This window comes from Leucoraja erinacea, chromosome 1 (genome assembly GCF_028641065.1).
Source record: "Leucoraja erinacea ecotype New England chromosome 1, Leri_hhj_1, whole genome shotgun sequence".
Taxonomy (NCBI): Eukaryota; Metazoa; Chordata; class Chondrichthyes; order Rajiformes; family Rajidae; genus Leucoraja; species Leucoraja erinaceus.
The window spans coordinates 15,619,469-15,680,416 of NC_073377.1; the positions used below are offsets into that span (position 1 = coordinate 15,619,469).

The window sequence follows — 60,948 nt, forward strand, 5'->3', positions numbered from 1 at the left end:
TCACCTGCAGGGGGAAGTGCGTGGAAGTAGACACAAGGGTATTGTTTAAGGAGCATTAGACAGACAGAGAATGGAGGAATATGGATCATGTGCAGGCAGCAGTTGGGTTAATTTGGTGTTGTGGTCAGCAGAGTTATCATGAGCTGTAGGGTTTGTTCCTGTTCTGTGGTGTCCTCTGCTGTGAGGTAGGTGTGAACTAAAGAAATGCTGAAGAAACTGTGCATAAAGGATGCAGTCTGAGCTCTTCTGTGAACTGTTGCAGCGTTGCTGCCAAGAACATTTACAAGGCATCATACAACAATGGTAGTTCCAGGGCAGGGGTGACCTGTATAAAAAGGGACGGGTTGCACCTAAACTGGATGGAGACCAACATCCTAGCGGGAAGATTTGCTAATGAACAGCTTCACATGCTGCTTCCTGCCTGTCCGAAAGTTGGTGATCCATTGACGGGTTCAGGCACAGTCAACTGGGAGAGTTTGGAGTGTAGTAGCTCTGGCACAATGGTGTTGAATGCAGAGCTAAAATCCACAAACAAAATCCTTGCATAGGTTTCCTGGCAGTCTCGGTGCTGAAGGATGAAGTGCAGACCCAGGTTGACTGCGTCATCCACTGACCTATTGACCCGGTTTGCAAATTACAGGGGTTCCAACAGGGGGTATGTGATTAAGAGGATGTTGCCAGTACTAGAGGGTGTGAGCTACTGGGAGAGGTTGAGTAGGCTGGGTCTCTATTCCTTGGAGTGCAGTGGGATGAGGGATCTTATAGAGATATACAAAATTATGGAGGAATAAATCGGGTAGATGCAGTCTTTTGCCCAGTTGGGGAATCGAGGACCAGAGGACATAGTTTTAAGGTGAAAGGGATAAGATTTAATAAGAATTCAAGGGGTAACATTTTCACATAAAGGGTTGTGGGTGTCTGGAACAAGCTGCCATAGGAGGCAGCTGAGGCTCAGATGATCCCATCGTTTAAGAAACAGATAGACTGGTACATGGTAGAGCAGGTATGGAGGGATATGGACCAAGCGCAGGCAAGTGGGACCAGTGTAGCTGGGACATTGTTGGCCGGTGTGGGCGAGTTGGGCCAAAGGGCCATGTTTCTGGATCATTGGGACCTCTTTTGTGGAAGGTGTGACCTGTACAAAAAGGACGGGTTGCACTTGAACCCAAGGGGGACCAATATCCTGGCGGGGAAATTTGCAAAGGCTACTGCAGAGACTTTAAACTAGAACGGTTGTGGGGAGGGACTCAAATAGAGAAAGCTAGTAGACAGTGTAGGAGACAGAAGGGAAGCACTCGGACCCAACATGTAGGGCGGAAAGAAGAAAAAAATAATAAACCGAGAATAAGAGGTGGTGGGGTTCTTAAATGTATGAGCAGAGAGACAGAGGGGTGTAAAGTGAGGGTAGAAGCAATAGGTAGCAAGGTGAAAAGTAAAAGTGGCAGGCAGACAAATCCAGGGCAAAAATCAAAAAGGGACACTGTTCAACATAATTGTATAAGGGGTAAGAGTGTTGTAAAAACAAGCCTGAAGGCTTTGTGTCTCAATGCAAGGAGCATTTGTAATAAGGTGGATGAGTTGAATGTGCAGATAGCTATTAATGATTATGATATAGTTGGTATCTCGGAGACATAACTCCAGGGTGACCAAGGCTGGGAGCTGAACATCCAGGGATATTCAATATTTAGGAGGGATAGACTGAAAGGGAAAGGAGGTGGGGTAGCGTTGCTGGTTAGAGAGGAGATTAACGCAATAGAAAGGAAGGACATTAGTTTGGAGGATGTGGAATCGGTATGGGTAGAGCTGCGAAACACTAAGGGGCAGAAAACGCTAGTGGGTGTTGTGTACAGGCCACATAACAGTAGTAGTGGAGTTGGAGATGGCATCAAACAGGAAATTAGAAATGCGTGCAACAAAGGTAAAACAGTTATAATGGGTGACTTCAATCTACATATAGATTGGGTGAATCAAATTGGCAGGGGTGCTGAGGAAGAGGATTTCTTGGAACGTATGCGGGATAGTTTTCTAAACCAACATGTAGAGGAACCAACGAGAGAGCAGGCTATTTTAGACTGGGTATTGAGTAATGAGGAAGGGTTTGTTAGCAGTCTTGTTGTACGTGGCCCCTTGGGCAAGAGTGACCATAATATGGTTGAGTTCTTCATTAGGATGGAGAGTGACATTGTTAATTCAGAAACAATGGTTCTGAACTTAAAGAAAGGTAACTTTGAGGGTATGAGACGTGAATTGGCCAAGATTGATTGGCAATTGATTCTTAAAGGGTTGATGGTGGATATGCAATGGAAGGCATTTAAAGACTGCATGGATGAACTACAACAATTGTTCATCCCAGTTTGGCAAAAGAATAAATCAGGGAAGATAGTGCATCCGTGGATAACAAGGGAAATCAGGGATAGTATCAAAACAAAAGATGAAGCATACAAATTAACCAGAAAAAGCAGCCTACCTGAGGACTGGGAGAAATTCAGAGTCTAGCAGAGGAGGACAAAGGGCTTAATTAGAAAAGGGAAAATAGATTATGAAAGAAAACTGGCAGGGAACAGAAAAATTGACTGCAAAAGTTTTTATACATATGTGAAGAGAAAGAGATTAGTTAAAACAAATGTAGGTCCCTTACAGTCAGAAACAGGTGAATTGATCATGGGGAACAAGGACATGGCAGACCAATTGAATAACTACTTTGGTTCCTTCTTCACTAAGGAAGACATAAATAATCTGCCGGAAATAGCAGGGGACCGCAGGTCAAATGAAATGGAGGAACAGAGTGAAATGCAGGTTAGCTGGGAAGTGGTGTTAGGTAAATTGAATTGATTAAAGGCCGATAAATCCTCAGGGCTAGATAGGCTGCATCCCATAGTACTTAAGGAAGTAGCCCCAGAAATAGTGGATGCATTAGTGATAATTTTTCAAAACTCTTTAGATTCTGGAGTGGTTCCTGAGGATTGGAGGGTAGCTAATGTAATCCCACTTTTTAAAAAGGGAGGGAGAGAGAAAATGGGGAATTACAGACCAGTTAGTCTAACATCGGTAGTGGGGAAACTGCTAGAGTTAGTTATTAAAGATGGGATAGCAGCACATTTGGAAAGTGGCGAAATCATTGGACAAAGTCAGCATGGATTTACGAAAGGTAAATCATGTCTGACGAATCTTATAGAATTGTTTGAGGATGTAACTAGTAGAGTGGATAAGGGAGAACCAGTGGATGTGTTATATCTGGACTTTCAGAAGGCTTTCGACAAGGTCCCACATAAGAGATTAGCATACAAATTTGAAGCTCACGGTATTGGAGGTTCAGTAAACGGGTCCTTTTCAGAATGGCAGACAGTGACTAGTGGGGTTCCGCAAGGCTCAGTGCTGGGACCCCAGCTATTTACAATATATAATGATTTGGACGAGGGAATTAAATGCAACATCTCCAAGTTTGTGGATGACATGAAGCTGGGGGGCAGTGTTAGCTGTGAGGAGGATGCTAGGAGGCTGCAAGGTGACTTGGATAGGCTGGGTGAGTGGGAAAATGCATGGCAGATGCAGTATAATGTTGGATAAATGTGAGGTTATCCACTGGTGGCAAAAACAGGAAAGTAGACTATTATCTGAATGGTGGCCGATTAGGAAAGGGGGAGATGCAACGAGACCTGGGTGTCACGGTACACCAGTCATTGAAAGTAGGCATGCAGGCGCAGCAGGCAGTGAAGAAAGCGAATGGTATGTTAGCATTCATAGCAAAAGGATCTGAGTATAGGAGCAGGGAGGTTCTACTGCAGTTGTACAGGGTCTTGGTGAGAACACATCTGTAAAGGTTGCGTACAGTTTTGGTCTCGTAATCTGAGAAAATACATTCTTGCCATAGAGGGAGTCAGAGAAGGTTCACCAGTCTGATTCCTGGGATATCAGGACTTTCATATGAAGAAAGACTGGATAGACACGGCTTGTACTCGCTAGAATTTAGAAGATTGAGGGGGATCTTATAGAAACTTACAAAATCCTTAAGGGGTTGGACAGGATAGATGCAGGAAGATTGTTCCCGATGTTGGGGAAGTCCAGAACAAGGGGTCACAGTTTAAGGATAAGAGGGAAGTCTTTTAGGACTGAGATGAGAAAAACATTTTTCACAGAGTGGTGAATCTCTGGAACTCTCTGCCACAGAAGTTAGTTGAGGCCAGTTCATTGGCTATATTTAAGAGGGAGTTAGATGTGACCCTTGTGGCTAAAGGGATCGGGGGTATGGAGAGAAGGCAGGTACAGGATACTGAGTTGGATGATCAGCCATGATATCATTGAATGGCGGTGCAGGCTCGAAGTGCCGAATGGCCTACTCCTGCACCTATTTTCTATGTTTCTATTATTCCATCACTACCTCTGGTAGTGTGTGTTATAAAATAATGAGAGGCATAGACAGGGTAGATGGTAATTTTTTGTCCCCAGGGTGAAAATATCAAATATTGGAGGGCACAGCTTTAAGGCGAGAGGGGAAACGTTTAGTTTTAGTTTAGAGATACAGCACAGAAACAGGCCCTTTGGCCCACCGGGTCTGTGACGACCACCACACATTATCCTACACACACTAGGGACAATTTTTCCAAGCCAATTAACCTACAAACCTGTGCGTCTTTGGAGTGTGGGAGGAAACCGGAGCACCCAGTAAAACCCATAAGGAGAACATATACTGAAAGCACCCGTATACAGGATCAAACCCGGGTGTTTGGTGCTGCAAGGCAGCAACTCTACCACTGTATCACCGTCCCGCCCATGGAAGGAATTGTATCGGGCATGTTTTTGCACACAGTTGTAGGTGCCTGGGACACGTGCCTCTCTCTATAAAAAAACAAACTATTAACCTAAGCAACCTTGTTTTTGATCCTCATACCATAGGGGAAAAATATTTCTAACTTGCTAACCTATCCAAGCCTCTTGTAAGTTTATATACCTTTATCAGTTCATCAGCTTGGTCTCACCGATGTAGAGCAGCTGACACCTAGAGCAGCGGATGCAATAGATGAGATTGGAGGAGGTGCAGGTGAACCTCTGCCACACCCGGAAAGACTGATTGGGTCCTTGGATGGAGTCAAGGGGGGAGGTAAAGTGACAAGTGTAGCATTTCCAGCGGTTGCAAGGGAAAGTAAATGGCTCGGACAAAACCTGGCTCGGACAAAACTCTGAACATTAATAACCCATTATCTGTTATTTGCACTTTATCAGTTTATTTATTCATGTGTTTTGTAGTCAATGCCTATTATGTTCTGTTGTTCTGAAGCAAAGCAAGAATTGCATTGTCCTATCAGGGACACATGACAATAAACTCTCTTGAACTTTTGAAGTACCGGGGGAGGGGATGGTTTGGGTCGGAAGGGAAAGTGTGATCTATCAGGATTTTGTGAACTTATTGTATAATGTCTCAACTCATGGTGCCAGTAAATGGGGTAAGGAGGGAGTGGTGTTCAAGCTATTGATCTACCCATTGTTACATCTTTGATCTGTCGAAAGTCCAAAGGTATTTTATTGTCACGGACCAATTCAGATACAGTGAAACTCGATTTACCATAGTCATACTAGAAAAAGCAACAAGACATACAACATAAAAGTTAACATAAACATCTACCACAGCAGATTCCCCACATTCCTCACTGATGGAAGGCAATAAAGTCTAATTTTCTTCACTGTTTATTCTCCCGTGGTCGGGGCAATCGAGCCATCTGCAGTCGGGTCGATTGAAGCTCCTGCAGCCTGCCATCTAAGCCCCCACGTCGGGGTGGTCGAAGCACCTGCAATTGGAGCGGTCGAAGCTCCTGCGGCCCGGAGCTCCTGAAGTTGATCCCTTAACCAAGGGAACGCGAGCTCCATGATGTTAAAGTCCGCAAGCTCCTGCGGTTGGAGCTCCCAAAGTCGATCCCCAACAAGATCCCGCTAACTCCTCGATGTTAGACAGCAGTGTGGGCGGAGGGAGATACGATATGGAAAAAAAAAATCGCATCTCCATCGATGTAAGAGATTAAAAAAAGTTTCCTCCAACTACCCCCATCCAACATAAAATAAAGCCAAATAACTTTAAACCATACATTTAACACATACTAAAAAGCAACAAAGAAAGAATAGGATAAGACAGGCTGTTGGTGAGGCAGCCACTGTGGTGCTACCCGGTGGGGTTTGAATGGGAAATTGTTCAACGTGTGGTCAAGTTTAACCGGGGAAATGGGTCAGTGGAAGGGAACTGATTAGGATTCTATTCAATGAAAATGTCTTCCGTCCTCCTGAATTGTGGCTTCACCTCAACCACAATGGTCAGAGCCTAAACCACATCTCATCTATTTCTCTAAACTCTTGCTTTCATTCTACCAAACTCCTAATGGACCACCTTTTATAATTTCCACCAGCACCAACCAGATTCCCACACTGTACACATGTTCCCTTTCGGTATTCTGCTTACACTCCTTCCAATGACTTTACGTTTCACACCCTTTCATCTCCCTTTTATCTCTAGCCTTTTCCCATCTACCTGCAAAACAGAACCTGTATCATCTGCATCCATCTATCAATGCCAAGCGTTGTCCCACTTTTCCAGCTTTCTCCCCCCCCCCTACTATAATCGGTCCGAATAAAGGTCCCGACCCAAAACATCGCCTATCCATGTTCTCCAGTGATCATGCTTGGCCTTCTGAGTTAATCCAGCACTTTGTGTTTTGCACAATAAAAAGGTAATGCAGTGAATATGGTTAGGAAAGGTTTAGAGGGATATGGGCCAAATGCAGGAAGATGGGACTAGTGTAGGTCAGGCATCTTGGGGCAATTTTCAATCTGTATGATTCTAAAATAACTCTGCTCATGATTCACATGTGTTTGGTTTTTACAATTACACATTTAATTGTAATGACTGACTCAGTCTTTGTCTTTGAACATGCAAACAGAAATCTGGTTCTCGCATAGCAGTGAACAAAATATGTCTTGTAGTGATCTGCTCCTGCCCTCCAGACATTCTGAGTGGTTTCCAACCCTAACAAACACACTGATGTTCTGATCTGATTCTGATTCTGTTCTAAAACCATGATGCAATCTTGGCTTGTGCTCAATCACATGATTAGCAAAGGCTGGGGTTTTAACTATTCACTCACTTTATATATTTAAGTTTTTGCAACGTGCTGCAGATCTCGAATTTTAATACAGTGAGTGTGCGAAGTAGAGCTTACCCTGGTGCTGCATTGAAATGATCTATCGTCATACAAATAAACAGTTAGCATTGTCCTGTCCCATGTTGCTACAATAACATTTAATCCTAACTGTAAGAATGATGGGAGGAACTGCAGATGCTGGTTTAAACTGGATCAGACAGCATCTCTGGAGAAGAGAAATAGATACACAAAATTGCTGGAGAAACTCAGCGGGTGCAGCAGCATCTATGGAGCGAAGGAAATAGGCGACGTTTCGGGCCGAAACCCTTCTTCAGACTGATGGGGGGTGGGGGGGGGGAAGGAAGGAAAAGGGGGGAGGAGGAGGAGCCCGGGGGCGGGCAGATGGGAGGGTGGGAGGAGACAGCTAGAGGGTTAAGGAAGGGGAGGAGACAGCAAGGGCTAGCAAAATTGGGAGAATTCAATGTTAATACCATCCGGACGCAAGGTCCCCAGGCGGAATATGAGGTGCTGTTCCTCCAATTTCCGCTGTTGCTCACTCTGGCAATGGAGGAGACCCAGGACAGAGAGGTCGGATTGGGAATGGGAGGGGGAGTTGAAGTGCTGAGCCACCGGGAGGTCAGGTTGGTTATTGTGGACCGAGCGGAGGCGTTCGGCGAAACGATCGCCCAACCTACGCTTAGTCTCCCCGATGTAAATCAGCTGGCACCTAGAGCAGCGGATGCAGTAGATGAGGTTGGAGGAGATGCAGGTGAACCTTTGTCGCACCTGGAACGATTGCTTGGGTCCTTGAATGGAGTCGAGGGGGGAGGTGAAGGGACAGGTGTTGCATTTCTTGCGGTTGCAACGGAAAGTGCCCGGGGAGAGGGTGGTGCGGAGGGAAGGGAAGAATTGACAAGGGAGTTGCGGAGGGAGCGGTCTTTGCGGAAGGCAGACATGGGGGGAGATGGGAAGATGTGGCAAGTGGTGGGCGAGTTTTCCAACGTGACCCCACCACTCGCCACATCTTCCCATCTCCCCCCATGTCTGCCTTCCGCAAAGACCACTCCCTCCGCAACTCCCTTGTCAATTCTTCCCTTCCCTCCCGCACCACCCCCTCCCCGGGTACTTTCCGTTGCAACCGCAAGAAATGCAACACCTGTCCCTTCACCTCTCCCCTCGACTCCATTCAAGGACCCAAGCAATCGTTCCAGGTGCGACAAAGGTTCACCTGCATCTCCTCCAACCTCATCTACTGCATCCGCTGCTCTAGGTGCCAGCTGATTTACATCGGGGAGACTAAGCGTAGGTTGGGCGATCGTTTCGCCGAACACCTCCGCTCAGTCCGCAATAACCAACCTGACCTGACCCCCCGGTGGCTCAGCACTTCAACTCCCCCTCCCATTCCCAATCCGACCTCTCTGTCCTGGGTCTCCTCCATTGCCAGAGTGAGCAACAGCGGAAATTGGAGGAACAGCACCTCATATTCCGCCTGGGGACCTTGCGTCCGGATGGCATTAACATTGAATTCTCCCAATTTTGCTAGCCCTTGCTGTCTCCTCCCCTTCCTTAACCCTCTAGCTGTCTCCTCCCACCCTCCCATCCGCCCGCCCTCGGGCTCCTCCTCCTCCTCCCCCCCTTTTCCTTCCTTCTTCCCCCCCCCCCCCACCCCCCATCAGTCTGAAGAAGGGTTTCGGCCCGAAACGTCGCCTATTTCCTTCGCTCCATAGATGCTGCTGCACCCGCTGAGTTTCTCCAGCAATTTTGTGTACCTTCGATCTTCCAGCATCTGCAGTTCCTTCTTGATGACAAAGAGAAATAGGTGATGTTTCGGGTCGAGACCCTTCTTGAGAGACTGAGAGTCGGGGGGGGGGGGGGGGGGGGGGGGGGGGGAATGCCCACTCTAACCACATCCCTGAACATACAGCCTTCCGCTCACTCTGCAGCAATCCCAACATTATCATCAAACACTACAGATGAGCACCAGCCCATCATTTCGCAGACTATTTCCAATTTTATTACTTCCGGCTGTCCGCCCTCCACAGCCTCCAACGTTATCATTCCCCACCTCTGCATGGCCCGGTTTTACTTTCTCCCCAAAATCCAGAAACACAACTGCCCAAGCAGACCCATTGTTTCTGCCTGCTCCTGCCCCACTGAAATAATTTACATACAGCTCGCCTCCATCCTATCCCCTCTGGTCCAAACCCTCCCGAACTATGTCCAAGATACATCATACACCCTTCGTCTCTTTAATGACTTCCATTTTCCAGGCCCCATTCCCTAACTCTCAGTTCAGTTTATTGTCATGTGTACCAATCAATCAATCAACCTTTATTGTCATCTTGCAAGCAACAAGTACAGTGCAAAATGAAAAGACGTTTCCCAGTGAATAGCGGAGCCTCGCACATGAAATTTAAAACACTTCTCACATAATAACACTAAAAAAAAAACAATCCAGTCCCTGATGGAACAGAATAAATAGTTAAAATCAGGTAAAAAACACAATGTTAAAATACAGTAAACCAATCATAAAAAAAATGTCCGGGGCCGCTGATTTGACTGGCCAGTGCCAGTTATTAAAGTGTCCGTGCCAGCCGCAGAGTCAAGTCAAGTGACTGTGAGTGCAGAGTGACTGTTTAGCAGCCTCACAGCCTGTGGTAGGAAGCTGTTTAGCAGCCTCGTAGTCCGGGCTTTGATGCTTCGATATCTCTTGCCTGATGGCAAGAGATCCAGGTGTGTGTGGAGGGGGTGCAGTTTGTCCTTGGCAATTCTACCAAGGTACAGTGAAAAGTTTTTTTGCTGCGTGATAACCAGTCAGCAGAAAGACTATAGGTGGAATCCACTGAAGAAGGGTCTCGCTCCGAAACATCGCCCATTCCTTCCATCCAGAGATGCTGCCTGTCCTGCTGAGTTACTCCAGCTTTTTGTGTCTATATTCAGCAGAAAAACAATACATGATTACAATCGATCCATTTACAGTGTGCATGATAAGGGAATAACTTTTTTTTAAAATATATAATTTATGATGCTTTTAGATCAGATCAGAATCAGAATGCTTTATTGTCATTGCATGTGTCACATACAACGAGATTACTGTGTCTCTCCATTTAAAAGAACTTCAAACATTCACATACTCATACTTTTTACACTCCCTCCCTCCCCAAACCCACCCATGGATTCACATTTACATAAATTAACACTGTCTCCCACCCCCCCCCTCCTTCCCCATAACCCGCTCCCGAGACAGAGTTCAGTTCCAAGATTGCTGATGGGTAAAAGCTGTTCTTGAGTCTGGCAGTGCGTGACTTTAGCGACCTGTACCTTTTTCCTGAAGGCAGCAGTGTGAAAAGGTGGTGACAAGGATGTGTAATGTCTTTCACGATATTACAGGTCCTGCTGCGGCATCTGGAGTGGTAAATGTCCCCCAGAGGGGGCAGGGGGAGTCCAATGATACCCTGGACAGTTTTTATCACCCTCTGGAGAGCTGCTCGTCAGTAAGTCAGTATGCTTTCTACCGAACAGCGGTAGAAAGACTCCAGCAGTTTAGCAGACAGATGGGCCTTCCTCAGTGTTCTGAGGAAGTAAAGTCTCTGTTGCGCCTTTTTTACAACTACAGCAGAGTTCACAGACCATTTAAGATCCTCACTGATGTTGATCCCCAGAAATTTAAAACTAGGCACCCTCTCCACCTCCTCGCCCCCTATATCCAGTGGCCTGAGCTCCGCTCTATGTCGCCTGAAATCAGTGATGATCTCCTTTGTCTTTTTAGTGTTCAGAGAGAGATTGTTGTGAGCACACCACTCAGAAAGTCTGTGCACCTTCTCTCTATAGGCGACCTTGTTCCCATTTGAGATAAGCCCCACCACAGTTACATCGTCTGCAAATTTTATGATCCTATTTGCGGGGTGATGGGGCAAGCAGTCATGTGTGTATAGGGCGTAGAGGAGCGGACTGAGCACACAGCCCTGCGGTGCTCCTGTGCTGAGGGTCAGGGATGTCGAGGTGTAGGGTCCAAGTCTCACCGTCTGTGGGCGTTCACTGAGAAAGTCCAATATCCACCGACACAGTTGACTGCTGAGGCCAAGGTCTAGCATTTTTGTAATCAACTTGCTGGGTATGATTGTATTAAAAGCTGAGCTGTAATCAACAAAAAGCATCCTGACATATGACCCCTTCTCCTCTAGGTGTTGTAGTGCAGCATGGAGGACAGTGTTTATGGCATCCTCTGTAGATCTATTAGCCCTATATGCATACTGGTGTGGGTCGAGTGAGGGGGGGGAGAGATAATTTAAGGTGACCTAGGACCAGCCTTTCAAAGCACTTGGAGACTACAGATGTAAGAGCAACGGGCCTGTAGTCATTGAGGGAGGTGATGATTGTCTGCTTGGGCACCGGGATGATAGTGGTGGTTTTCAGGCATGTTGGCACGGAGGAGTGTGCTAGGGAAAGGTTAAAAATGTCTGTGAATACCCCAGCGAGCTGGTGAGCACAGTCCCGGAGCACCCTGCCTGGGATCTCATCCGGGCCAGCAGCCTTACTAGCATTAACAGTTCTCAGGGCCCGCTTTACCTCCTCTAACTGGAGGGTAAGTGGCTGGTCAGCAGGGTCCAGTTGGAGAGAGGTTCTTTCATTCGGACCTCTCTCGAAACGGGCAAAAAAGTGGTTGAGCGCCTCTTGCAGCTGTCGGTGGGTCCCTGCTGCCCCTGAGGTTTGTTAGGTGATGTATTCCCTGCCACATGCGTGCGGTATCCCTGGAGGTGAAATGGTCCTCGATCTTCTCCTTGTAGGACATTTTAGCTGATTTAATGCCCCGCTTAAGGTTGTGTCTGGCAGCGCTGTACAGTTCTTTGTTGCCAGATTTGTGGGCCAAGTCCCGCTCCTTCAGAAGACGCTGGACCTCCGTAGTCATCCATGGTTTCCTGTTCGGAAAGACACGGATGCACTTGTTGATGGTGACAGATTCAGTGACACATGGTACAGAGACAACGAAATGCATTTGGTTTGCAAATGCAAATGACACATGGTTTACTAAGATTTTATACGTATTTTATGATATTTTTTAATATGCAATGCATTTTTATGTAATGTTGCCCCTTGTCTGGACCTCGAGTCCGTAATAAAGTTTTTAAATTGGAAGGTAAAGCCAGCCAAGTCCGATCAAGGCTGGTCCGAGGGTGACACAGATATAACAGGAGGCACAGAGATAACATGAGGGAGGCACAGAGATAAGGACGGGCAAGATGTGAAAACGAAACATCAAAGGGGAAGATGCTGCGGGAAACTGGATCATTGTTACAGTTGGAGACGGTTATATTCAAGTTGAAGCGCGAGATCACGGGGCGTTCAGCTCAACGACCGTTGGCGGTGATCCATGGCCGTGACGTCACCCGGCGGGCCCGCGAGGCAGCCTGGGTAACCGACCTCAACAAGATGGCGGCGAAAGGAGGCCGCGCCCTCGCTTTCTAAACAAGTCGTAATTTACACGTTCACACTGCAATGGATTCCCAAAGCGCGAAGGTATTTTCATTCGTTTTTTTGTTAATTAACGTGCAATTGCTGAGAAAGCGAGACCGTGTACATTGCAATTCTACTTTAAAAACTTTATTTCAGCGGTATTTTTTGTTACTCGAAGAGCTCCCGCCCACTTGATGGTTATTGGCCGTACGGGGTTTCCGGCGGTTGGGGTGTATTCTGATTGGTCGGTCCAGTTGTCAGTCAACGTCCCAGTCATTAGTTCTGGCGGGAAACTGCTGCAAAGACTCAGCTGATGAGGCGCCAACCAAAGATCCAACAGCTATGGGATCTAACTGGGCGCCGAGCAACGGAGTGGACGCCTCGAACCCGTGGCCCTTCTGCAGACTGTTTAGTTATATGTGTCGGAAGGAACTGCAGATGTAGCAATGTTACAACATTTTGAGATTTAAAAAATCAAGTCTGCAATTTATCTGATCAGATAAAACATCAAAATAAATTTAAATTGACACATAATTCACTTTCATATCTTCAGTATTAAAAAAGATATGGCCATTTTCATACCCTGAAATTAGCATCTTGTTCCCTATTGCTTTTCCATTGACTTAACTCAAAAACTCAAGGACAGTCAAAAGCCCATAACTTTCTTAAAAATTAAGAGAACTGAATGAAATTAAGAGAACTGATTGAAGCATTCTGAAACAAATATGAAACAATCTTACTTGGATGACATGAAATTAAAGCATATAATTAGTTAGTTACCTAATTGTAGCTAATTATAAATTTAATTTACTAGATCTAAACATCTATCCATTTCTTAAGAAAAGGTTAACACTTTTAAATAGCCTAAGTGTCCAAATAACGTTCACACAAGAATTCACAATATAACATGATTTTTAAATCTCATTGTCATAAATTTATAGGCCAAATGGAAGGAATTTGGTGTTTAATTCCTGTAAATTAATGGCCATTTAAATCATCTTGCGAGTGGGTTTTTGTGGAATGTGATCGATTGGAATGTTGCGGTGAATTTAAACCCCATATCGGCAGGAAAACCACTGCCGGTTCGTATATTTACATAATCATATTTTCGCTGGTGAAATTTTGATTAAAGTAATCCTAAGAAGCAAGTTTATATGTGAAATATACGACTTACCGTTGTCGTCGTTGATGGCGTTAGAAGAAGCTTTTTATCTTACTCCAGCACTTAAATTGTCCCGCGGTTTAAAAAAAAAAATTCCAAAACGGCAGTCGGAAAGAATCTTCAGCATCAGGTAGTAGCCCGAGAAAATATATGTTGGACAGGCAGGCGAAAACGTCATTTTAATCCCGCCACCCCCCTCAAAGGCGCCAAAGTCGCGCACACGGCCAGTGGTAGAACTGCAGCGCCGCTGAAGGTAAGTTTTGTAACATACCTTGCAGATGCTGGTTTAAACCGAAGATAGACACAAAAAGCTTGACTAACTCAACGGGACAGGCAACATCTCTGGAGAGAAGAAAAAGAAGGATCTCAACCTGAAACGTCACCCATTCCTTCTCTCCAGAAATGCTGCCTGTCCCGCTGAGTTACTCCAGCTTTTTGTGTCTCTCTTTAATGTAGTGACATAGCATGGAAACAGGCCCTTATGCCCACCGAATCCACACTGACCATGGATCACACTAAACTTTAGTGACTAACTTTAGTAACTCCAGAACCAGGGGCCACAGTTTAAGAATAAGGAGTAAGCCATTTAGAACTGAGACGAGGAAACAGTTTTTCTCACAGAGAGTTGTGAGTCTGTGGAATTCTCTGCCTCAGAGAGCGGTGGAGACAGATTCTCTGGATGCTTTCAATAGAGCTAGATAGGGCTCTAGCGGAGTTAGGGGATAAGGGGAGAAGGCAGGAACGGGGTACTGATTGGGCATGATCAGCCATGATCACATTGAATGGCAGTGCTGGCTTGAAGGGCCGAATGGCCTACTCCTGCACCTATTGTCTATAAAGACATATAACAATATGGGGTAACTCAGCAGGGACAGGCAGCATCTCTGGAGAAAAGGAATAGGTGATGTTTCGGATCAAGACCCTTCATCAGATAGGATATACTGTAGATTGCACAAGTTCTATATTATCCCACTTCCTCATCCACTCCCGACACATGAGGGACTGTCACTGACATTTCATGCTTTTACAACAGCCGAGGAACATAGAAAAATCAATGTGGGATGTAAAACTAGACTTGGCAATAAACGTTATAGAGTACTTTTAGCTATAGATTTAGAGATTCAGTGATATTCCTTTTTCTTACAAACAGTCCAGTAGAGTACTGCCATACCCCCGATCCTTGATTAGCAAGTGTACCGAAATAGTCTACTGAGCCCGCGTGCAAGAGGCGCCATTTTAAAAGTCCATGCTCCAGTTCTTATGAGCGCTGCCTGTTCCAGGCAAGTCCCAGGCTGTTGCGGGCCTCCAGTCATCTCTTTCCTTGTACACCTCTCTCTTCTTGCCCGTCCACCTTTGCTCCCTGGGGGTATCTCCTGCAGCCCACCACAAGGGCACAGTAGGCCAGATCCCAGTTCCCTCTCCTCTTCACTGTTATTGCATTCCCAGCTTTAGATTAGTTTAATTGTTTCATGTTTAATCTAGATTTAAAGAATAGTGATATGTAGAATGTTGCCTACATTTGTCACTTCAGAGGATAATGTGACATTGCGTTTGCAGAAAATTTAAATTGAGTACAATGTAACTCATGTAATTGCATTGACAATCGATGAAGAAAGATCTAAAGGGCGGCAGATTTAAAAAAGATTTGAACCCCGGGGAAAAGGTGCAAGAAACTTCATTAAAATGTCGTAGAAAGTGAAGATGCAGCAATTAAGCCACTGCATATGTAAAGGAATAAAGGACTGGAAAATGATGCTGCAATTTGATCAGAAGGATCAATCAGAAGATATTTTACTGTATTGTGAGATTGCAAAGAAATTCTGAGATCATTTCAATATCTTTTCTCAACTGCCATATTTAATTACAATGTAAATGAAGATAATTTTGTATTTTCTTATAAATTATGGGAGGGTTGGGGGTTACATGCCAATGCAAGATCCACATTTACAATTCATAACATATCCGAAGGCCTCAATGATAGATTCGGGCACAAAATGGATAGACAATGATTGGCCATTCAAGTGCCCATGGATGAAATACAATAATTGTTTAATCCTGAGCAAAAAAAAACAAATTGCTGGAGGAACACAGTGGGTCAAGCAGCATCTGGGGAGGAGTGAACAGATGGTTTCCATTTATGGAAGAGTCTGTATTTCCCAGATGTGCCAGATCTGATGCCGTGGTCTTCAAGTGGCCTTTTCCTCAATCAATCAAAGGTCGTGCTGGTGCATTGAAGGTGGTAGTGAATTTCATCACTGATATTTGCAGTGCACCATTGCAAAAACATTGATAGAGGTGTTGATACTAGTCATCCCTGAGATTGGCAATGTGTGACACCCATTTGCTGGTATCATGGCTTGCATGTTGTCATACAGTAGATATAAGGTGGAGATAAATATCTATCGATGGTGAAGTTTAAGACCCTCCTGATCAAAGTCTTTGGTATGGTTGGAAGGGGCCATGTGTAGGTGCTGTTTTTGTATTTTTCTGTTGCTTGTCACATGGTGAAGATCCTTTCCACAATGTCTCCTTCTCATTGATCAAAGCTGTGAGATTAGCCCCCAGCTCTGCTCTCCATATACCCATGACTGTGTAGCTGAGCACATTTGTAATTCCATCCATACATTTGCTGGCAACGCTATTGTGGTTGGTTGAATCACCAATGGTGATAAGTCAGCGCGTTGGCAGAAGATAGAACACCTGGTTGAATGGTGCTGCAACACCAACTTCTTGCTTAACATCAACAAGAACAAGGAACTGCAGATGCTGGTTTACAAAAAAAGGAACAAAGTGCTTGAATAACTCAGAGCAGCAGGTGACATCTCTGGAGAACATGGATAGGTGACAATTTGGGTCAGGTTGTTTCAGTCTGAAGATAGGTCCTGACCTGAAACATCACCGTTCCATGTTCTCCAAACCAGTTGCCTGACCTTCTGTGTTACTCCAGCACATTGTATCTTTTTTTTCCAAGGAATTGATTGGCTTCAGTTTCCCTCATAGAGAACAGTTTTTACTTTATTGTAATGGCAATTTCTATCTTTTCCAATATCTAACTTTTCATTGCCATTAATACACAGGCACGGAGGAGTAGAACTTACGCAGACAACAACAAAAACAAGTTCTCAAAAGGTTAAATGATTTTAAATATATAAAAGATACATGGTGGAATACAGGTGCACAACCTTTTATCCGACGATCCAAATGACGAAAACCTCCGAATAGCAAAAAAAATTTCGGTCCTTGAAGAAAGGTCCTTGAAAGTGTTCACCGAGGGCGGCCCGCAGAGGTGACAGCGGAACCTCCGGTCGGTCCCGGTCCTCGAAGAAAGGGGAACTAAATCCCCATTCATAAAATAAAAGGTGAGGGTATATTGCGCGGGAGGGTTAATAATTGACAATATGCTGCTGCCTGTCCGAGATCCCAGAGACCCACAGCCAGCAGCAGCCCAGCCCCGTTCCAACTACAGAGGAAAACTGCAAACTGGCCGGAGACGTCAGGACCACCAGAAGCTGCTCCCCGAGCTGCGCCCCCTCGTCGGGACACCGACCCCCAGGCCCACTGCAAGCACGGAGATCCCAGATCAGCAACTCCAGCCCAGCCCCGCTCCAACTCCAGAGGAACACGCTCCCCGTATGGACAGAAGCTGATGGTGTGCAAGGGCCGTCGTGTTTTTGGGGTCGCGCAGCTCGGGCTGTGGGCGAACTGCCACTTGTCGCCGTAGCGGCCCATCGGGGAGCGGATTCCTCTGGAGTTGGAGGGGGAGTGGGGTATTGTGCTGTTTGATGGCCCCCCTGCTATCCCAGGGACAGGGAGACAGGACGTTCACTGAGGGCGGCCCGCAGAGGTGACAGCGGAACCTCCGGTCGGTCCTCGAAGAAAGGGGAACTAAATCCCCATTCATAAAAGAGAAGCCGAGGGTACATTGCGCGGGAGAGTAGGAATCCAAAGACAAAGTTGAATTAGCGTTCACCGAGGGCGGCCCGCAGAGGTGACAGCGGAACCTCCGGTCGGTCCTCGAAAAAAGGGGAACTAAATCCCCTTCATAAAAGAGAAGTGGAGGGTATATTGCCCGGGAGGGTATATCGCCTACCTGGAAGAAACCGGACATTTTTTCCAGGATGTCGTCTGCACACCAAAGCTCACCAGTTTATGTTTAAAGTTTTACTTAACGTTTATCTCGTCTTTATTATTTATTCGGGGGATTCAAGAATGCCCGAGCTAGGCCGCCTATGTATCGTGAGTCTACCGTGGGAACTCTTTAACTCAGGGAGGCAGCAGCAGATTGTCGCTCCCTTCAGTTTCCCAGCGACAGTCACCTGCCACGGGAGAGAGATCATGCACTGTTGTAGGTCTCCTTTGCACGTCGGTGTTTCTGTCTTTCTCCACTCATTGTTGGCCCCATCTGTCACCACCCCCATCTACACCCCTCTGCTTCCCGGCCATGTGTGTGACCCCTTCCCTCCCCTCTCCAGCTCCCCGCTCATTGCACCGGCGCGGGGGCTTTGTACTGTCTTCACGTCGGCGATGGCAGCAGATCGGTGCGAGTCACCGGAGACGTCAGGACCAATTGGACGTCGAGCACCAGGCCCACCGCAAGCACGGAGAACCCAGAGACCCACAGCCAACAGCAGCCCAGCCCCGCTCCAACTACTTAGGAACCTGGGTTGCGGATGACGGGGCGCAGCTCGGGGCGTCGTAGGGGCCCATCGGGGAGCGGGTTCCTGTTGGTCCTGACGTCTCCGGCCACCTGCCATCCTCCGGGAACTGTACCGCCCTTGCAGGAGAGTGGGGTTGTTTGCAGTTGCAGAGGGAGGGGGCAAGGGCGGTACAGTTCCCAGTCTCAGCTCCTGTCCATGGGGGTGGCCGGAGACGTCAGGACCAACAGGAACCCCCAGGCCCACTGCAAGGATGGAGATCCCAGAGACCCACAGCCAGCAGCAACTCCAGCCCAGCCCCGCTCCAACTCCAGAGGAACACGTAGGGGCAGAACCTGATGGTGTGCAAGGTAAGTCTTGGGGTGGCGGATGAGGAGGCGCAGCTCGGGCTGTGGGTAAACTGCCACTTGTCGCCGTAGCGGCCCATCGGGGAGAGGATTCCTCTGGAGTTGGAGGGGGAGGGGGGTATTGTGCTGTTTGATCGCCCCCTGCTATCCCAGGGACAGGGAGACACAGCGGCTTTTTAGACTGGTGGGCAATCACTTCCAAAGTTCTGCCCACACAGTCAGTACACCTCTCCTACACTGCATTTCATACAAACATTTATTCTGCAAGAAAAAACTACATTGAAGACTCAAACTCGCGACCGAGTAACTGCCGGGATCAAGGCGCATACTCGCGACCTTAGATCGCCTAAGGGCATGTAGCCCCGCTAGGGTGACATGAGTGCGGGAGGTGATTCAACGCTGCGGGCACATTTACAAATTGAGGAATTCATTCAACACACTGCATTTCATACAAACATTTATTCTGCAAAAAAAAACCTACATTGAAGACTCAAACTCGCGACCGAGTAACTGCCGGGATCAAGGCGCAAACTCGCGACCTTGCGGATATGAGCCGAGCACTCTACCACTGAGCCAGCCATTAAAATCTACGCTAAAAAATTTCCATTCCGAAGACCGACAAATTCTGAATTACGAAAAGTGTCTGGTCCCAAGGCTGTCGGATAAAAGGTTGTGCACCTGTACTTGACTGTAGGTTGTAGCTTGTATTCCAAGCGAGAGAGACAAGCCCAGGTTTGTCTCAGGTTCATGTATATTGAGACAATGACCAGTGCCGTTGAAATGTGTCTACCAATTGATAAGAGAGACAATCTCAAACTCGTCCTGTAGTGATGTATATCAAGTCGTCAAGTTTATTCGTCACATACACATACGAGATGTGCAGTGAAATGAGAAGTGGCTGCATCTTGTGACCATGACTAACATCTTTGGAATGTGTTTAAGTGACACACAGTATAAAACACCATGCAAATCGTTGTTCTTTGAAGTGGTGGCGCGGGGAAGTCAACTGTCTGTTGCTTACTAAACTGGTGTATCAACGTCACTGATCAGTAAAGCTTGAGTTGGTTTACCTAACGTTTTTTGTGAGTTGTCTGTTTTTAAAGTAGTGAACCAAATCAGTTCTTTCCAGTTTAATTAATTATTTACTGAAGTAGGTGTACAGACAAAGAAGTACACATACCAGATCTTCTTTATCCATATACAAATGGTAGCTTTCCATTCTCACTATCTGATCTGGTAAAAACTGTATTCTTTCTCCCATGCCTGCTCCAGTCTGAGCTGGCCACTCCCTAAGATCACGCTGTATGTAACATTCATCTACGCATCAATAACTCACCCCAAGTGTTCAAAATAATTCTGTAAGAAATATCTAGACAAAATAATAAATTATTCTAACAGTAATTAGCCTAAGCATAAATGACTCCTACCGTTACAGTTAAGGTGGTCTTTGATGGCTGGTCAGTGCACCATGGATGGACTGCCCCTCTGTCTCTGACAAATTCACTCCCATTCTTGGTTCTTGTTGTTGGTGGTGCAAGCTATGAAGCAATAACTCTGTGACTAAGGCTCAGTAACATTTTATTTTCTTTATTTTTAATGCAGGTTTCCATGTGGCTATCAAAGATGTTTGGAGACCAGCAAGTTCCTTCCTATGAAGTAAATCCATGGACAACAGATATTCTCTGCCGTCTAATGGAATGGAATGAAACTCGAGATCATGATGTTAAACTACTGGTTGAGGATGTTAAACAAAAAACTGAGGAATACAAGTCTGACAGTGAGTTACCTGCTGAATATTACTCTTAAGTTTGATTATGGAATGTGCCTTCTTGTAGATTACTTTTGGAATTAGGTTTAGAGTTCTTTCCTCTGTTCCAACTTTTCCATTTGTCTTGTAAAATTGTCAGTGCCACCCTATATTCAGTGATATCTTGAGGTAAAATTACGCAACTCAATTGTTACCCCTCCAGCATATTGTTGTGCAGTCCAAAGTAGTAGGTCCAGTCAGTCTGAAGAAGGGTCTCGACCCGAAATGTCGCCTATTGCTTCTCTCCATAGATGCAGCCTCACCTGCTGAGTTTCTTCAGAGTTTTTGGCTACCTTTTAAAGTAGTAAGTAGTGTATTTTAACCATAGAAAAACATTTTCAATGCCAACAATAGTGCTTTTAAATAGAAATAGAAATTTATTTTAAATAAATAAAACAATTCTTAATCATTTTGATTAGATTGAAGTGTCTGCCATGATGATATATGCATGATTTATTTTTAAGAATGTTTTGGGATCTTGGTGCCGTGACAGTTTGGTCACTCGTGGTTCAAACTATGGATCTTGTGCTAGGATAAAGAATGGATTGTCTGTAAATAGACACAAAATGCTGGAGTAACTCAGCGGGACAGGTAGCATCCCATTCCTTCTCTCCAGAGATGCTGCCTGTCCCGCTGAGTTACTCCAGCATTTTGTGTCTATCTTCGATTTAAACCAGTATCCACATGGATTGTCAATATCTAGGCTAAGGCTAACACCAATTTTAATCTGATGTGATAATATGATAATTGTTCTTGAATCTGCTAACTCCTGTCCAACATTCTCTATCTGTACAGCTAGCTACTTAGAGGATTTCCTTATGGCCAGCGTTGGACTATCTGCTTCTAGCCTTTCCAGTAATGGATCTGGCTTCCTGAAAATGTTGGTGGATAGCAGTCTTGCTTTGCAGCTGAAAGATACATCCCAAACCAGGTAATCATTTGATATGAACAACCAGTAAATGTCTTACAGAACATTGTTTAAAAAAACTAATATAAGTTGGCACTTTCTACCTCTTACCCTTCTGAATGGAATTGCTATTATTTCATCAAAGATCACAAGGGAAAGTGGAAATGCATTAGACATGATATAACATGTGTGGTTGACATACACAAGAGTCAAGAGAAGTCAAGAGTGTTTTATTGTCATGTGTCCCAAAAGAGACCAATAAAATTCTTATTTGCAGCAGCACAACAGATATGTAAACGTAATAAACCAAAAAAAACACAAAAAGAAGTTAATTGCTTATTTCTACCCTCACTAGATTGTGGTATCAGGAGTTATCCGGAGATGACTACCCTTGTTCTGCTTTTAAATCTGCCTAAATCCCTATATTTATTTTCGTCAGACAACATATTTTTCCTGTTTATGTCATTTGTGCCATCCTGGACCCAGGCAACAGGAAGGCAACACACCATCCTGAAGTCTTCAGTCTGAAGAAGGGTTTTGGCCCGAAACGTTACGTATTTCCTGCGCTCCATAGATGCTGCTGCACCCGCTGAGTTTCTCCAACATTTTTGTGTACCATCCTGAAGTCTTGTTTGCTGTTCCAGAATCTGTTGTTCGTCCCCTTACCTAACGAGTCTCATGATGGCTCAGTCTGACTTTTCCCTTCTCGTCTGTGGCTCCGAGCCACGCTTGTCACTGCAGACCGGACCACTGCTGCCATTGTTCGCTCCTGACTGGTCCTCCCCAACAACGGTTTCCAAAGCAACATACCTGTTGTTGATGAAATGGCGCCAGGGGATTCCTGCCCTCTCTGCCTACTCTTGACTCTTGGGACCATCGTTGTTCATATAAATGACTTGGATGTAAATGTAAATGTGTTGTTTAGTAAGTTTGCAGACGACTGCAGAATTGGTGGCGGTACGAACAGTGAGGAAGTTTGTCCAAATAGATAATGGGATATAGTTTAATCCGAACAAGTATGAGGTGTTGCAATTAGGGATGTCGAATGAACGGGGAGAGTAAACAGTTAATGACAAGACTCTTTTTAAGAGCTTTGCTGTGCGGAGGTATCTTGTGATCCAAGTGATAAAGAAGGCGCATGGTAAGCCTGCCTTCATGGTTCAGGGCATGGAGTGTAAAAGTCAGGAAGTCATGTATTAGCCAGAAGGAGCGATTAGACAAGCTTGGGTTGTTTCATCCAGAGCATCAGAGGTTGAGGAGAGATCTGATAGAAGTGTATAAAATTCTGAGAGGCATTAACAGGGCAGACAGTGAGAACCTTTTTCCCAGGGTGAAGATGTCAAAGTCCAGAGGGCATAGCTTGAAAGTGAGAGCAGCAACATTTAAAGGAGTTGTGAGGGGCAATTTTTTTTTTTTACACACAGTGATGGGTTCCTGGAACACTGCCGGGGATGATGGTGGAAGCAGATACAGTCGTGGCATTTAGGACACTTTTGTGTTGCAACGTGGATATGCAGGGAATGGAGGGATATGGATCACATGCAGGCAAAGGAGATTAGTTTAACTTGGCATCATGTTTAACACTGACATTGTGGATCAAAAGGCATGTTACAGTGCTGTATTGTTCTATGTCCTTTCTGCCTTTTTGAACAGAGGAGTCAATTTAGCTCTAGTTTTTCTGCAACCATGCATTATTAATCTTGGAAGTTTACTGAACTGTTAACATTGTTTTGTGCCAGCTATGTCACATGCTGTAAAGAGGTTGAATGTGTAATCCTGCTGTAGCCATTCCCATGTGACTGCTTTTGTGAGAATTCGAGAAGTAATGGAATAGTTAAAATAGTTAAAGCGCCATCTCATGGTTGGTAGGTAGAAATGCTGGAGAAACTCAGTGGGTGAGGCAGCATCGATGGAGCGAAGGAACAGGCGACGTTTCGGGTCGAGACCCTTCTTCAGACATCTCTTAAACATCTCATGATTGGGCTGCTTTTTCAAATTAGAATCAATGGCCAACATCTGAAGCCTGAACCATTCTAAAGAGCAAAGAATTAAAAGAAAATATGATTTGGGAAATACAGAAAACATTCATTTTAACAGACCTCTTTATAACGGATTTCAGTTACAGCGGACCAAATCTGTTGAAGACAGTTTGTTTTTTCACGGGATGAACACCGTTATCCGGATGGAGCGAATGGTGTTTTTGAACAATTATAGCTTAGTTTAGTTTGGAGACACAACGTGGCAACATCAAGTCCATGCTGACCAATGATCACCCGTGCACTAGTTCTATCATAGTTATAGTCATAGAGTGATACAGTGTGGAAACAGGTCCTTCGGCCCAACGTGCCCACACGGGCCAACAATGTCCCAGCTACACTAGTCCCACCTGCTTGCGCTTGGTCCATATCCCTCCAAACCTGTCCTATCGATGTACCTGTCTAACTGATTCTCAAATGATGAGATAGTCCCAGCCTCAACTACCTCTGGCAGCCAGTTCCATACACACACCGCCCTTTGTGTTAAAAGGTTACCTCTCAGATTCCTAAAAGGTTACCACTCAGATCTTTTCCCCTTCACCTTAAACCTATGTCCCCTGGTCCTTGATTCCCCTACTCTGGGCAAGAGACTCTGTGCTTCTACCCAATCTATTCCTCTCATGATTTTGTACCCCTCTTTAAGATGACCCCTCATCCTCCTGCTCCATGAAATGGAGACCCAGCCTACTCAACCTCTCCCTATAGCTCACACCCACAGTCCTGGCAACATCCTAGTAAATCTTTTCTGAACCCTTTCAAGCTTGCAATATCTTTCCTATAATATGGTGCCCAGAACTGAACACAATATTCTGAATGCGGTCTCACTAATGTCTTATACAACTGCAACCTCCCAACTTCTAAACTCAATTCTCTGATTGATGAAGGCCAAAGTGCCAAAAGCCTTTTTGAACACCTTATCTACCTGCGACTCGACCTTCAAAGAACCATGCACCTGCACTCCTAGATCCCTCTGCTCTATATCACTTCTCAGAGACCTACCATGTACTGTATAGGTCCTGCCCTTTTAAGACATCCCAAAATGCAACACCTCACACTTCTCTGCATGAAATTCCATCAGCCATTCCTCAGCCCACCTGGCCAATCGATCCAGATCCTGCTGCAATCGTTCACAACCATCTTCATTATCTGCAACACCACTCACTTTTGTATCATCAGCATACTTGCTAATCTTGCCCTGTATGTTCTCATCCAAATCATTGATGTAGATGCCAAACAGTACGGGCCCAGCACCAAACCCTGAGGCACAACACTAGTCACAGGCCTCCAGTCCTAGAAGCAACCTTCCACCATCACCCTCTGCTTCCTTCCATGGAGCCAATTTGCTATCCATTCAGCTATCTCTCCTTGGATCCCATGTGATCTAACCTTCCAGAGCAGCCTACTATACGGAATGCCTTCCTGAAATCCATGTATGCAACATCCATGTACAGCTCTGCCCTCATCGACCTTTTTGGTCACGTCTTCAAAAAAATCAATCAGATTTGTGAGACACGATCTCTCACGTACAAAACCATGCTGACTATCCCTAATCAGCCTTTGTCCATCCAAATGCATGTATAATGTATCCCTCAGAATACTCTAGTAACTACAGATGTTAAGCTCACTGGCCTATAGTTCCCAGCATTTTTCCTGCAGCCCTTCTTGCAAAGATGCACAATATTTGCCACCCTCCAGTCTTCCGGCACCTCTCCTGTATTTAAGGACAACTCGGAAATTTCTACCAGGGCTCCGGCAATTTCCTCTCTAGTTTCCCGCAGTGTCCTCGGATATATCTGATACATGTTAGGGATAATCCACTGTGAGTAGGAAAAAACTACTGCATGCCAAAGACAAAGACATTGTGAAGGCATGTTTTTTTTTTTCCGGGTGTTGACATGCAAACCTGCAGCCCAACTGGCCTCTGAACTACGCAAACTGCAGGCAAAGCCTGCAGCCCCACAGTGCTGGAGAACCTGGCCTACCTCTTTTGAGACTGACCCGCAGTCGAGACTCTTAAGATAAGGGAAACATCCTCCATCTACTTATTAATCATGTAGCGGCTTTAACTATTTCTTACACGTCTTGTGCTTTTAATCTGTTCTCAGTGAATATCACTATGTTCTGAAAAGATAATCTCCCGTATTTATTCAAGGTCAGGTCGTAGGGAGTTTGCCCCCGCCACAGGTACCATGTAATCCCGTGCTACCTGCTCCATGGTCGCATAGTCGGAGACTAAACTGTCTCCCCCACCTGGTTTGCCAAGTGAAGAGGGGGCTGTTCACCCCCAGCAGGACCAAAAACAAGATCTGTCAAAGGGCGAGTGAGCTACTAGCGAGCCAACGGCCACCCACACTTCAGTAGAAGTTGCGATCACTGTCGTACATGGCATTGTAAGAAATGATGATAAAGCACACACACCAAAATCCTATACTTCCAGCGGCGGAAGTCCGCAGGAACTGGAGGACAGAGATGTGTGATGCGTCCGTCACCACTGCGTTGCTAATGTTTTTCGACGATGATGAATGAATGAATGAATTTATTCAAAGATTACTCACTAATGGTTTCTTACTCATCCTCGTATAAAAATCTCCCCAAAAATCTCTGGTTGTCATGGTGAGTCAGCATAACTGACACAGATTTTCCACTGATCAAGTGTATCTGCTTTATGCGCAACAATATGTGGTTTTGTGTATTTAGTCATGTCCCATCTAGATTTCCATTGTAAAATATGCCATTTCCTAGTTTGTTTAGCTTGCAAGATTTAATTTAAACCAACTCAAAACTACGACAAACCACAATGGGTACTTTGGTTATAACTGCAACAGATTTAATGAACGTTATATACAGTACAAAGCAATGCTTTACACTGAATAAGTACAGTATGTTCCTCAATCCCTGTATGACCTCTTTTCCCTCTGATCTATCTCATTCACTGCAGATTATTTTCCTCCTTGTCCTGCTGCCACTCACTCCCATACCTTACGATTGTGAGGGTCCCATCTATTGGTGATGGAACCCTCACCAATTGTTTAGATTTCTTAACAAATGTTGCTTACTTCTCTTTGAATATTTCAACCCCATCTTTTCATCAGGATTCTGGCTCCTCTTTTCCTGTTTCAAGTACCATATTTATTTAGCACCATCTTAGTAGATTTGTGTGTGCGCCAGGCACGCTGCTTCCAACATAACACCCACAGGCTAAATTGGTCTCCTGACTCTCACATAGAGCCAGTATAAAAGGTAATTCTGTTATGCCATTCAGTTATTTTTTTACTTAACTGTTATGCTTTGCTTTTTAATCAGTCTCATTTTGTATTAGCTTTACAGTATTAATCTTAATGTTATCAACTTTGTCCCACTGCAGCAAAATAGTAAAACACTAAGGCGAATCAGAAACATTTTAAAGTAGGCTTATAATGTAGTGCGACCATAATCCTGAAATGAAGGCAAGGAGCCAGGTGTTTCGGGAGGTATTTTAATCGTTGTCCTTCTCCTGACCAGACGAGTCTTCAAGAGGAAGATTGCACCTAAATCCCTACCCTTTATCCCTTTAGCTAAGGGCTGCCTCCAGACTCATCCATTCCCGTGCCGAGAGGTTTGATAGAGGAAATGGCCTGACCCGTGGGAGCCGCCACAGGATTCCCCCCCCCCCCCCCCCCCACCCCCCCACCCCCCCCCCCCCCCCCCCCCCCCCCCAGAACCGGAGGCACGAAATGCACCGCCGGGCGTACAACACGACCAGACGGAAGTCGGCCGACCGAGGGGCTGGCGGAGGCACAGGTCGAGGGACCGGTGGAAGGACAGGTGGAGTGACAGGCAGAGGGTGTCGCGAAGGGGGGCGACCTTGCGGCCGAGGCTGGGCAACCAGCACCGGCTGGTCAATGTCCAAATGTTCCGGCTTCAACCTGTCAATCTATACGGCCTCTGGCCGGCCCCCCATGTCCAACACAAAGGTCGTCAGTCCGTGCTCCAACCTTCATACGGCTTCTGGAGCAGCGTCCGTTGGGTATCATGGCGCAGGAACACATAGGGGCAGTCCCGGAGAGCCGATGGCACGTGCGGGCGGAATGTCCCATGGCGGGACGTCAGCACGGGCTGTTTGCCTACGGGTGATAGGCCGTGATGTGGTGCAGCCGCACACCCAACAAGTGAGCCATGGCCGATCACAGTTCAGACGTGAACTGTGGCCCCCGGTCCTAGGAGATGTCCACCGGCACCCCAAAGCGAGCAATCCAGTGCGCGGACAAAGCACGTAGCCGTTGAAGTATCGGCCAGCGGTATGGTCTCCGGCCACCGCGTGAAGTGGTCCACCATCGTGAGGAGGTGGGTGATGCCCCACAATGTCCACGTGGAGATGGTCGAAACACTGGCGTGGTAGACCGAACTCCTGGAGGGGCACCCGGACATGGTGCTGGATTTTCGCGGTCTGGCACGGAATGCAGGTGCGGGCCCAGTGGTCAACCTGCTTGCGCAGACCATGCCACATGAACCGGGCGGCCACTAGTGCCGTCGTCGCACGGATGGATGGGTGAGCCAGCCCATGGATCACATCCAAAACCCTCAGGCGCCAGGCGGCAGGGACGATGGGGCGCGGCTGACCGGACAACACATCGCACAGTATTGTTGCTCCTCCAGGGCTGAGAGGGACATCCTCGAGGCGAAGGCCGGAGATGCCAGGGCAGAATAGTCAATTCCGGGCGCCACCTCGAACACGGCATCGACGGCGGGGCAGGACAACGCGTCAGCCACCCGGTTCTCTTTCCCCTCGATGTAGCGGATGGAGGTGGTGTACGGCAACTGCCGCTGCTGTCGTGCGGACCAGGGTTCGGAAACCTTTGTCAGAGCGAATGTGAGCGGCTTGTGATCTGTGTAGGCGGTGAACGGGCGGCCCTCCAGGAAATAACGGGCGTGGCGCACCGCCAGGTACAGAGCCAGGAGCTCGTGATCGAAAGCTCTGTTATTCGTCTGGGCGTGGTTGAGGTGCCGGCTGAAGAAGACCAGGGGCCGCCAACCCCCGTCTGTCAGTTGTTCCAGCACGGCACCAACGGCCGACTCCGAGGTGTTCAATGTAAGGGCAGTCGGGGAATCTACCCGCGGGTGTACCAGCAGTGCAGCCCGAGCAAGGGCCTCCTTCACGCCATCAAATGCCGCCACCGCCTCATGATGTGGGCCGCGGATGGCACAAAATGGTGATAAAAATCCACCATCCCGACAAACTCCTGCAGGCCGCGCACAGTGTATGGACAGAGAAACCCGGCGGACCCTGTCCGGCAGGGGAACCGCACCTTACGAAGTCACGCGGTGGCTGAGGAAGTCGATGGTGGTCACCCCAAAACGGCACTTGGCGAGGTGGACAGCCAAACCATGCTCACTGAGCTGCCGGAGGTGGGCACAGAGCTGCCGGAGGTGGGCACAATGCTCCTGCCGCGAGCGGCTGGCCACCAGGATGTCGTCGAGGTGGACAAAAGCAAACTCGAGGCCGCGACACACCCCGTCCATTAACTGTTGGAATGCCTGCGCGGCGTTCTTAAGGCCGAACGGCATCCGCATGAACTCGTACAGCCCAAACGGCGTAATGATTGCCGTCTTGGGCACATCCTCCGGGTGGACTGGGATCTGGTTATAACCCCATACCAAATCCACTTTGGAGAAAATAGTAGCCCCGGCCAAATGGGCGTTGAAGTCCTGGATGTGGGGTATGGGGTATCGATCTGCGGTGTGGTGGCGGCATTCAGCTGCTGATAACCCTCACAATGTCGCCAGCCCCCCGCTTGCCTTAGGGCCATGTGGAGTGGGGACGCCCATGGGCTGTTTGAAGGGCGGATGATCCCCAAGGACTACCATCATGCGGAACTCCTGCTGTGCCAGACGTAGCTTATCCGGCGGCAGTCGGCGTGCTCGTGCGTGGAGAGGTGGTCCCGTAGTCTGTATGAAATGAACCACCCCGTGCCTGGGGGTCGACGACCGGAACCGTGGTGTCAGGATATCCGGGAACGCGGCCAAGACCTGAGCAAAGCAGGAATCCACGGACAACGGGGGGCGTCCAACCGGCTCATCCAAACGCAGCGTAATCGGCTCCATCGTGGCAGCGTGGACCAGGCGCTGACGCCTGATGTCCACCAGGAGGGAATGAGCCCGGAGGAAGTCGGCGCCGAGCAATGGCTGCGAGACATCAGCGATGGTAAACCTCCACGAGAAATGACAGGAGCCGAACACGATCGGGACCGTGCGAACCCCATACGTACGGATGGGGCTGCCATTTGCCGCAGTGAGCCCCCGCTTACCGGAATTAATGTCTGCCAGCAAAGGGGGCAGGACGCTCAGCTCTGCCCCGGTATCCACGAGGAAACGGCTCCCGGAGCGCCGATCCCAGGCGAATAGGCGGTGAATCTGGCCGGCCGCCGCGGAGACTATTGGCAGACGGCCCTGGCATTTCCCGGGAACGTGCATGGCTGACGGCATTGCCGTGCTGGTGGCGCTTGGAGCCTGCTAGTGCTGGCCTGCAGGTGCAGTACCCGCCACGGCCGCAGGGGGCAATCGCACAGGCCTCCGGGATGCAGCTGTCACTCCTTCCACAGCTCCCCCGCCCAACCGGAGGAAATCGGGCGCTGCCAGAGTGACGGGCAGCGCGCTGATGTCATCCGGGCGCGCCCTCCACAGCGTGTCAGTGCGCCTGCTGATGGCCAGCGCGCTGACGTCATCCGGGCGCACCGTCCACAGCACGTCGGCATGCCTGCTGAGGGCCCTGATATCTGCGTAGAGGCATTGGTAACTTGCAGGCGGATGTAGGCCGGCAGCAGATGCAGGTAGGTGTATTCGAACATTACGCACGGCGTGTGCACATTCAGGAGCGCGACCATCTCATTGAGGAGGCTTGATGGCCGCCAGTCGCCTAGGCCCTCCATATGAAGGCTCTGTCTTCTGCCTCCATCATGACAACAGTGGAGCGTCAAGGTCACCAATGTAGCGCGACGATAATCCCGAAATGAAGGCGAGGAGCCAGGTGTTTTGGGAGGTATTTTAATCTTTGTCCTTCTCCTGACCAAACGAGTCTGCAAGAGGAAGAAGGCACCTAAACCCCTGCCCTTTATCCCTTTAGCTAAGGGCCGCCTCCGGACACATCCATTCCCGTGCCGAGGAGTTCAATAGTGGAAATGGCCCGACCCTTGGGAACCGCCACAATACGTTTAAAACACTTTGCTGAGAAAACCAGCATCCTAAATCTCTTCGATTTTCCAGCATCTGCAGTTCCTTCTTAAACAGCCTACTAAATCTCTTCTTGTATGACAGGCACTTTCCTGTTAACAGTTGGCCCTGCTAGTAAAGGCCAGATTCTGGAAATTAATAAATATAAACAATCTCAAAATCAGTTGGATCAATCTTTTCTGCACTCCTTCCAATGGCAAGTACATTTTCCTTTAGACAAGTAGAACAAAATTGTACACATTATTTCCGGTCAGACTAAGGCCCTGCTTAGCAAATTGTCTTCCATAAATTCAGTAAGGATTAATAAATAATTTTCTTTTTTTAATTGTCTGCTGCATGTACGTTAACTTTCACTGGCTTGTGTACAGGGACAACAGGTCCTTCCGAAAATCGATATTTCCCAATCTTTCAGTATTGCAACAGAAATATCGAAGTGGTTAATTTCTACATCAGTTTTGCTTTCCTGTCCTTGCCTCTGTCCTTGAATGTCGTCTTAATGTTCAAACCTGACTGTGCACAGTATTTGAAGGTCTTTGGGATGGAGAATTACAAATATTTATATAGGAATTAAGTAATTTCTCCTTATTTCAACTGTAAATGGCCAAGAACTATGCTGCCATGTTGTTGTCTACTCACTGAGCTTGCCCATAACTTCTCAAAGACAATTTGCTTTCTCATCTCTACCAACATTGCCCATTATTTTCACATTCCCAATCGGACTTTCATATAGTGGAGGAACTAAGTGCAGTTGCTGGTTTTCATATTAATGTTTAATTTGAAATATTGGCATGTTTAATTTCACTTGTCCATTTCAATCCTACTCTTTGAATGACAGAAAAAGGCAGGAGACTTTATATAACAGTAGCAGTGGTAGGACACATTGTTCTTTAAGACTGCTCTGTCATTCATTAAGTCCATAGCTGATTCTTTATATTAACACCATGGTTCTGCTTGATCTCTTTAGTATATAAAAGTCCATCGACCTACACTTTGAATATAATATACGTTGCAACCCCTCAGTATTTAGAAACATAGAAACGTAGAAAATAGGTGCAGGAGTAGGCCATTTGGCCCTTCGAGCCTGCACTGCCATACAATATGATCATGGCTGATCATCCAACTCGGTATCCTGTACCTGCCTTCTCTCCATACCCCCTGATCCCTTTAGCCACAAGGGCCACATCCAACTCCCTCTTAAATATAGCCAATGAACTGGCCTCAACTACTTTCTGTGGCAGAGAATTCCACAGATTCCACACTCTCTGTGTGAAAAATGTTTTTCTCATCTCGGTCCCAAAAGACTTCCCCCTTATCCTTAAACTGCGACCCCTTGTTCTGGACTTCCCCAACATCGGGAATAATCTTCCTACATCTAGCCTGTCCAACCCCTTAAGAATTTTGTAAGTTTCTATAAGATCCCCCCTTCAATCTTCTAAATTTTAGCGAGTACAAGCCAAGTCTATCCAGTCTTTCTTCATATGAAAGTCCTGCCATCCCAGGAATCAGTCTGGTGAACTTTCTCTGTACTCCCTCTATGGCAAGAATGTCTTTCCTCAGATTTGGAGACCAAAACTGTACACAATACTCCAGGTGTGGTCTCACCAAGACCCTGTACAACTGCAGAAGAACCTCCCTGCTCCTATACTCAAATCCTTTTGCTATGAATGCTAACATACCATTCGGTTTCTTCACTGCCTGCTGCACCTGCATGCCTACTTTCAATGACTAGTGTACCATGACACCCAGGTCTCGTTGCATCTCCCCTTTTCCTAATCGGCCACCATTCAGATAATAGTCTACTTTCCTGTTTTTGCCAACAAAGTGGATAACGTCACATTTATCCACATTATACTGCATCTGCCATGCATTTGCCCACTCACCCAACCTATCCAAGTCACCTAGCAGCCTCCTAGCATCCTCCTCACAGCTAACACTGCCCCCCAGCTTTGTGTCATCCACAAACTTGGAGATGTTGCATTCAATTCCCTCATCCAGATCATTAATATATATTGTAAATAGCTGGGGTCCCAGCACTGAGCCTTGCAGTACCCCACTAGTCACTGCCTGCCATTCTAAAAAGGACACGTTCACTCCTACTCTTTGCTTCCTGTCTGCCAGCCAGTTCTCTATCTACATCAATACTGAACCCTCAATACCGTGTGCTTTAAGTTTGCATACTAATCTCTTATGTGGGACCTTGTCGAAAGCCTTCTGGAAGTCTAGTTCATTATATAGTGATTTGCAACAGGAAATTAACCCCAATCTGTGACTGACAAAGTGCATGAACAACTTAGTGATCAAAGGTATTTACACCGACTGCAGTGCACATTAAAATTTAACTGTGTAATAGATTTTAAATCCAGGTTCTTCAAAGATTTTTAGATGAATGTAGGGCAGGATAAGATGTCTATCTTAATGCTATTAAGTTTAGTTTATTATTGTGCGAACCAAAGTGTGCTATTTTTTCCCTGATATTTCAATTTAAAATACTGACTGTTGGAGAGAAATGGTTCTGTCAGTATTTCAGTTTTGTACAAACTAGAATAGGAGCATCGTACAGCACAGAGAAAGGTCATTCAGCCCACTCGTATATGTGTTGACTTTTTGAAAAAACTATCCAGTTAATGGTGAGTGCTGAGGAGCTGGTTTGTTGTTGGGTATAATAGAGCAATCCAATCTATTCTCTGATTTTTTGCTATGCACGTACATATTTCCAGCAGGATAGATTTGACTAGCATTGGTCTGAATCAGAGACTGCCTTGCATTATTTAGCTGTTTTATAACATTTTCTTTTTTTAAAGCTTTATGCTTGCAATAGACGACTTGACATCTGACCGTTTAACATCAGAAAACAGAAGTCAAAGAGAAATTCTCAGTGAACTGTCGAAGAAACTGACTGAAAGCATCATGCTGGAAAAGTCTCTGCAGGCGTGAGTATCAAGGAGCTGATGTTTGTTTATTTCCATTGCCTTTCCCACACCCTCACTGGCCCTATGTATCACCTTCATGACAAGTGACGTTTGGCATGACACATCAATTAAAACCATGCTTCTGCAGTATAAAGTTAGCAAACCCACTGGCCTACGTTTTTTCTGATTGAAGAATGGATTGAATTGGAAAAAAATGTTGCACGAATCTCACATCGTGAATAGATTTGATTTAATTGATCACTGTAAATTTGCAAAAGTGATGCTCAAAAGTAGAGGTTTCCAAATATACTTTTAAAAACATTGAATATGACCAGTCACTATAACCTTATTTGCTGATCAACTAGTTCATTATATAGTGATTTGCAACAGTAATTTAGTATATAAGAGTACACTTATTTTATATTTGCACTGTCAGGCTGTTCCAAAGCACTTCACTCAAATAATACAGTTGAAGACAGAAACGGTTGATGTCTTAGACTGATGACTTCATCAGTGAAAGGCTTCCTCTGTGGCAGACAAATCATAACATGTTGGAATTTTGTATTCAGTCTGAGTGTGACGTGGTTAAGTCTAAAACTGGGATCTCAAATTTAAACAAATTAAATTATGGCGGTGTGAAAAAGTAATCGATGAAAGTAGTTTAAAACGATTTTCTGGACAAAAATCTGGGTAGGCTTTCATAGTTGGTTCCTGAGGGACGGTGGAAGAGCAGAGGGTAAATGTTTGATTGTTTGGGATTGAGATTGTATTATTGCAATGAAAATATCCTTCTACTAGAAGTAGTGGCACCTCTTACCCCGGAACTAAGAGTCTCTTGCATCAATCAGACCACTGCCATTTGCAGAGCTACTGTATTCATAACACAATTGAAAGTGCCTCATCATGACCAATTAGTGTGAAGATGTTCTATTTCCCAATTATTTTATTATGTGAGTGTCTCTTGGGGATGCAGACTAAAATGCTGGAGAAACTCAGTGGGTGAGGCAGCATCTATGGAACGAAGGAAATAGGCGACGTTTCGGGTCGAGACCCTTCTTCAGACCCTTGGGGATAGTGTTCAGTGATAGCTTAATGACTTCATGTAGAAATTGTCATCCTAAGTGCTTCACAGGCTTCATTTCAAATTAAAGAAAATTTAACATCGTGCTACAAATAAATATATTAAACATGACTTGGAAAAGTAGGGAAGATTTAAAGAAAAACTGATTAAAGCGAAAGTGGAGATATTTAAGGAGGAATTTGTTCACATGTCCAATCTGGGTTCCACAGAATAAAGGTCAGTGATGTTAAAGATTGTAGAACTGATGGAGGTTATAGGATGAATGAAATTGAGCCCAATGCACTAATTAAAAAAGATGAGAATTTGAAAACTGAATCAAGCTACATATTACGCTCTCATCTTGTCTCGTGCGTGCGTGCGTGTGTGTGTGTGTGTCTCTATGTGTGTGTGAGAATTACGGACCAATGGTACACGATAGCTTGGTACACTACAATGTTTGGACCACTGTACTCACAATTGTCCTATGGTGTGTTGTATCAAAGTTACGTTCAGTTGGTATATTTTACAAGTTAACTTTAAAATTTTAACTTTTCACTTCACTTCTCACTGCAAAAAATCCAAATCCAATTGCCGGGCCTACCTGCTACAGTGTTGCAAATCACAGGACACCGAGTCCTGGCAACAAGTGTAATTGGATTTTTTTTCCTGGCAGCAAGTGCGATTGGATTTTCTTTTAAGTTTAAAAAGAGGGAGGGTGAATAAGGGGAAATGAGCAGTTGGGGGCTATGTTTAAGAAGGAACTGCAGATGCTGGAAAATCGAATGTAGACAAAAATGCTGGTGAAGCTCAGCGGGTGAGGCAGCATCTATGGAGAGAAGGAAATAGGCAACGTTTCAGGTCGAGACCCTTCTTCAGACTGATGTGAGGGGGGGGGGGGGGGGATGGGAAGAAGAAAGGAAGAGGTGGAGACAGTGGGCTGAGGGAGAGCTGAGAAGGGGAGGAGAAAGCAGGGACTACCTAAAATTGGAGAGGTCAATGTTCATACAGCTGGGGTGCAAACTGCCCAAGCAAAATATGAGGTGCTGCTCCTCCAATTTATGGTGGTCCTCACTCTGGCCATGGAGGAGGCCCAGGACAGAAAGGTCGGATTCGGAATGGGAGTGGGAGTTGAAGTGCTGAGCCACCGTTAGATCAGGTAGGTTAATTCGAACCGATCGCCAAGCCTACGCTTGGTCTCACCGATGTAGAGCAGCTGACATCTAGAGCAGTGGGGGGGGGGGTTTATATATTATATAATATATATATATATAGTTGGGGGCTATGGGTGAGTGGTGGAATATTGCATTGGGGAATGGGTTCCATTGGGGGACCAAGCCTCCTATGTGACAGGGACCCAACGGGTCCCACTTGGTCTAGTGTTTTACTAAAGCCAGTGCAGTTCAGTGAATGCAGATTACAAATTAATGGAAATGACGTGTGTTACAGTTCAGAAGGCAGTTTACTCTCAAGATAGTGTAAAGTTGGATCTATTGGAGCTTTTATATATTTGAATGTGGAGATTATAAATGTGAATGTGGATTTTAGGGGGAAGGAGTTGAGTTGAGTGGAGTTGGATGGTACTGAGGTAGATAAAAGGGAACTGCAATTGGAGATATTCGCGACAATTAGGTTCACTCCACCAGGGGCGCCGCGGTGATGGCTGCCCTGCCGGCAGTCTGTTCGTTTTTTCATTCCTTTTGTTATTTTTTAGTGTGTTAAATGTGGGGGAGCGGGGAGGGGATTGAGGGAAACTTTTTTTCAAGTTCTTACCTTGCCGGAAATGTGATTAATTTTTTCGGATCACGTTCTCTGGGTGCTCTGCGGCTTTCCATCGATGGAGCTGGAAGTCTCCTCGGACTGACTTTGAGCCCTATCGCAGGGTGCAGACTTAACATCGGAGCTGATCCCTTGCCTGGGATCGCTCCCACCGCAGCCACCGCAGATTTTACCATCAAGCTCGCAGTCGGGAGAGGCTAGTCGGGAAGCTCCAACGTCGCGGAAGGTTCGACCAGCCCCGACGCGAGGTTCAATCGCCCACCGCGGGGGAGCTGACATCCCCCCGATGCAGGAGCTGATCGCCTCAACGCGGAGGGCCCGGGAGTCAAGATCCTCCCGACAATGGGGGCTTGAGGCCCACGACCGAGGAAGAACTAAGGGAAAGACTTGAACTTTATTTCGCCTTCCATCACAGTGAGGAATGTGTAGGAGTCATTGTGGTGGATGTTCATGTTAAAATGTGTTTTTGAGTAATCTGTTGCTTTTAATTGTATGACTGACCTGGCCAATGAAATTTCTCGTATGTTGCAAAATATAACTGGCGAATAAAGTATGAATTCACAACTGTTATCACTGCAGTCTATGTTCCCCCGGACGCTAATGCCAGGCTAGCAATGGAAGAGCTGCAAGCTGCTATCAGCAAACATCTATCTGCCCACCCAGAGGGGGCATTTATTGTTGCGGGTGATTTCAACCACTCCGACCTTAAAACTGTACTTCCCAGGTTCCATCAGCATGTTTTCTGCCCAACCAGAGGAAACAATGTTCTGGACTTAGTTTACACTAATATCACTGAAGCCTACAAAGCCTTCCCCCTCCCCCACCTTGGACAGTCTGACCACCTCTCCCTGTTCCTGCTCCCCAAATACACACCTCTGATCAGACGTGTGAAACCTACCATGAGGACAGTGAAGGTCTGGCCTGAGGGGGCTGTCTCTGACTTACAGGAGCAGTTTCAGCAGACAGACTGGAGTCTCTTTGCTACTCAGTCCACCTCCAATTCACAAGTGGACATCAACTCGTACACCTCAACAGTTCTGGACTATATAAAATTCTGTACCGATAATGTCACTACCCACAAGGAGATAAAGACTTTCCCTAACCAGAAGCCGTGGATGAGCAGGGAGGTCAGACTCCTACTGAAGGCTCGCGATGCCGCTTTCAGATCTGGCGACGCTGAGGGATACAGCTCATCCAGGGCCAATCTGAAAATGGGAATTAGGAACGCTAAACTCAATCACAAACGGCGGATTGAGGAGCATTTCCATAACAACTCTGACCCCAGGCGCATGTGGCAAGGAATCAAATCCCTTGCCGATTATCAGAAAGTTAACACCCCTCCCCCAGACAACGACACCCTGCCTGACGAGTTAAACCACTTCTATGCTCGCTTTGACCGGGACAACAAAACCCCAGCCATTAAAGTTGCTCCACCCCCGAATGAACAACCCCTCAGTCTCTCCACCTCTGCTGTACAAGATGCACTGAGCAAGGTGAATGAGCGCAAAGCTGCCGGCCCCGATGGCATCCCTGGCTGGGTGCTTAGGGCATGTGCTGGTCAACTATCCCCAGTCCTCGCCGACATTTTCAATCTCTCACTGGCCCAGGGTGTTGTCCCCACTTGCCTCAAGACATCAACCATCGTGCCAGTGCCCAAACAGTCAGCTACAGGGAGTCTCAACGATTTCCGCCCAGTGGCACTCACCCCTGTCATTGCAAAGTGCTTTGAGCGGCTGATCTTGGCTCACCTCAAAGCCTGCCTCCCCCCCACACTGGACCCCCATCAGTTTGCCTACCGGACCAACAGGTCTACAGAGGACGCCATATCGGCGGCCCTACACTCTGCCCTGACCCACCTGGACCACAACAACTCCTACATCAGGCTGCTGTTCATAGATTTCAGCTCTGCCTTTAACACCGTCATCCCAGCCAGCTTGATCACCAAACTCAGTGGACTTGGCATCTCCACCTCCCTCTGCAACTGGACATTGGACTTCCTCACTAACAGACCACAGTCTGTTAGGGTCAATAACCTCACCTCCTCCACTATAACACTGAACACCGGAGTGCCACAGGGCTGTGTGCTCAGCCCTCTCTCTCTACTCCCTCTTCACCCACGACTGCATCCCAAAGCACGGATCCAACGCCATTATTAAGTTTGCTGACGATACCACGGTAGTAGGACTGATCAGCGACAACGATGAGTCAGCCTACAGGGATGAGATCCAGCACCTGACCACCTGGTGTGCCGACAATAACCTCATCCTCAACTCCAAAAAGACGAAGGAGATTATTGTCGACTTCAGGCAGACCAGAGGAGGCAGTCATACCGCCATCCATATCAACGGGACTGAGGTGGAGCGCGTCTCCAGCTATAAATTCCTCGGAGTGCATATCTCGGAGGACTTGTCCTGGTCCCTCAACACCTCCAAGCTGATCAAAAAGGCACAGCAGCGCCTTTACTTCCTTAGGAGGCTCAAGAAAGCCCACCTGTCCCCCCAGATCCTGACCAACTTTTACCGCTGTACCATAGAGAGTATCCTGACCACCTGCTTCACGGTATGGTACAGCAGCTGCACTGCTGCGGACAGGAAGGCACTACAACGGGTGGTGAAAACCGCGAAGCACATCATCGGTGCCCCGGTCCCTGCCATGGGTGCCCTCCACCGAAAACGGTGTCTGAGTCGGGCTGGGAAGATCATCAAAGACCCCTCACACCCCAACCATGGACTGTTTGCCCTCCTCCCATCAGGGAGGCGGTACAGGAGCCTCAGGTCACGTACCAGCAGGATGAGGAAAAGCTTCTATAACAACACAATCACACTGCTGAACTCGGAGTCCCGACGATAGACTTCTCTGGTCCCTCCGTCCCCCTTTGTTTAATCATTCTGTATTTCCTGATTATTCTGTATCTTCTCTCTTTCTATTTTTTTTCTTGTTTTTTTTCTCTTTATGTACAACTACTACGGTCTGACGCAAAACTGCATTTCGTTGTACTGATACTTGTATTTGTGCGATGACATTAAAGTTGAATTGAATTGAATTGAATTGAATGATTCTGATTCTGATTCTCTTTGATTGGCAAAGGAAAGTAATAAGGTTATTGATAGCACTTTCTCCAGAATTTAACTGGAGGAAATCCCTGTCCATTCAGTACTGGATCTTGGACTACATAGAAACATAGAAATTATGTGCAGGAGTAGGCCATTCGGCCCTTCGAGCTTGCACCGCCATTCAATATGATCTTGGCTGATCATCCAACTCAGTATCCCGTACCTGCCTTCTCTCCATACCCTCTGATCCCCTTAGCCACAAGGGCCTCATCTAACTCCCTCTTAAATATAGCCAATGAACTGGCCTCGACTACCCTCTGTGGCAGAGAGTTCCAGAGATTCACCACTCTCTGTGTGAAAAAGGTTCTTCTCATCTCGGTTTTAAAGGATTTCCCCCTTATCCTTAAGCTGTGACCCCTTGTCCTGGACTTCCCCAACATCAGGAGCAATCTTCCTGCATCTAGCCTGTCCAACCCCTTAAGAATATAGTAGCGAAACAGATCAGAAGCAGCAGGTTAAGGAGAGAGTGATGGATGTTATGTTTCAGATGTACTTGAAGGAGAGCCTGTTAATTATAATAGTAATTAATGAGATCACTGGTGGTAAGGGAGTGGGAGGAGGAGTAATTAGAGTTATGGGCTCTTGTGCTAATTGCCTAGTGAGGAATGGAATTAGGTGAATGGCAGTGCAGGAGAGATTCTGTCTCAGTCCCACACGCAAGAAGTAGTTCGGCCTCCGCCCCAAAACCAAAAGGAAGAGCACAGTATATACCCAAGCAACCAGACCACTGTTTACTGAACCACTGGCCTGTTGTAAATTAGTCTAAAACTGTAAAATAACATGTTTTTAAGCATAAAAATCCTGTGACAATAGGTTTTGTGATTAAGTTAAAGATGTACCACTATACTAATTTAGCGTAGTCATAGAATTGTACAGCACAGAAACAGGCTTTTTACCCTTCTACACTGATCTAATTTGCCCACACTAGGTCTGCATCCTTTTATACGTTGTATACTCAACTGCTTGTGTAAATACTTTTTAAACGTAACAATTATATCTTGGTGCACCTCCTCCTCTGACCAGAAAACAATGACACACTGATATTTGTCCCACAAAAAGGTTATTTTAACGTCCCTTTAAAACTTCTTCCTTTCACTTAAACCTATGGCCGCTTGTTTTTGATACCAAATGATGGCAAAAAGATTCTATTTATGCCTCTTAGATACACATACGATTCACCCCCTCAGTCTCCCTTTGCTCCAGGGAAAATGAGCTCCACCTATCTAACCCAATGTCGGCCACATCTCGGTGAAAATTTCCTCTGAAATCTCTCCAGTGTAACCAAATCCTTCCTATGATGTGGCAACCAGAACGGCACAGAATACCGCATGTACGGTCTAACCAGTGTGATGTTGCCACACAATGACCAACTTGTGTATCTTATGACCTGAACTTGGTATCTTATGACCAAGCATGATAGATGCCACCTTCACCTACCTACCTGCTCACGCTGCCATTTTCATGGAACTATGGACTTGGTCCCCAAAGTCCCTCTTCATCAACCTTCCTTCATGTCCTACCATATGTATCCTCTCCCTGTTTGACAACACACGATGCATAATTTTGCCCTTGTCAGAATTAAATTAATTGCCAATGTTTTGCTCAAATTTCTATCTGATCTATATCCTGCTGTAGGTTTGGAAAAGTTTCCTCGCTAACCACAACACCAATGGTCACCCTAAAGCGAACATGTGAAAAGTGTTCCTTTCATTAGAGCTGATGGGGGTGAAAGATGTAGAATTACAATCATCTTTCTTGTTTTAAGGGATTTGCAGAAGATAGATCATGATGTCACGGAACAGCACGCAAAGGCAGAGAATAAAAAACAGAATATGGATTTCTTTGTAAAAAAGATGAAAGAATGGAGCCAATTGAGCAAAAATTTAGAGGTTGGTGCCATAGTTTTAAGAGTGACTCCTTGGTCTAGTCAGTTGGACGTTGGTCTCCTCAACATGGGGAGGGGGGGGGGGGGGGGGGGGGGGGGGGGGGGGTGGGGGGGGGGGGGGGTGTCAACGGGTCACACACACACACACACACAACACACACACACTTCGGACAACACACACACACACACACTAACACTAACCACCCCCTACACACACTAACCCCACCTTGATATTCAATTAATATTATTCATTTGCTCCTCACCATCCCCCGCCCTATCCATTAACGCATAACCCCCAACCGTGCAGGCATGGCTAGAGAGTGAGGGGGTAGAGATTGAGGGGTGGGGGGGCACGATATCACAGGTGAGGGCTGGTTCCCGAACGCAATACTCCACCACTCACCCATAGGTCCAATATTCACCACTCCCTAGAGAGGGGGGGGGGGGGGGGGGGGGGCAGAGAGGGTGGGACCCTTTTCCCCCCCTCTCCATCCCAACCCCCCTCTCCCCCCCCCTCCCCCCCCCCCTCTAGGGAGTGGTGAATATTGGGACCTATGGGTGAGTGGTGGAGTATTGCGTTCGGGAACCAGCCCTCACCTGTGATATCGTGCCCCCCCACCCCTCAATCTCTAATCACCCCCCACACACACACACACACACACTAACTACCCCCCTTGATATTATATTACTATTATTAATTTGCTCCTTTCACCCCATAACCGCCCAATCCACTGACGCATAGCCCCCAACAAGCAGGCACGTCTAGAGAGGGGGGCTGGGGGGTGGAGAATGAGGGCAGAGAGAGAATGGGGAGAGAGAGAAGGGCAGAGACAGGAGGAAACAGAAGGGCAAGAGACAGGAGGAGAGGAGAGGGGAGAGAGAGAGAGGGAGTAGAGAGAGGGGAGGAGAGAGAGGGGGACTGAGGGGGGGAAGGGAAGGTGGTAGGGGTGGAGGGGGGGAGGGGGAGGGGAAGGTGGTTTAGGGGAGGGAGGGCAGGGGGGGGGGGAGAGAGGAAGGAGGGGGGGGGGAGAGAGGAAGGAGGGGGGAGAGGAGAGAGGAGAGAGAGAGAGAGAAGGGGGGGGGGAGAGAGAGAGGGGAGGGGAGAGAGAGAGAGAGAGGAGAGAGAGGAGAGAGAGGGGAGAGAGAGGAGGGAAGAGAGAGAGTGGGAGAGGGGGAGAGAGGGGGGGAGAGAGAGAGAGAGAGAGAGAGAGAGGAGAGGGGCGGGACGGCAGCTCGTGGGTGCCCGATCTGAGGACAGTGAAAAGCAGCGGGGGGACCAGCTGATCGTTGCTTCCGCTAAGGGAAGCGCACCCACCAGCGTGAAATAGCCGGGCCGGGGGGGACAGACGATTGGGCCTCCACAGAGAGAAGGTCGTCCTCTGTGACGGGTAGGGAGGAGAGGGAGGGAGGAGAGGGAGGCGGGGCTTCAAGTGCTGCACAGGCAGCGTGGAGAAGTTTCAGCGCGTGAGGTGCCGCTGACCCTGAGATCAAAGCTCCTATAGCGGAGCTGAGCAGTAGAATCTTTGTTCTGCAGAACTTTCTTGATCTTTCTGCGCCTTTTGAAGAATGGGGGGATGGGGGTGGGCGAACGTACCTCGTGTAAAACTGCGCATGTGCGTTGACAACAGCTGCATTAATCCACAGCGGCGGGGCCAGGAGGCAGGTGGGCCTCGATTGGTGGGCATTGCGACATCAGCAGCTGCACGCTCCGATTTTTTTTTAATTGAGTTTCGTGAACAACTTTATTCAAAATCTGGGGAAATAATTGAGCAAATTTAGAGAGGAGTGGATTTCTGAAATCATAAGTTAAATCCCTACAGAAATATGAAAAAATCGCCGCGATTTTGGGTCTGGTTTTCGAGGAGATACGTTTCACAGGCAAAATGACACACGCGCACACACTCACACACACGCACCCACACGCACACAGTGTTAAAAGTATATAGATATAGATAGATAGATTGCCTGAACTTGCATCTTGTGCATGGATTTTCAAGTGAGAAAGGGTTAATGAATTTGGGAATTTTTGCAACTTAAGAGACCCAGAATTTTACTTCACATTAGACTGCCAATCATGCTCCAGATCCCTGCTGAAATACTCTTTGTTTAGAATCGGTGTAGTTTGAGTTTTATTTTCACTTCAAGAGGAAATAAAAAACTTGTTTGTGTTGCATTTAAAGTGCTAAAATTAGGGAGGACAAATGTTATCAATACATTAGCTACAATGCTTTTATTCCTGAGTTTTAAAATAGAGCCTTCCCGTTGATGTATTATAGTGATGTTGGGCTGGGCCAAGGTTCTGTTGTCTTCTCCGAGTAGATATCACTATCACTATTCTGGAATAAAAAAATAACCTGGGACCTCACCAAACACATTATCAATTTTTGGATGTTTGCAGATGGTCGTCAAAAGCCACCAGGCTACGAGGGAGAGCATTAATGTCGTCCCCCACCTCTCCCTTCACGGTATATCTTTGTTGTTTCTTATGCATTAAATGGCTGAGGTTAGGATTGCAAGCAAGTAAAAAATGCTTACAGGATCCTGCGTTTCATATACAGCATAAAAGCAAAAAGGTCATGTCGATTGTTTATAAAACACTGACTGAGCCAATTCTGCTCACTGCAGCTTTGAGACATTGTGAAAGTATACAAAAAGTGTAGCAGTCCTGGCCATGAGAGGTGTTTTTTTTCCCCCACATGTGTATCGGAATAAAGATGTCCCATCCATAAAAACCAGAACAATTGAACCAAGCCATTTAAAACCCATGATCTTGCTGTCAACTATGTCCATTGTGTGTTTTGGTGCTTTTTTTCTGTCATGGCACGAAATCTTGTTCAAACTCGTTTTGAATGATAATAAAGGAAATTCAAATTCAATTTAATTAGGATAGGTTGTCAACAATGTGACTAAGTTGTGCTAACCCATGCACAGTTCCACGACAGCCAAGAGCATTTATGAAATTGAAAATTAAATAAAATTGAGGACAATGGAACAAAGACAGAATGCAGCACTCAGCAGCTTACACAGCTTGTCTTGAAATAGAAGCAGAATTAATGTTTAAGGCCAAAAATCCTTTATCAGAGGACAGTGGAAATGGACAAAACTCTTAATGAAGGAAAGTGTCTAACTATTGTCCTTAGCTACCTCATACATGTTTATTTTCCAAATTCTGTTCCACCAACACCCCTCTGAACCTTCTCATGAGATCACGATTTTTGATTATTTCATTTTTATTGGATCCAGTCTAATGAAGCAGCCCATTGCCAGCTTCAATCAAAACGTGGTCAACATTCAGGCTTGTGATGATAAGTGGCAAGCCATATTATGTCACGCAAGTGTCAGATAATGATTATCTTCAACAAGAGCGAATCAAAACACATCCTTTCAGCCGTACTGCCATGATTGATATCTTGGGAGGTCATCACAACTAAATATATTAGCTATTTGAATATAGTGACTGCTGGAGGAGGTCAGAGGCTGGCTATTCTGTGACAAGTAACTTGTATCCTGACTTCTTAAAGTTTTACGACTACCTGCACAGCATTAGTCAGGAAAGTGATGGAATGCTGTCAATTCTTTCCAGTCAAAGCAACCTGTTTTATTGCAATACAATCGTGTCATTTTAAGCATTTATCAGACAATAGACAATAGGAGTAGGTCGGCCATTTGCCCTCGAGCCAGCACCGCCATTCACTGTGATCATGGCTGATCATCCACAATCAGTACCCTGTTCATGCCTTCTCCCCATATACTTTGACTCCACCATCTTTAAGAACTCTATCTAACTCTCTCTTGAAAGCATCCAGAGAATTGTGTTGAAACTGTTGTATTTATTCATTGGTCCATTGTCGGTACATATGACAATTAAACACTCTTGACTCCCACTTGATTCAACAAAATGCATTGTATTTCTTCAACAGTCCATCTTAAATTCGGATAAACATGACCAAGGATCTAAAAAAACCTAAAAAAACTAATACGGTGCAAACAAAATCCCAAACAAAGCCTGAAGTCCTAGTACAATCAAGACAGTTCATAGTTCAGAGTTCAGTTTTTTTGGGTGGTGGTTGGGAAGAAGCTGTTCCTTAACGTGGACGTTATAGGATTCAGTCTCCTATACCTTCTTCCTGACGGCAGGAGTGAAATAAGAGCATGGCCAGGATGATGTGGGGTCCTTGATGGTGCTGGCTGCCTTTCTGAGACAGCGCCTTTTATAGATCCCTTCAGTCGTGGGATGATCAGTACCCGTGATGGACCAGGCAGTGTTAATCACTTTTGGTAATTGTTACTGAACATTTTGATTTGCTGAATCAACCAGTCATTATGCTGTACACATGGAGAAATTCAAGAAAGAAGATACAGGGTCACATCATCGTGCAATTGGGAGTAGACATTACATTTACAACCTTGATTGTGATGTCCACACCCTGTGAATAACGTAAGAGGAAAACATCCATCAAAGCTCATCTGTTCCAAAGAAAGCAATCTCAGCTTCTCCAGTCTATCCATGTAAAAGTTATTCATCATCCTTGGAACCATTTTACCAAATCTTTGCCATTTTCCTCTCTCAATTGCAGTGGTATGACAATGGCATGTATTATAACTGCTCTGGCTGATTTACATTTACTTAAGGTCAGTGTAACCTGTTGACTTCTCAACTCCAAATTAGAGCCCATGGTCCTGTACGTTTTTTGAGCAGTTGATTAATACGTTGTATTACCATCAAAGATTTATGCACAAATACCTCCATATTTTTCTCTTCTTGCTTTCCTCTAACATTGTAATAACCCTGGAACCATTTTTTGCAATTGTTTCTGGAGGCTGCAAAAAGTGGTGATGTTGCCTGGACCATTACGGGTATTGATCTCACCGTCGAAGGGATCTACAGGAGGAGCTGCCTCAAAATGGTGGCTAATATCATCAAATACCCACATCACCAAGCTTTGCTCTTATCTCTCTGCCATTGTCAGGAAGAAAGTACAGGAACCTGACAACTAGCCTCCAGATTCAAGAAGAGCTTTTTGACCCCCGCCCCGCCACAGACCATTCCTTGTGGCTATCAAACTGTACAACTCCTCCTCCTTCTGTCATGGGGTAGACTAAAACTGACTCCCCTCCCCAATCTTTGCACATCCCCAATCCTTTCCACTCGTCACTTTAATGTCATGTATTTTGTGTTTTAGGACTGTTGGTAGATCAATTTCCCTCCTGGGATAAATAAAGTTCTATCGTATCGTATATTTATTCCATTTGGATAAGTATATGGTACTTTCAACTCTGCAGTCCTGAATTTTCACGTTATTTATTGTTTCCCCCCACTACCCATGCAGTTTTTTTGTTTTTATTGCCAGTGATTCCTGGAACTTATTTTGAATTATTACTTCTCTTCAGTTTTGGATTCTTCATTTTCTTTTAACAGAATGAGCTGAAGAAGGTTGGATTTGACCCAAGTTTGAATCATCGATCATTGGTGGAACTCTCTGAGGTAGGTATAAGAATGTACATAATTTGAAAGAATTAAATATGACCCGTGTAGGTTTTATAGTTATGGTGTAATTCAGCAAGGAGGCAGGCTCACTATGTCAGCTATCAAGAACCTACCTATTTTAATTCCATTTCCCAGCAATTGACTTCTATTGCTTGCAATAGGATTAAAATAGACAGATGAAGTAATTTTACCATGGTATTGTGGTCTGTGAGGAATTATTTGTTTTCCGTATATTGAACTTAGGGACCAGGAGCTGTATTTCAGCTAAATGATTTTATGATAAAGAATTAAGAATTCAACCAGTTGTTTGTCCATCTTTTTCTTGGACCTTTAGTGTGTTGGCTGGCAGTAAGATGGTTGAAACCTATTTGGAACTAAATGTGCTGGATGTCCATGGTGCATGATAAGTCAGTGCTGAGGAAACTTCAGATTGGTTTCTGTCCCAAACATTGATAGGAAATGGGTTTCTAATGTAAAAGAAACTTAGATCGAACTGTTAGCGAGTGAAAGCCTTTGAAACTGATTGTTCAGTGTTTTCTTTATAGAAACTGGAAAATGTAAAGAATGAAGTGGCATCTTTAAATGCAAAACTGAAATCCTACCTTGATCTGACACCTGTAAGTGCCTTGGATTGCATTTGTTTCTGCCTGCAAGATAAGGAATGCAGTTGACATTTTTTTATCAATACATCTCTTGATCTGCTTTTGTACTCTTTGATGAAATCTCAGTTCTAACGGAGGTTTGTGTAATTTGTTATTTTGCAGAATCTCTATGCTGCCAAAGTGAAAGTTGAAGAAACAAAATTGGAGCTGGTGAGTGGTTATCTTAACTAAAACTTAAATTAGAAATCAATCTGAAAAATGTTCTTCAGGTCAGGCAGCATCTGTGGAGAGGGAAACAAAGTTGCAGGGCAGAATACTTTCATTAGAACCAAAAGCTATGAAAGTAATTTATTTTATGACACGAAAGAAAGAGAAAGAATAAAGCACATGTTTATTTTAATCGAACAACGGGTAAATGCTAAAAGATATGGCACTTGGCAAGGTAAAGCCATATTGCAACAAATAAATAAATGTGATAAGTATAGAGAGAACTATTAAAACCAATGTACTATGTTTAATAATGCTAGCAGCCAAGATAGTTTAACCAAACATGGAATAGATAGGGTAAATGCTCGAAGAGTCTTTTACCCAGACAGGGAGATTCAAGAATCAGAGGAAATAGGTTTGTGAGAGGGAAAAGATGTAATAGGAACCTGAGGAGCAACTTTTTCCACACAAAGGGTGGTGGTATATGTAACGAGTAGCCAGAGGAGGTAGTTGAGGCAGGTACTATAACAACATTTAAAATACATTTGGAGAGGTACATGGATAGGAAAGGTTTAGAGGGATATGGGGAAAATGTGAGCAGTTGGACCCAACGTAGATGGGTAATTTTGGTCATTGTGTGCTTGTTGAGCCAAAAAGCCTGTTTTCATGCTGAATGACTGAGAACGCATGCCTCGAGTGAAAGGGAAGGAAAAGCAGATAAGTAAGTGTAAGGTAATTAATAGAGAATCAGGCATTATATTCATGCCCATTTGAAAGTTACCCAGTTGGTTCTGTTTCATTGCTCTTCACGCAGATATAGTTTTTTTTTCCCCCTTTCTAAATACTTAATCAGATTTCTCCTCTCAATTGTTATTGAATTCCACCACCCTTCATTAGCGAACCCAAGGTACTCTTGTTGTGAAGCAATGGCATTAACCCCAGCAAATCGTACAATATTTATCCATCCAACCTAAATCAGTGTAACAGATTATCAGAACATTTTAGCTTGATATTTGTGGGAGTGTAGTGTCTGTAAATTTGCTATCATTTGTCCAATGTTGCACTACACTTCAAAAGTATTTAAATGGCCATAAAGTGATTTGAGATATCCTGAAGTTCTGAAAGGCATTTAATATATATGAAAGTTTGGATTTCACCTTTCAGTGCATTCTAAACCTCAACAGCTTGCATGTAACTTTTTTGTTCTTCCACCCAGTGCCTCTGGTCCTTTTGACCAATCATACATTCTGGTTGTCAACCCTTCTGCAACTAGAAACATTTTCTCCTTATAAATTATGGCAAATCCCACTTGGCTGCAAACATCTCTATGATATATCCCCAAACTTTTGTTTTGATCTATACAAAACAATTTCAACCTCGCAAGGACCATGTCCAAATTTACTTACAATTGTCTCTTTGCAGCTCAATACCAATAAATACTTTGCACTGGTTTGAAAACAGTTCATTCTGACTTGTGAATGGTCATTCATTGTTCCTGGGTTTAAATCCTGGAACTCTTTACCCAGGACTACTGTCAGAGAACCTTCAGACTCAGAATTGTTTATTGTCATTTGAACATTTAATTTCAAACGGAATTGCGTTTCTGCAGTCATCATCAAACAAAAAAAACGAAACACACAATTAACACGATTCCACACAAAACATCCATCACAGTGAATCCCGAGCTCCGAAGTCGGGTTGCAGCCGCGCGCCATCTCAGCGCTCCGCACTCCGAAGTCGGCCAGCTCCGCGATGGTGAGTCCGCAGGCTCCGCGACTGGAGCCCCAGGTCGATTCCGGTTGGAGGCCGCCGGCTCCACGATGTTAGGCCCACACACCAGTTTAAATTCCATTTGGAATATTTTGGAGGACCAAGAAACCAATAAACTAAGACAATGGCAACGGAGACTCAACAAGGAAAAAGTCGGATCCCCGTACAGGGAGGAGATTAAAAAGTTTCCCTCACCCCCTCCCTCGCTCCCACCCCCCACATATACTTAGCTACAAATAATATAAAAACTAAAACCAAAACATCCACTTAACAGGACAAAAAGAAAAAAAGACAGACTGCAGAGGCTGCTGCCGACAGGCACCACCATCCTTCTTCACTTGAAGGAGTGCAACAGTTTAAGAAAGTAACTCTCTATCACCTCGAAAACAATTGGAAATGCACAATAATTGTTTGCTAGCAATGCCTGCATCCTGAAAATTACATAAAAAACAAAAAAAATTGCACCATTGGAAACCAGAGGTTAAACCGTTTGATTACTGACTTGACTGACAAAATACTTGATTACTGACAAAATAACATTGAATAATTTTATAATGTTGAATTTTTTTTTTTAGAAAAAAATTGATCTTCTTCTTGCTGAGAAGATGGAGAATCTGGAAAGTTTGATGTCTGAAGGGAATTTATTCAAATGAAGTGTTAACTGGCAACGTAACAAGAGGCATCTCTGACTTCACACTATAAGCCTATAACTTTGCTGAGAAGACTAAAACAGTGGAGTTTATCTATTTTTTTAATGCAATGTTGATTTGTCTCATTGGGTTGATTAGGTTTATATCAAGGTTAACAAGAATTGTCTATTTGTAAGTGGACATTGTGGATGACATTTAAGTGTGCCAAAGCTTCTTAAATAGCTCATCAACTGCTGACTCTTGTGAAAATGTCATTGTTATACCAGCCAACAATGAACCCTCGGTCGTGTCATGAGGTTTGTGCAATTAGTTAATTCCTTGTTCGATCCATAGTACTGCATGTAAGTTACAATGACTGTTGATGCCAATAACATTTCAGAAATTTAACTTTTTTGTAGAGTTATTGTTTTGCATTACCGACTCTAAATAAAGTATATTTTTTCTTACCCATATCCCCACGTTATTTATCTGTTGGATTTTTTTTCCCTTGCGTTGGGTATCGTCCCTATGTATCATTTATGAATTTATACTGTGTGTTTTCTTCAAAAGGGAGAAAGGATGTCAACCAAGTTATGTTATGATTTCATATATATTTCACCCAGCAGCAATTACCATCTAAAATGTGGGGAAATCATTTTTATATCTCCAGAGAGTATTATCATTAATCTTGGCTTAGGTCAGCTGACTTGGCATGTTAACTGAATTTGGAACCTTCCTGCTGCATTGTGCTGTTACCGGGTAGGGCTATTGGACAAATGTGTCTTAATTTCATGTCTGTATTACATTATTTTCTCTCTTCTGAACATTGGTATGAATGATTCCTTGTTTTCTAACATGCTAATGGAATGGTGTCTACTGCATTGTCCAAAAGCAAATAATATTACTCCACATGTAAATGCATAATAGCAGAGTTTGAATAAATATTTTGTATATTTTGGTGCTGTGCCTTTATTAAAGCATGTGAATGGGAAAATATCATTTGATCTATTGTAGTTCATCATTTGTAGCTCATCTCAACTATTCCAATTTGCTTTGTTCCATACATTTTGAACAAAGCTTTCCTTCCTACTCACTGTTTCAACCAACATAGAAAAATAGATCAAGGATCTGTAGATGTTTGAATCTTGAGCAAAACACAAAGTGCTGGGGTAACTAGCGGGTTAGGCGGCACCTGTGGAAGGAATGAACAGGTGATGTTTCAGGTCAAGAACCTTCATCAGGCGCAAGCAAAAAAAAATGTTTGAACCTACCAAATGTGTCCGGAGCTTCAGTTGCCTGTTGGGACTAGGCTGCCTTTCTAATTAGATTTAAATTAATTTAAACAAATGTAAAATGCTGAAATTGTTCATCAGGTTGAGCAACAGTGTGAAACATGAAACACAGTTATGTTTCGGGCTAATCAGTCTCCAGAGATGCTGCCTCATCTGCTTCATTGTGCCCTATTTCACCAATTTGGGGCCAATTACAAACTTACTAACCAACCAATGTTTGGGTCACTATAAGTGACCCAATTGTTAGTTGAGGAATCAATTTACTGAAACAACTAAATTGTCTGTTGATGTGCAAATAACGGACAGCCTCACCTGGTCCAGGAACACCACTGGGACCGTCAAACGGGCCCATCAGCGACTGCACTTCCTGAGGAAACTAAAACAGGCCTCACTCCCCACCAACATCCTCAGGACTTTCTACAGGGGCACGGTGGAGTCTGTACTCACGTACTGCATAAATACGTGGTACTCCACCTGCAACTGTTCGGACAGGAAGGCTCTGCAGAGGGTAGTGAGGGGAGCAGAGAGGATCATTGGCGTCTCCCTACCCTCGGTACAAGAACTGTTCCAGAGCCGCTGTCTGAAGAAAGCACAGAGAATTGCCAAGGACAAACTGCACCCCCTCCACGCACACCTGGATCTCCTGCCATCAGGCAAGAGATATCGTAGCATCAAAGCCCGGACTACGAGGCTGCTAAACAGCTTCCTACCACAGGCTGTGAGGCTGCTAAACAGTCACTCTGCACCCACAGTCACTTGACTTGGACTCTGCGGCTGGCACGGACACTTTAATACTGGCACTGGCCACTCGAATCAGCGGCCCCGGACATATTTTATGATTGGTTTATTGAATTTTAACATTGTGTTTTTTTTTTACCTGCTTTTAACTATTTATACTGTTCCACTGTTTTTAGTGTTATTATGTGTGAAGGGTTTAAATTTCATGTGCGATGCTCCGCTATTCACTGGAAAACATCTTTTCATTTTGCACTGTAACAACTGTTGCTTGCAAGATGACAATAAAGGTTGATTGATTGATTGATTGATTGATGTGAATGCTGAAAATATTTTCCATTAGTTATTTCTAATCGATGGCAAAAACTCACCAAATTAGCCAGGAATGTAAAGTGCATACATGCATGCAGCGTCAAACACACTAACTATCCCCCCCCCCCGCTAATTACCCCCCTTGATATTATATTAATATTATTAATTTGTTCCTATCTACTGATGCATAGCCCCCACCTTGCAGTCACATCTAGAGAGAGGGGGGGGGTAGAGAGAGAAGGGGCAGAGACAGAGAGAGAGGGGAGGAGAGAGAGGGTGAGAGTGAGGGGGTGTTGAGAGGGGTGTGAGGGGGAAGGGTGGTGAGGGAAGAGGGTAGGAGGTGTGGAAGGGAGGGGGTTTACGGGAGGGTGAGGGGGGGGGAGGGGGGGGGGGAGAGGGGTGTGTGAGGGGAGGGGAGGGGGAGGGGAGGGTGGAGGGAAGGGGGTGTGTGGAGTGGAGGGGGGTTTAGGGGAGGGACGGTGGGGGAGGGGAGGAGGGGGGAGAAAAAGAGGCGAGAGAGAGAGAGGCGGGGAGGGGCGGGGAGGGAGGAGGGGTAGGAGAGGGGGGCAGGAGGAGGGGGGGGGGGAGAGGGGGGAGGGGGGGGGGGAGGGGGGGGGGGAAGGAGGGGGGGGGGGGGGGGGGGAGGGGGAGGGGGGGAGGGAGGGGGGGGGGGAGGGGGGGGGGGGGGGGGGGGGGGGGGGGGGGGGGAGGGGGGGGGGGGGGGGGGGGGGGAGGGGGGGAGGGGGGGGAGAGGAAAGTGTGTGCCTTTTTACTTCAACCCAAACCCCCAAACAACTATTTGCAGGCAGTGCTTTTTTCCTTCAAACTAACCATAACCATATTTTCATTTTCAAACCAAATTAAGGGTACTTACTCACAGCTGTGTAGACATTTGTTCAGTCATTCAGAGCTCAGACCTCCATCTTGTAGAGACTGATTGGGGCACACCACTTCCTGGTTTTATAGTCCCTCCCCCTCCCACCAGCAGGAGCAGCAGAGAGAATGGGGAATTTTGTAAAAACATTAATATCTCTGTCATTTTTCATTAACGGGAAAACTCCTCGGCACACATATGGCGGAGGGGGGCTCTGAGCGAGGTGGCCAAAAATGACGGCCGTAGGTGGCGGCGTTCTCTCGGAAATCGCAGCACAGATGGCCAAAACCGGTCAAGAACAGACTTTTAGTAATATAGATAGAAGATAGATAGATGCATGCAAGTATTATCTACAGGGTTAAGTATCACCACTTTAATCTTAACTTGCCTTGTGAAATAGGAAATGCTGGTGTTAGCAGGATTAATGCATAAATGAATAATATAGTGCTGCACAGTATTTGTAACACTACCATGAATCTGAACGTTTATGTTAATGTAGTTGAAATCTGATGATAAACATGGTTCTCCTGTGACGTGCAATGTTTTGCAAAGGGTTAATAATATTGGGCATTTGGGTGCCTGACAAAATGGAGGATTTCTGCTTTTGTAAAGCCTACTTGACATCTTTTGCCAAAGCTGCAAAGACCATGAGGATCATGGCTCCAGAGTGTCTGTGGCCTGGGAAGAGGTTGAATACAGGTTGATGTCCAGATGTCCTTTAATTGTTAATATGTATGAGTGTTTTGCAGAGGGAGCTGGGTCCTGCTGCAAATGCATGCTCAGGATTGTTTGGGAGATGATGGGTTATAATAATGTTGATAACTATGTTGCATGGTCTTCGCGCCGTTACTCGTGATTGGTCAAGGAGAGGGTCCTTGCCCAAATTATTTACTTTACCTGGTAGAATGTTTCTTTATTTAATGGAACAGTTTCCCACTAAGTGCTTTCTATCGAAAATGTTATGTGATATTTTGTGATTGGGTTAGGGAACTGCCAATTAATGTATTTTGTAACCCTTATTGATGATTGGCTTGTAGGGGTTGTCCCCACCACATGTATTTCGCGCTAAGGGTCCGTGAAGGTATAAAAGAGGAGAGAGCACATGAGAGTGTGCTGATCTTCTGGGATAGCACATGGGACTGTGCTGATCTGCTGGAGTTCTTCTATTCGCACGAGGCTGAAGGGCTTGAATGAGTAGAGACAAGGATCGGACCCGCGGTGTTGGACAAGGTATCGTATTGGTGTTGGATACCAAAGAGAGTTGATTACCAGTGCTTGTATTCGGTGTTTGACTGAACCGGTCGAAGGGGGTAAGATTAGGACCGGAATTACATTGGGGGCTCGTCCGGGATCTCAACGGTGTGCCAAACATAAATTTGCAGTCAGCGAATTGAGTCGTTTCAGATTGCGAGAGGTGAAATTGGCGCCACGGTGTGACTTTTGCATCGGTTTTCCCCGCTCCGCTGATCGAGGACGAATCGATCCTTCGCGTGCTTGTGTTTGGATTCCTGACGAGATCAATAAGAGTAGTAGTCTGGCGTGCACTGAGGGCGAGGGTTTGAGTCCGTAGAGGGTTGAAGTCTCCACCTGGGAGAAGTGGATGGTGGGAGTTGGGCTCACAAGGCTTTTCTCTAGTGGATTTGAGCCCCCGCACTTTTGTTAGACAACAGATGTTGCATTCGGGTATCATTGAGTTGGCCCGCTATATTTGTGGGTTTATAAATCCTGGGGTTTGAGGCTCCACTCAGACTGCGATACAAATTTTGAGGTATCTTCATAGACAGGACTGATCGGAGACAGTACTAAGAGGGGGAAACATAGAAACATAGAAATTAGGTGCAGGAGTAGGCCATTCGGCCCTTCGAGCCTGCACCGCCATTCAATATGATCATGGCTGATCATCCAACTCAGTATCCCGTACCTGCCTTCTCTCCATACCCCCTGATCCCCTTAGCCACAAGGGCCACATCTAACTCCCTCTTAAATATAGCCAATGAACTGGCCTCAACTACCCTCTGTGGCAGAGAGTTCCAGAGATTCACCACTCTCTGTGTGAAAAATGTTCTTCTCATCTCGGTTTTAAAGGATTTCCCCCTTATCCTTAAGCTGTGACCCCTTGTCCTGGACTTCCCCAACATCGGGAACAATCTTCCTGCATCTAGCCTGTCCAACCCCTTATGAATTTTGTAAGTTTCTATAAGATCCCCTCTCAATCTTCTAAATTCTAGAGAGTATAAACCAAGTCTATCCAGTCTTTCTTCATAAGACAGTCCTGACATCCCAGGAATCGGTCTGGTGAACCAAGTACTGTTGGGAAGTACTGTAAACGGTACTGGGAGTGCGATTGGAAAGAGACATTTAAAAAATCAGCATCGAAGACCAGCACGAAGCGGAGACGTGCTGAGGACCAGTATTTAGCAGGTGGAACGGAGTTGCCAAGGGGTTTGAGGTCCCGCCTGTGTGCGGTTTAAGAACTTCGGAACAGGTTTAAGAACTTCGGAACAGTACTGGGGACTCAGTGTTGGAGTATAGATTAACTGAGAAATATCTTAAAGCAACACCGAGAGGGATTGGGAGACGGGTCTATTATCTGGAACAATGATTTAAATTCTAAATTTTCCAATTCAAATTTCACCAAATTTAGAGCTTCATATTGAAGGACTGCTTATTGTATAGAGATCCGTTTTGATCTATTCTGGGCTTTCATATTGAGGGCCTTGGCTATTATATATTAATAAAATTGTAAAATAAATGTGTAAATAACAGTATAAATAGATAATATATTGTTAATATTGTTAATTTAGATAGTGTTTGCGTGTTAGATACTGCCGTTGTAATCGTATGTGGACCCGCAAGTGTGGACAGAAGACACAACTCATGTAGGATGTGTTCGCATTGATCCCATCCAGGTAGCTATCCAGAAAGGGGTAACACTACCTTCGATACAACAGTACCCATTAAAACAACAGGCAATTCTTGGTATAGACAAGCTGATTCGGGGATTGCTGGAACAAAACATCTTAGCGAAGTGCCTGTCTGTTTGCAACACAGCAATCCTTGCAGTGCCCAAGGCAGGGAAAGAGGGCCAGTACAGGCTGGTCCAGGACATAAGATCTGTCAATGCAGTAGTAGAAGTAGTAGAACCGCCTCATATTCTAGCTTTGATTCCAGCGGAAGCTAAGATTTTTTCAATTGTACACCTACAACATGCCTTCTTCTCATTACCTCTACACAACAACAGCCAGTTTCTATTTGCCTTTACTTACAGGGGACAACAATATACGCGGCCAAGATTACCTCAATGATTCATTAATTTGCCCACCTTGTTTTCTCGATGTCTTCAAGAACAAGTAAACACTTTGAGTTTTAAAAGGAAATCCACTTTAGTACAGTATGTGGACGACTTGTTGGTGGCTAGTATAGATGAGCAGAGCAATCGTGAGGGCACTGCTCAATTATTGAATCATCTGGCAAATTTAGGATATGTGGTCTCTCAGTCCAAAGTATTGATGGCTCAACAAAAAGTAAAGTTTCTGGGAGTAATAATTTCAGCTACAGAGAGAAGTTTAGAAAAGAGCAGACTGGAACCAATTTACGAATTTCCTATTCCAAAAGAGGCGAAACAGATGAGCTTGATATGGTTAACTATTGCCGACCCCGGGTGCACTAGACACCAAGGAATTGACTCCTTATACTAGCCGAGAGGGTGAATTTCCGTTGTCCAAAGAAGCTCGGGGAGCTTTCAAGAATTTGAAGAGATCTTTAATGCAGGCCCCAGCACTAGGAAGTCCACTCTACGATAGACCATTCCAGCTTTACTGTACCATTCTTTCTGACTGCTCAATTGCAGTCCTCACCCAAAAACACGGGGATAAGTGGCTTATTATTCATCAAAGCTCGACCCAATAGCAAGGGGACACCCACTGTGCACCCAGATCCTAACAGCAATCCTAATAGTCTTCAGTCTGCTGCAAACCTGACCTTACAGCAGGAAATAATGGTGTACAGTTCCCATTCGGTGGTGGGCTTTTTGGACAACTTTAAACTCAGCATCTGTCAATGGCTCGTCAAAACAAATATGAATTTTATCTATTGAACAATCCAAAACTCCAATTTAGACACTACTAATATTAATCCAGCATCTTTTCTCATTTCACCTCCAGAGGAACAGTCAGAAGCAGGACATGTCTGAAATAGGGTTTCGGCCCGAAATTTTGCCTTTTTCCTTCGCTCCATAGATGCTGCTGCACCCGCTGAGTTTCTCCAGCTTTTTTGTGTACCCAGGACATGACTGTTTGTTCATAATTGAAGAAAAAACATCTGTAAGGGGGGATCTAAAAGACGCTCCTATAGAAGACCCTGAGATGACGCTATAGGTAGACGGGTATCCATTGGGCCCCAGGGAGAGAAATTTTCTGGGTATGCTATAGTAGCCCTGGATGGGAACAGTGTAGAGGCTGCTTCCTTTGAATCAACCTTTTCAGCACAACAGGCTGAACTGTTTGCTTTGATTAGAGCTTGTATTATTGGAAAAGATTTAAGGGTGAACATATATACAGATTCTAGATATGCATTCGGAGTGGTACATGACTTTGAACAACTATGGAGGAATAGAGAATTCCTAACCTCGGCAGGAACTCAAATATCTCATAAGCAATTGGTGACTGATTTATTAAAGGCTCTGATGCTCCCTAGGCAAATTTGCTACCTAGTGCTGAAGTATAGCGCTCACACAAGGGGACAGACCCCGATAGACAAAGGTAATCGTTTTGCTGATCAAGCAGCAAAGGAAGTATCTCGGGAACGCAATGTGGTGGTGCCAAGAATGATGAGGCAGATAAAAAGTTCAGGTAACAATTCTCCTTCGGAAAAGCCAATGCCAACCATCCAATTGGTGATGCTCTTTCGCCTAATTGGTGGCATCAAGATTACAAACTTTGGCCCAGAAAGTGAGTAGCTGTTGTATTATTTGCCAGAAGTATAACCCTAGGAAAGGAGTAGGTTGTAAAGATGGGAAAACACCTTTGCCCATGGGTCCTTTTGAAACACTTTAGATGGATTATATCGAGCTAGAGAAATGCCAGGGATATAGATATGTACTTGTGATTGTTGATGTATTCAGCAGATGGATCGAGGCCTATGCAACACTTGATAACAAAGCGGCTCCTGTTGTCAAGGTGCTTATGCGAGAAATTATCCCTAGATTCGGTATCCCAATTCGGCTTGGTTCTGACAATGGTCCTCATTTTATTGGCCAAATTAATAAAGAATTCTGCGAACAGCTGGTTATCCAACAGCAACTGCACTGTGCTTATCCACCACAGGCTGCTGGACTTGTCGAAAGGGCAAACCAGACCCTGAAAACTAACTTAGCTAAATTGAAGGCGGAGATAGGAGTTGGTTGGATCAAATTAATCCCTATAGCTTTGTTTCAGAGGCGTGTCACGCCTGCAGGGAAATCTAGACTGAACCCAGCTGAAATTGTTTATGGACGACCTTGAAAACCCCTTGAAACCAAAATGCCATAAAAGTTGTAAGCTTCCATCACATGACTACGGGGATGACCGATTACGTTCTGGCATTGACTCTGACACTAAGGGATTTGCATTTTGGTTTTTCCATTAAAGTCAAGCCTGGTGATTATGCACTGGTGAAAAATTGGGTAAGGAAAGGTTTGGAGGTTCGGTGGGAGGGACCTTACCAGGTTCCCCCCTGACAATTCCAACAGCGGTTAAGGTAGAAGGAAAGAATGTGTGGGTTCATCTTCACCATTGTAAGAGTATTAGTGGGAGAATAAGCTACTAACTTGTTTCGCCAAGGAATTTCTTAGGTAACATCATACCCATCAAGAGTCTAGAGTATGTTAAGCTAACGAGATGGATAAAGAGGATTCGTGCCCATGCAAACTCGGGAGATGGAGACTCGTCAGTCAGAAATTGTGAAACTATGCCCTCGGGAAGTTACTTAGAGTTCTGAGAAATTACATCGCCATTGTTGTTAAGTTGTATAACAGGAACGGTGTCATATTATTATTATTTGTTATCATGTATGATAAAAGAGGGGAATGATAATATTGGGCATTTTGGGTGCCTAGAAAAAGGAGGATTTCTGCTTTTGGAATAGGCTGTGGGCCGAGCATCAAAAATGTGTCTAGAAATCAGTTTTCATGACCCAAGTCACTAAACTACATGAAATTTTCCACAGATTTAGATGAAATATAATTGAGAAGGAAGTCATAACTCGTCATTGCCAAAAGTTGCACATTAATTAATTAAACTAATTAGAATATTAGATCAGGAAAGTAAGCGCCATCTAGTGGCCAATGCCCATATTACACGATGGGCAGCCTATTTCCGTATTGCAGTCCATTTAAACTATATATCATTATACTTATATATATTCCAGATAGTAATATAGGTATAATAATATAATATATATATCTTTATTATACCTATATATATTGCAGATAGTAATATAGGTATAATATAATATTATATTTAGGTATAATAATATAATATATTATATTATTAATAATATAATATATATTATTATACCTATATATATTCCAGATAGTTATATAGTTATAATAATATAATATATATATAATAATATATATATATATTATTATAACTATATCTATTCCAGTTTAATATAGGTATAATATGATATATTATTATACCTATATATATTCCAGAGAGTAATATAGGTATAATAATATTATAATATAATATATTATACCTATATATATTCCAGATAGTAATATTGGTATAATAATATAATATATTATCTATATTACTAAAAGTCTGTTCTTGACCGGTTTTGGCGATCTGTGCTGCGATTTCCAAGAGAACGCCGCCACCTACAGCCGTCATTTTTGGCCACCTCGCTCAGAGCCCCTCTCCGCCGCATGTGTGCCGAGGATTTTTCCAGTCGATGAAAAATGACAGAGATATTAATGATTTTACAAAATTCCCCATTCTCTCTGCTGCCCCCGCTGGCAGCAGGGGGGATGGACTATAAAACCTGGAAGTGGTGTGCTTCAATTAGTCTGCAAGCTGGAGGAAGGCAGAGGGTCACGTTTCTCTGAGCTGTGAATAACATTGAACACATGTGCACACAACTGTGAATAAGTACCCTTAATGTGGTTTGAAAATGAAAATATGGTTAAAGTAAAAAAGCACTGCTTGCAAATGGTTGTTTGGGGGGTTTGGGTTGAAATAAAAAGGCACTCTCTATTCCCTCCCCCTTCCCTCCACCCCTCCCCCTCTCCTCGCCCCCCCTCTCCTCTCCCCCCTCTTCCTTTCCACCCCCCCCCTCTTTTTTCTCCCACTCCATCCCCACCCCCACTGTTCCTCCCCTAAACCCCCTCCCCTCCACACACCCCTACCCCCTTCCCTCCACCCTCCTGCTCCCCACCTCTCCCCCTCCCCTCACCTCTCTCCCCCCCCCCTCTCTCACCCTCCTCTCTCTCTCCTCCCCTTCACCCCCACCTTTCCTCTCTCACCCACCCTCCCTCTTCTCCTCCTCGCCACTCTCCCCCCCCTCTCCCTCTTGCCCCTCTGTGTCTCTGCCCCCTTCTCTCTCTGCCCTCACTCTTT

General features: G+C 45.4%; 1 protein-coding gene across 1 annotated transcript; it reads left to right on the top strand.

The window, feature by feature from the left end:
• Positions 1–12,491: 12,491 nt before the first annotated feature.
• haus1 (HAUS augmin-like complex, subunit 1) lies at positions 12,492–51,133 on the top strand. Its single transcript, XM_055655269.1, has 9 exons — positions 12,492–12,641; positions 20,345–20,519; positions 21,345–21,480; positions 33,500–33,628; positions 41,322–41,445; positions 46,861–46,926; positions 47,475–47,546; positions 47,694–47,741; positions 50,084–51,133. Exons 1-9 carry the CDS (start codon positions 12,621–12,623, stop codon positions 50,159–50,161), a joined length of 849 nt encoding a protein of 282 aa, XP_055511244.1. The 5' UTR covers positions 12,492–12,620; the 3' UTR covers positions 50,162–51,133.
• The last annotated feature ends 9,815 nt before the right edge of the window (positions 51,134–60,948 follow it).

Excerpts from the sequence above, each read along its gene's own strand:
- haus1 (XM_055655269.1), top strand. The coding sequence starts at position 12,621 with ATGGATTCCCAAAGCGCGAAG. Across the intron at positions 33,629-41,321 it reads CTGGAAAAGTCTCTGCAGGC|GGATTTGCAGAAGATAGATC; the intron begins GTGAGTATCAAG and ends TCTTGTTTTAAG. Across the intron at positions 47,742-50,083 it reads AAGAAACAAAATTGGAGCTG|AAAAAAATTGATCTTCTTCT; the intron begins GTGAGTGGTTAT and ends TTTTTTTTTTAG.